Source organism: Zingiber officinale, chromosome 7B (genome assembly GCF_018446385.1).
Source record: "Zingiber officinale cultivar Zhangliang chromosome 7B, Zo_v1.1, whole genome shotgun sequence".
Lineage (NCBI taxonomy): Eukaryota > Viridiplantae > Streptophyta > Magnoliopsida > Zingiberales > Zingiberaceae > Zingiber > Zingiber officinale.
In genome coordinates, this window is record NC_055999.1 from 112,400,765 (window position 1) to 112,472,853 (window position 72,089).

At 37.7% G+C, this 72,089-nt stretch overlaps 1 protein-coding gene and 3 long non-coding RNA genes across 7 annotated transcripts; 2 read left to right on the forward strand and 2 right to left on the reverse strand.

The window, feature by feature from the left end:
* The first annotated feature begins 28,543 nt into the window (after positions 1-28,543).
* On the forward strand, positions 28,544-40,380 carry LOC122006945. Of its 3 annotated transcripts, none has more exons than XR_006118809.1 (4): positions 28,544-28,761; positions 32,436-35,462; positions 38,628-38,775; positions 39,578-40,380. It is a non-coding gene; the product is annotated as an uncharacterized LOC122006945 (long non-coding RNA). The 3 variants fall into 3 exon arrangements; XR_006118808.1 differs by lacking the exon at positions 38,628-38,775 and having other exon boundaries at positions 32,436-33,185; positions 34,297-35,462; XR_006118807.1 differs by lacking the exon at positions 38,628-38,775.
* Positions 40,381-44,526: 4,146 nt separating this feature from the next.
* Positions 44,527-47,343, forward strand: LOC122006946 (30S ribosomal protein S9, mitochondrial-like). 2 transcript variants are annotated; one of them, XM_042562654.1, is made up of 5 exons: positions 44,527-45,184; positions 45,938-46,378; positions 46,604-46,684; positions 46,845-46,939; positions 47,032-47,343. In XM_042562654.1, exons 1-4 carry the CDS (start codon positions 44,560-44,562, stop codon positions 46,934-46,936), a joined length of 1,239 nt encoding a protein of 412 aa, XP_042418588.1. In that variant the 5' UTR covers positions 44,527-44,559; the 3' UTR covers positions 46,937-46,939; positions 47,032-47,343. The 2 variants fall into 2 exon arrangements, with proteins under 2 accessions (XP_042418588.1, XP_042418587.1); XM_042562653.1 differs by having other exon boundaries at positions 47,035-47,343.
* A 20,904-nt stretch (positions 47,344-68,247) lies between these two features.
* LOC122005129 lies at positions 68,248-68,643 on the reverse strand. The gene is made up of 3 exons (XR_006118330.1): positions 68,538-68,643; positions 68,382-68,456; positions 68,248-68,307 (listed from the first exon to the last, which is right to left on the reverse strand). It is a non-coding gene; the product is annotated as an uncharacterized LOC122005129 (long non-coding RNA).
* Positions 68,644-68,900: 257 nt separating this feature from the next.
* On the reverse strand, positions 68,901-69,340 carry LOC122004832. The gene is made up of 3 exons (XR_006118252.1): positions 69,210-69,340; positions 69,076-69,142; positions 68,901-68,979 (listed from the first exon to the last, which is right to left on the reverse strand). It is a non-coding gene; the product is annotated as an uncharacterized LOC122004832 (long non-coding RNA).
* Positions 69,341-72,089: the final 2,749 nt, after the last annotated feature.

Here is a 72,089-nt window from a genome sequence, read left to right on the forward strand (position 1 = left end):
TGCAAACCCCAAAAAAATCACTACACATAAGAGCTATAAAAAATCACAATCACAGAGATAGATTTACGAGCAGCTTATTCTTTCACACATTCTAAAAATAGCTCATACGTCTTCGGTAGAGGAAAATTTTCCAATAACATGTCCTTGACATATTCCTCTGTAGCTTCTTTGCAACTCTTAATTAGAAACTCCTTCATCTTGCCCTTCAGATCTTTCATTTCAGCTTCTTTTGTACCTCCTTGAGATTAAGATACAATGCCTCCATACTCTTAGGCGATGGAGGAACATACCACTCGTCGCTTCAAATTTTTTTGATCGGTGTTCTTTGTGCCATTATCGTATAGGCGAATGGTAAGATGATGATTAGGTTTAGTTCATTTAAATAGGATTAATATTTGACCACTATTTTGCAATATTATGGCGTTTTGTATTCTCAAGTCAATACATACTTCCCAAGAATATATTGGAATAGAACACTAGCTATTGATATTAATTATGTATACCAAATTAAGATGACGTTTTGTATTCTTTAGTCAATACATACTTTCCAAGAATATATTAGAATAAAACACTAGCTATTGATATTAATTATGTATACCACATATTTGAGGATTAACTTTTTAATTATATATATATACACGCACACACGTCGATAGAGGGAAACCTACCTGGCACGGGGTCAACTGCCACGTTGAAGGTCAAAGTCAAGGTGGTTAATGCCCAAGCGTCAAAGGGCCGAACGGAAGATAATTACAGCGGCTGGTCGAGACAGTCAGGCCCCGACCAGAAGGATACGGGTCAGAGCGGACCCCCACTCAGCCTCAGGATGATACGCAAGACAGTCGACACTCGATACAGAGTGGCAGGACGCCGCACGGGACCTAGCCCAGGACGCAGCGAAGTCCCGATCGAGCGGCTACCCCTCTCAGCCAAGCAATGGGACATGGCCAAGGACGCGACGGAGTCTCGACCGAGCGGCTACCCCGCTTGGCCCAACAACAGGACCTAGTCATGGACAGAGCGGAGTCCCAGACGAGCGGCTACTCTCCTCGAACAAGCAGCGGGACCACTATAAATATCTCTCGACGTCCTTTTGGGAGATAGTGCCGCTGACATGAGGCATGGTCAACAGGCGAATCATACGACCGAAGCTTCTACTATCGTGTCAGGGATATGCATGCCCTGTTAAGGTATGGTATCAGGAGTACTTTCCTAACAAGACCCTTTCAGGAGACATATGGGAGAGCATGCTCATACCTTGAGAAGCGCACACGTCGCCCACAAGGGCTCTATATAAAGGGGGGTCCTTCATCGGCGGAGGTACGCGTTACTATTGTATTCCACTGTTGTTACTGTTGCTCTGCTTCTCCATATTTTCTGGTGACTGACTTGAGCGTCGGAGGGCCAACACCGAAAACCTCTTCCCTGGCCCGACACTGACGTCGTTTGTTTTGCAGAGCGGAGGGAAGTCCACATCCGGTCAACGAAGCCGTCATCTCCAACTTTCCAGCTTCATAGTTTCGGACAAGATCATTTTGGCGTCGTATGTGGGAATGCAACCTTGCATTTGAACGGAAAGATGGAAGACGCTGGACGCTTCACAACGGTGATCCTAACGCAAGAGGAACTCAACATATTGATACAAGCCCGAGCGGTGACGTTAAACCCCTATCTTCGTTAACTGTCAAGCAACGACGTTAAATCCCTGTCTTCGTCAACTGTCAAGCAGTGATGTTAAACCCCTGTCTTCGTCAACTGTTGAACGGTGACGTTAAACCCTTGCCTTCGTCAATCGTCGAGCGGCGACGTTAAACCCCTGTCTTTGTCAACTGTCAAGCGACGACGTTAAATCTCTATTTTTGTCAACTGTCGAGCGGCGACGTTAAACCACTGTCTTCATCAACCGTCGAGCGACGAAGTTAAACTCCTTTCTTCGTCAATCGTCGAGCGAAGACGTTAAACTCCTGTCTTTGTCAACGGTCGAGCGGCGACGTTAAACCCCAGTCTTTGTCAACCATTGAGCGGCGACGTTAAACCCCTGTCTTTGTCAACCGTCTAACGGCGACGTTAAACCCTGATCTTCGTCAACGGTCAAGCAACGACCTTAACCCCTTCCTTCCTTAGCGGTCGAGTGACGACCTTAAACACGGGACTTTACAAAAAATAGAATATCGACGGATGTAAAAGTGGATAGGCCTTCACCGATCGGAAAAGATACATTTGTAAGTATAGAAAATGCCGAAGTGAAGATATGGAGCAACAGGAAAAACTCGCCGAACGGGCGATTAAGTATTAACACTTCAAAAATTCTTACAAAAGCATGGAGGGCAATACGAAATCATGCAACATTTGCACAAGTGGGCTCGCTCGAGGTAATCCAAAGCATCGTTAGGTAGCGACTCGGTCAGCTTGTCCCGACTAATGACATTGTTTGTCAGGGTAATCGGAATGTAGCCGCCTTCTCTGAGTTGGTCGAGCGTTCCGTCGATCGCGAGGTTGAAGAGGCGGAGGGCCCGATCGGTGGCCTTTTCATTAAAAACGTCTGCGTGGAGGTAGACCTTTTTCATCAACTCGAACCTGCCGGATTCGGCTCCTTGATAAGTTTCGAGGGTCCTTCGGGATGCCTGTAGCTCCTCCTTCGATTGGGTCAGCTCCTCTACCTTGGCATCAAGCCGGGCCTTCGTTACAGACCGATCGGCTAACTTGCCCTCTCGCTCGACGTTCAGCGAGGCCTCCACATCCTTCAGGTTTTGAGCTACCACCCAAAACTCCTTATTTTTTTTTTATTTCCAAGTCTTCTATCGCCCAGAGCTTCTTGGTGTTGGCTGAGTGGATCTTAGACTCGAAAGAGCAAGCCTGTTTATTAAGCCGAGCCAACAGGGTGGCCTACTCGATATTTTTGCTCTTCTCCGCTTCAAGCTGCTTGGAGCTCTTATTCAGATTGGCTCTTAACTGAGCCATCTCAGCATTCATATGCTCTATCTGCGCCTGAGAAGCAGATGATTAGCCTCTCGGAGCACAAAGCTGCTGGACTTCATGCTCCAGATAAGCAAGCTTGTGACGCATGGCTAGGCTTTCCACCCAGTACTGCAAAGACGATAGCAGTATATAAGCCGAGCGGACAAAAAAAGGGAGAGAGAAGAAGAAGGTATACATACCCCAGTAGACATCTGGGTGTGGCTATTTGCCAGTTCCCTCGGAGTTATAATCACCGCACGAGCTCGAGCATCAACCCATATATGTGCGAGCGGACTTTGGATTATTATTTGATGCTCGGGGGTGAGGGACGCTGGGTCGTCCGGATTGCGGTACTCGTCAGTCGGTAAGTGGATGATGGTCGTTATTGATCTCTGGCCGCTCGGACCAGAAGGATCAAAAGTTGCCCAACCCATGTGGTGGGAGGAGACTAGCCAAATGCGAGACACTTGCGCTGCTGACAAAGGCGAGGGCATGAAGGCGATCGGCGGGGCGCAGATTATCCCGTGAGGCAGCCCGGACAATGAAGGCGTCCAGTCGGAGGATAGAGACACAGGGAGTTCCCCAATTCCATGCTCGAGAGATGGAAGAGAAGTCTCACCTAGCTCGGATGACGATCGGGAGACAACTGTTGCGAGGGTCTACATGGCCGAAGTTGCAGATCGGGAGGCCCCCTCCGCTTGCCGTCTTTTGTGTTGACGAAGGGGCTCTTCGGAAGTGGCCGACTCTGAGGCGACTGATATAGGGACCATTGATGGCCGAACAGGCGGAAGATCCATTGTTGCAGCTGCTGCGTTGCTCGTAGCTGTCCGACTCCCCCCAACTCCACTCCCCAACACTTGAGTTCCCTCCTCGTCGAGTTGATCCTCGTCGAGCTAGGGAGTCGCAATTCATAAATACAAAATTTAGGGAATGGATAGGGTAGCTAATGCAAAGATTTTTTTAGCTACCCTATCCAAAATTTAAGTTAAAATCTTTGGATAAGGTAATTGGTGTGGATGCTCTTATCCAGTAGGTCTCTCGTCTTGTGAGACAGTGTTATGGATCGATTATTACTAGGGACATTGTAATTTTTATGATGTCTGATTAATGGTTACTGAGTAGGTCTCTTATCTCATGAGATGGTATCACAAATTAATTATTACTAGGGACATTGCAATTTCTATGATGAATGGTTACTGAGTAGGTCTCTCGTCTCGTGAAATAGTGTCACGAATCAATTATTACTAGGGACATTGTAATTTCTATGATGTATGATGAATGATTACCAAATAGGTCTCTCGTCTCTTAACAATGTCTGCCAAGGACCTATTCCTAGGGCCAATAAAATTAGGACCCATATATATATATATATATATATATATATATATATATATATATATATATATATATATATATATATATGCACATTGAGATCTCTCTTTTTTTAAATTTTTTATTTTTTTTAATATTTTAAATTAAAAAATTAACATTTTCTTATATAAATTTCTAATTCATTAATATATCCCCTCAACATATTACAATACTTCAGGCTTCCCAATTATATTATAATTTTTAAGCTATTTTTTTTAGATTTTATCTCTAGGGTTCAGGCTTCCTAATTAGGTTATAGTGTTTGGTTTTTTTAAAAAAATAAAATAAAATAAATTTAAGTATTTATTGAGTATTATAATATGTTGAGGGGATATATTAATGCATTAGAAATTTATATAAGAAAATGTTAATTTTTTTATTAATTTTTTAAATTTAAAATAATAAAAAAAATAAAAAACGATAGATCTCCTGCGCACGCGGATAGTCGCGCAAGAGATCACTCCTATATATATATATATATATATATATATAACGTTAAAGCCTTTGAGTCAGGCATATTCTTTATAAGCTATGAATATACTATCAAATATCATATGAGGCAAAGGTCCGACTTCAACATTTAAATTTTTCGAGAATCCTTCTACAATCTAGATATTGTCAACTTTGTCTAAGTTGAATTGGTGTTCAGCTTTGAATTTTTCTCGAACAAATTTTCATCATCAGAACTAAAAATTTTTACCATAAAAAAATCCCTATTTATGAAGTTTCCGATTTTCATAGTTTTTGATAAAGAAGAAGAAAAATATAATTAATGTTGTGAATTTTAATTTTAAGTTCAATTTTATTTTTGAACTTATTAAAGTCATCTTCGAAAAGAGTAATATAATTAACAACTAATTACTAATTTTTTATAGGAAAATGTTATTCACAATTCCCAATAAATTTTCAAATTGATTTTCAATTCCCAATAAAATTTTCAGCTAGTTTTAAGTTTATACCAAAAATTGTACCAAAAAAAAAGATTAAAATAATTAATAATTTAATTAATTGTTAATTAGTAATTTATTATATATAAATATTATTAATAATATTTAATTAATTTTCTAACCGGCTAAATTCTGATCACACATACATGATACATCTACCGATCTTTATTTAGGTCTTGGGAGAAGTTTAACCTCCATCGTCCCTTCCATTAATTAATTCTGAACCATGACTGTCACACATCTAATCTAATGTAATAGCATGGGTCAAAGTCCAGAACCTATTCATCTGCATCGCCCATCGTCTTAATTTTGTCACTTTATAGAATGTCACCATTATTCTATAATTTCCGATACTCTCCTCTCCTCTACTCATTCAGCTTCTTAACATACGTTTTACATATACAAACGTTCATATTAGAGTGAAAAATGAAATCATCATTTTAGTAGTCCTTTTACGACGATCTCATATTCTTTAAAAAAAAAAAGGATAACTCATAAAAGATATTTAAATATTTTACATCTACTAAAAATTAATTTTAAAATCTATTAAAATAACCATCCACTCATACCGTACCAAATATGATGGCTCATCTCTAATATTTGTACTCCATGTGCAAGTCACTCTCATATTATTCTCTACCGTGACGTGACCGTGAGGTTGGCTTTGGTGTTTGGCTCATCCTCGATCGGCTGTTATTGCTTATTCTATTCGATATCATATCTTTAGGATAGAGAGATCTACTTATTCCAACTTGTATTTTTGAAGTTCCTACGCATCATCTAACTTAATATTGTGCCTAGTTTGAAGGGAGGCACTGCATGTTTATGTAGACTTTCGAAGGAGAAATTTCTCTTTTCCTATGTTTTCTTACTCAACAATTACTACAGAAGCTTGGAGGCAATGGGGAGACAGTGATGCAGAAGTTTGCAAGCTCAAAGGAGGTGTAGGTAGAGGTAGAGGTGGTAAATGCGACAATGAGTATGATGATATTTGTGATGAAGGCAATAATGAGCTAGAACAAGTGTTAAAGGCATCTAACATTAGATCAAATAGGCCAATTTCTTCTCTTCTTCTTCTTCTTCTTCTTCTTCTTCTTCCTCCTCCTCCTCCTCCTTCCCTTGGTCAACTTCTTTAGAAGTAGACGTAGCTCTTTCTCTACCTCTTGTTGATTCTCATCTCTCCTCGTGAGCTATATTAAAGTAAACATAACATGTACTCATGGATATAGTGTAGTGGAAGAATACTTAGGGGAAAAAAATTAAGAGGATCATATTTGAATTTTAGTAGGGATAAATATTCTAAAAATTTAAATATGTATAAGTTGTGTGTTCTTGCTTAAGACCACTGAAGGATAAACCACTGATGAGAGATAGATATCTCTGTTGTTGACAAAGTCGCCAAGAGTAGGGGAAAGGATGAAGGATGAAGGGAGGCACTGCATGATTCTATAGGCTTTGGAAGGAGAAATTTCTCCTCTCCTATGTTTTCTTACTCAACAATTACTACGGAAGCTTGGAGGCAATGGGGAGAAAGTGACGTAGAGGTAGAGGCGGTACATTATGGTAAAAGATGAATACACTCGCCTCCAGCGTTCTTGTCAATCTGTCTCAAGGTCAACGCGGAGGAGATAAATCACGGGCGGCTACTAACCTTTGGAATAGTGACTAGCACATAAAGGAGGTATTTACCTCGACTTTGTCGAGATTCGAACCCCAGACCTCATTGTGGTAACGCCTCATGTGTTATCCACTAGACCCATCCGAGAGGACAAGGTAGAGAGGCGGTACATGCTACTAGATATGAGTAAGATGATATTTGTGATGAAGGCAATAATGAGCTAGAACAAGTGCTGAAGACATCAACAATGAGCTACCATTAGGTCAATAGTAAAGTAGTTAGGTCAATTGATCCTTTCTTCTTCATTCTTCCCTTGGTCGAGTTCCTTAGAAATAGATATAATTCTTGTTCATCCCCTTGTCGATTCTTCATCTATCATATCTTTTTTTTTCTCTCTCTTTATTTTTTCCATCACATTTTCTTTCTCACCATACTTTATCTCTCACCATAGGATTAACAATAGAACTCGTATGAAGACCTCCTAAATACAAGATGAGAAGGATGGAATTTTCTTCACTTGACAAATTTTATGTTCCATTCTCAAAAGCATAAAAGATAAGAATTTACTACAAATGATTGAGCTTATACTATGGGGAAAAGGGCACCTTTCATAACACAATAATAACAACAATATAATATAATTAAATGGTGGCATCTAATATGAATCATTAGAACGCCTTCAATACATATTTAATCCGCATTTTGCCTGTATGTCTTGACTATGTTATCCTTTATGTTGGTAATGCGTTAGCTTGTGACATTTGAAACTATCTTTTTTATGTGTTGAACTATATGATTTTGTTTGATAGACATGGGTTGGATTTTCATTGTTGGTTTTAATATTAACTTAAGATGTATTATAATAATAGAAAATTAAAATTAACAATAATTGCAATCAACAATGTATTATCATCCATCCATTAATTTTGAAAACATGCTGTCCGATATTCTCTCATGGTTTTTTACTCATAATATAAGGATGTAACAATTTAAATAGATTCAAAGTGATGGATTTAATAAAAAAAAAACTAGATGGAGAGTTTATGACAAATAAAATACACGTGTAGGATGGTCAAAAGTCGCACTTTATATTTTTGCCAAAATGAGTGGCCATGGAATTTCCAATTAAAGAGTGGTTTGACATAGTTACAGTCAACCCGACATAGGTGGGAACTGATTTATCACTCTCTTAATTGTCCACGTGTCCCCCATTAATTTCGCATGTTCGGACACTTGGCTTGTCACATCGTCTGATGGAACGTCACTTATTTAATGCCTCAACAAACCAATCAATTTGAATTGGATAAAAATGAAAAAGCCCACATATTATCTTAATAAGTATATTTAAAAAAAAAATAGGAATGTTCTATCGATTTTCTCTTTATTTTAACGTTATTATAATAACTATAGAATAATTTATAAAAATATAATATTTATATATTAATTTTTTTATTAACTTAATTATTAATTTATCTTAACAAATTCTCTATAGCTTTTTCGAAAAAATCCTTTTAATAATTCTAATAATTAGAAATATCATTTAATTTGACCATTCAAATTTATTTTAAACAATGTCAACTTTAAAATTCACGAATGTTACTATTATTTTATTTTATTTTTTTACAAATTTATGCACTTATATGTTTTCAAACTAAATTGCGTTATCTGTTGGGCATTTTGTCAACTATTACTGGCGTGTAACGTGGGGCCTCCGGGTTGAGATCAAAGTCAAGGAAATTTGAATGCAGTGGTCAAAATTAAGAAGAGGTTAATATTTAAAATTAACATGGTCTTATATTTGGATAAGGTGTTCTAATCGATCGGATCTCTTGTTTAATTAGATACTGAACCCTTCGAGATTGATGAAATCTTGTTCTATGTAAGTATACTTTAGAGTCGAGTTCGCTTGGTCACTCGGACGGGATTAGCTAGGTCACACATTTTGACCAAGTATTCTAGTTGATCGAGCTTATGGTCTGATCGGATGTGTTAAACATACGGTTCAATCGGACTCTGTAGCCGAGTGAAGAGGTCGAGTCCTCGAGAGGGACATCATTCCTTAGCCGATCTGATCCTGTTCACAAATGAAGTTCGATCGGACGATAGGAGGACTCGGTCAGCCTGCCAGCAAAGCGTATCAAGGACCCATCAACCCAGCCGTTTAATATTTCATTTTGACGTCTTGTGTAACCGTTGTCAAAGAAATAAAAGAATATTCCTTGTGCATTCTTCACGAGGGAAGCTTTTATTCTACAAATTGCATAAGTGGTGGGTTCATTTTTAGAAAACGTTCATAATGATTAGTTCATTTTTTAGGTAATGTCTCAAGATTCATGCACAGAAGAAATATAATATTATAAAAGGGATCTCCACATAAAGTTATAGTACGCGAGATTACGCATTCATAGTCTATTGTTCTTCGTTATCATTCCTTGTGTTCTTTTTCCAAAACCATCTATCTGGCTTAGAACATCGAAGCATCTGTGTCAGAATCTCTTCTTGACCTAGTTATTTATTGATATTTTTTTCTCTACTTTATATTTTTAATATACAAAAGTACTTGACGTCATTTTCTTCTTGCTCATCGTCTTTTTACATTGTGACAAAAAGGTGAATACGCTCACCCCCAGCACCTCCGTCAACCCGTCTCAAGGTCAACACGGAGGAGATAAATCACGGGCGGCTATTAGCCTTTGGAATAGTGACTAGCACATAAGGGAGATATTTACCTCAGTTTTATCGAGATTCGAACCCCATACCTCATTATAACAACATTTCATGTGCTAGCCGTTAGATTCATCTGAGGGGATAACCATATTGATAGTATCAGCTTCATTGTCTTTTTACATGATCCATACCATGTTGGTAGTATCAAAATCTATTGTCACCGTATCAGAATCTATTGTCTTGTGCACCATCTTCTCCTGATCAGCTAGTATTTATGCCCCCATGCTGGTAGAAAGGTCAAAGTCAAAAGAAACCTTGACTTGGTCACACATGCTGGTACAACTTCTCTAAGAAATAATTTTTTAAGTTGTACTTATTTCGTACGAATAACTTTTTGTTTCTTTACTTGAAATGTTAATTTTTTCACTAAAGAACACTAAATGGTTGATTAGAATTTTATATATATATATATATATATATATATATATATATATATATATATATATATATATTTCTTACAAATTTAAAGAGGAGTACAGATAAGTTGATTGGTTGCTTTTAGAATTTCAGTTAGAGAAATGAAATTCTATATTGCATGTCTGGATTTATTGAATACATTTAAATTCTAATAATCATTTTATTCATGTGAATATATGGTTCCTTATTGTAGGACGGTTGACGGTTGACGGTCGACTAGAAGAAGTATTGAATAGTCTCTATATAAAATCAAATAAAAGAATGTTTCTTGAATGAATAACTTAATTAAAAAATATTTGCATTAAATAATAAATAAATTGAAAAGTAGAGGCTTAGAGGTTTTACTTGGTTATATAACTAGGGAGGTTGTTAATCCAAGGAATAGAATAACATTAGTTTCTCTTTTCGATGGAGAAATCTCTTTACAGCAGTGAAAGCACAGAAAATAAGAAACTAAAAAAAACTAAGATGTGTACTAGTGTTGTTGCAAGAATACTTGTTGTTTTTAGCTTCTGGGACCAATGTTATATTTATAGCCTTGGCCGGGGTGCCTGGAATGGGATAAAAACTTATCCCCGATGCAACGGTCAAAGACCACGTCGAAATAGCTAAAACTTAGGTTTCGAGCACCCGAAAAGGTTCCGGGTGCCCCAAAGGGAAAAGTCAACTTTTAGTTGACTTTCTCTCCGTGCCTCTAGCTTCGGTTCCGCTTGCTTTGATCCCGATCTTCCGCTCTGGCTCCGCTAGCTTGGATGATTTCGATCTTCCGGAATAGGGCTCACCCGAACCCAACTTCCGACCTTCTCCTCGAGCAAGCTTCCGCTCCGGCTTCTCATCTTTCGGAATCGTCGCGTGCTTCCTTCTCGTCCGCTAGCGTACTCTTCCGCAGCTCTTCGTCCCTCGGATGCACCGAGCCCGTCGACTCTCTCCCATGCTGACCTTCTCGCTACCTCCATCTTTTGCTCCTTGAGCAATCTTTTGCTCCGGCTTCTCGTCCCTCTTAACCACTGCACACTGCCTTCTTGTCCGCTGATGTACTCTTCCGCAACACTTCATCTCTCAGACGCACTGAGTCTGTCGACTCTCTCTCTCATGCCGTCCTTCTCGTTAGCTGCGTCTTTTGCTCGACTTCTTGTTCTCCTAAGTTCCTGAACACTTAGACACAGGGTTAAACATAACAAGACCTAACTTAATTTGTTTGATCACATCAAACTAACCTTGAGGTATCAATACTTATTTTCTATTAAATTTTATAGTACAATTATTCTTGTTTTTATTGTAAAATTAACTCAAAATTAATATCAAATAACTCAAGATTGTTATGACCAGGTATCAAAAATAACTACTTATTATTTTAAAAAATATTTGTCCTTTATTTATTATTTTATGTTGATTTTAGGTGAATTAGATTGCTAAAGGGGAAAGAATAATGTGCTTGTAAATTAATATTACTTTTTTTTTTTTTTACTACGATCGCATTAAAGACATACAAATGAAATAGACAGAAAGTAAAACATATATATCAAGACATGTTGATTTAATATGTTCATTTCCCTGAAATTGTTTCCTCCATAGTTATGACATTTTAAGAGACTCATTCACAGAATTTATTATTTTTTTTCCTCTTTTATGATGAAATTACATTTGTACAAGAAGTTTACAATAAGAAATTGATGCAGAGGATCCGAGGTTCGATAGACCATTATTTTTTACTCGGATATTAGAACATGAGACATATTATGGGTTAAATCGAAATTTGTTTAAAAAGGTGGATCCGTTATCTTAGCGGTCTTTTAGTCCCGATCTCACGGATATGGAGGAAGGTTCATGTAAGTACACAGATCATATGTACATGATGAGATAAATTCCAGGTCGTCAGTTCCATGCGTTTACCATCTGCGCTACACCTTGAAGACAAATTGAAACTTGTTTAAGGATTTATGATTGATTATTAGGTGAAATATGAAATAACTCGGTCTCAAGTCCAAAATGTCATTTAAGATTGTTTCGAAGGCTTCAAAGAGTCTTTTTCCCTTTCTGCTAAGATATTTAGCTTTTTTATTAAGATTTTTTTTTTTTTCAATTTTACCGTTTGGGTCTATTTAAAATAATAATTGTTTAGTTGATGTTAGAGATTTTTTTAATCAAATTTATTTTGATTAAATCTAATGACAGCAATTTTTCTTTATTTATCAATTTCTTATTATTATTTTTTTAAATTTCCCGGTGAAATTCAGTCTTTAGAATAATCGCTAGTTATTCGATGTTAGAAATGGAATAAAAACAATTAGGCTAAAAACATTTGTAAGAAGATGACCTTAATTTTATGTATTGTTCTTTGTCGCGACTCTAGTTCCCCTTATAAAAGGTTCCTTAAGGAAGCAAATGCTAGAGACGATCTTGCTAATGTGGCATTTGTTTAATTTAGCCGACTAGAAATGGCTTATTGGTCGATTAAAATTGTGATCGACCATAATCAATTTGTTAGTCAACCAAAACTGACTAATTAACAACTGCTTCCTCCAATTTTCAACGTGTCCATCTAATCAACTAAGCTATGCCCACTAGTCGATTAGGATTGATAAAATCTTGTAGTCCTGGGACGTTCGTGATTTATTTTTTCCGTGTTAACATTGGGACGGATTGACATAAGCGCTAAGGACGAATGTATTCACTTTTTTATCACTTGATAGAATCTTGCAACTCCTATGGTTCCTCTGATTCTAATCCATATGTCATAATCTCTAATCCATATGTCTTTTACTCGACTAAATCACACGCATTAGTTGACTAGGCTTGACCGATTCTGCCATGCCACACTCTGTTAGTACCTGGAGTGTTAAAGCGGAGATCTATGGAACCAAGCAGTTTGAACTAAGGTTTTTTGATGAGTTGTCAAATTAATTTAAGTTAGGCCTAGCTTTCATTAATGATATATATGCCTAAGTGTACAGGGACTTAAAAGAACACACAAATATCGGATGCTGTAGGATTTAGTGGAGTATGGTGAAGGATTGTATAGAACACCCGAGAGATTGAAAAGGATGAGGAACATTGAAGATAGCAAGATTTTGACACAAAAAAAAAAAAACAAGTGAGCGAGCGAGAAAAATGACACGGGAAGAGATTCGATGGGTTTGATACATCCGAGGTACGAAAAACTACGTGGAGTAGAATGATATCATGGGGAGTGAGCATCCAAGGGATAAAAAGTTGGGAGGACGTCTAGTCAAGGTAAACTGGTGAGATGAGTTGAGTGACTTATATTTAGGACGACAGTAGACTAAACTATAGGCAGACTCAGGCATAGTAGACTGAGTTAAGAGGTTCGGGTGACTAAAATGAGGTTTTTTGTCGGCTGGATCTTTCTGTCCACTGAACATCAAGTTCGGTCGACTTATGCATAGGATAATCACTATTTGTTTGGCAGGTTATCGCTAGAGTGGAATGAGATTGAAGATTATGTCAGCAATAGGTTGAACGAAGACGGTCTAGTGGATGAGATTGACCTGCCACGTTAACGATTTTCGATCAGCCGATAAGGAATTTTCGATCAACTGGAAGTGCAACGTCTAAACTCTATAAAAGGATGCGACGAGCTCTTGTTCAACACAACACACAACCACGATCAAAGCTCAAATTGCCTTCAAAGTTTACTGTTTTCCTTCTTCCTTTATGTTGTACTAAATCATTATAATGTTAGGACCAAAAAGAATTTAGATATCTCCATAATAATATGATATTGTCCACTTTAGACCTAAGTTCTCGTGATTTTATTTTTGGGCTCTACCTACCAGGTCTTCTTGCCCCTCGGTTCACCCGACTTATTAGGACTTCCTTTCTTAGCCGCAACTAGGACTTCCTGCCTGGTATTTGGTCCTCTTGATCTAGACACATGAGCAAGACTTCTTTTGTTTAAGGTTAATATTCTACTCGCATGGCTCAATTAGATCATAGCTCTTGTGTACAGTCAATCTTGCCTGATGTTTGATCCTCTTGATCCGGACACGGGAGCCAAGACTTCCTTTATTCGAGGTCAATATTCTACTCACATGACTTGGACTAAAAGGAATTAAGATATCTTCACAATGACATGACATTATCCACTTTGGGCCTAAGTTCTCATGACTTTACTCTTAGACTCTATCCAAAAGGCCTCATATCAATGAAGATATATTTCTTTTATAAACCCATGATCTTTCATATATATTTTTAAAGTAAAACTTTGTTTATAATCTTACAACCCAACATATAGGAGTTTCTTCACCTCTGACTCCTTACTAAAGAGGAGAAGGATAATGGATAGACGCTTTTGTACATAGGCCTTAGATGTAGCACCTTAGGAGTGTGAACTAAGTAAGTAATTGAGCCAATCTCTCTTTTATGTTTATTTACTTTAATTAATGTATGTGTGTCATTGTAGATACCTAGCAGTTTTTCTGAGCGTCGGAAGCTTGAAATCTCGTCGAGCTGTTATGATGTCGGATCAAATCTTCCTTATCTCGATCGGGTGAACGGGCTACCCGATCGACCGGTGGTATAGGGGCATTTGACCACCTTAACTCTGATCTCTACCATAACATTGGCCTCCACCCTAATAACGGATGGAGTCTTCCCCCTTATCACCGCATCACATATAATTTCATAACAGAAAAGAATCTAACATTAACACTCATTGTGTCATTTTGGGAAATTAAAAGTAGCTGGTAATGCTTTCTTTATTGTATTTCACTTTAATAGAGGAATAATAGTGTGTACTATATCCTCTCCAATTGTAAGGGTTTTTTTTCACCTCCTAAAGATTTTTGAAAATAGAAAAGTAGGGTTGTGAATTGTGATCCATCAGATCGTAAATCTTGGAATAATAGTGACTATGAAACAAGTAAATCATTTATCTCAATTTGTGTTTTATATTTCTATTGCACTCTAATTTGTTTTATAAAAATAAAAATTAATGAGCGATATTCACTCTTCTCTATCATACTTTCCGATCATACAATATGTAATCTTTGTTTCGATAAATTATATGACACAGTTAAAATGTTGTATAGATTATTATGTAAAATTGGAAATAAATATGTGCATTTGAACAATGAATATTAATTTGGAAAATCAATTAAAAAATTCTTATTCAAAAATTGATTTTGAAAATTAAAGGACAAAAATGTAAAGTTAAAGGAACAAATAGATACCCTATAATAACCTTATAAAATTATTCAATTGGATCAAATAAACTGAATTTATTGTTAAATAATCAAAGCCCAAGGATTAAAAGAGAAGGTTTAGGGTATGATGGCACTAAATATTATGTTAGAAATCCTAGGGGCGGAATTGAAATTAGAAAACTTTGGAAGAAAAATTTGTTTTGGGTTCCAAAATTCATTTTTAAATTTTAAGAAAGTCCTGAAATAGTCCACTATAAAAAAAAAATTAAATGTTACATGGTTGACTTAGTTTAAAGTTAAATGGTATAATTATGGATTTTAAAAAAAAACAAATTGGATTTTTGTGAAAAATATGTCATGCCAATTTTAAGCGTTTAAAATTTAATGATTTATTGAATTTTATAAGTTTTTTTTGATAATTTTCTAAAAAAACATGCAGAGGAACTCAGTTTTAAAGTTACATACTAAAAGTTTGAAAATTGACATAAATCTTTCATGAAAATTATTTTTCTGTAAAAATATAAAATGTTAACTTTGTATTGTCAAAATTTTACAATCTTTTAAAATTTATAAAATATTAAATTTTCTGAGCAAATGGTAGAACTCAACCTATGGACTTACCATTGAATGAATGATAGAGTCAAAGTTTCGTTCACTCGAAAAGGGTTTTCAGACTATTGAAATTTTAGTCAACTAAAAATATCATCGAACGATCGGACCACGAAGCACATGATAAATTCAGTGAATAAAAAAAATCTCAATATATGGATGACAATTCCTATTTTGTAGAAAAAGATATTTCTTAACCGAAATTGAAATTAAAAAAATAGAATATTGATAAAAATCATTCTAAATATCATAAATATTAAAATTATCCTAAATACTATAAAAATAAAAATTACTAAAAATAATAAAAAAATCTCCAGAGGCTCCAATGAGGCATTGCTTTTTGCTCTCAAAACATGACGATTATGTGTTTCCTTATAATAAATGCAAATATCTAAATTCTACACGCGTGACCATTGACAAACCTAATTCCAAGTCCTATAACACTTTAAAATTCAAATGGTCATATTGAATTGGTTCTGTATCACGACAAGACACTTCGTAAAGGAAGATTATAAATAGAACCAAAGACTCTTGGAAATAGAAACAAACAACTCACTGAAATCAAGCAATAATATTCTCCTTGTTTAAGTCTTAGTGTTTTATTTTTATTAGTTGCTTACTATTGTAAGACTTGTTATTGTAAAGTTTATCCACCTCCATATTTTACCAAAGGGGAGAAAGATGTTTCCTCGGGACGGTGCGATAGTTAAGATATGAGGTGTTGTTATATGAGGTCTTGGGGTCGAAACTCGGCATGACCGAGCAGTGATTTACCTCCTTCATGTTGACCTAAGGACGGGTTGACGGGGACACTGTGAATGAGCGAATCATCTTTTGCCACAATAAAGAGAAAGATGCAAAAGATCACGAACCTAATAATTATGAGAAACTAGGAAACATGTTAAACCGACGTATTTTCTAATATGTGTTTACTTATTATTTTCATTTTTACTTAATATGTGTATTTATCCTTATTAAAATTACAATAAGAGACCGATCGTTTTAAATTTACACGCACATTATTCACCCTCTCCCATCTTGCAATCCTATCTATCTAAGGGATCTCAAATCCCTATCACATGCTTCATCATTGATTATTGATATTAAAAGATCTTCGGTTTTCGACATGTATAATTTATAAAAATTGAGACGATAGGAAGTATCTAGTGAAAGTAAAAGAATCCACTTCATTCACCCAAACTGAATATCGAGTGACAATACTAGACTTGAACTAAATCATAAAAGCCAAAGTCGAGCGATTATTACCACAACACTAGCATGAAACCATCATAACAGTCGTCTTCTGTCAGTTAAGCGTCCAAGGCTTATGAATAGAGCCCCAAATCATTGCTCTTGGAGTGATGAGTAAGACTCACCGAATAGATCTACAAAATAAACAAACAAATAAAAAAAAATACTTCCTTTAGTCAAACTATTACATTGACCACATCCCATCAAGCTATTACATCTTTTAAAATTCAATCATAGCAACCGCAACAACAATTGTTCGTCAAAGTTAGATGGACTAACCGAGTAACAACGAAGTGAGCATAGTTCCCAAGGCTTATGCAATCATGTGAAGAGTCCCGTAGATCAACAAATCAATTACTCTTCTTAAATAACCATTTTTAAATTATTAAATAGTACGGATTTTGTTGAAAAGAATACATTGAGAGAAAAGAACAAGGTACTGAGGAGCTCAAAGAAAGGTTTTTAAAACACACCGTTTGAATCCGTACAAACTCACTGGTCTACTTAGAATTGTTTGCCATTTAATTCTTTAGTTTTAGATCTGCATTTGAACTTAAATTTATTAAATATGATTTTTTAAATTATTTTTTAAATTGGCCTCGAGTATCCAACATCCATTAAGAAAAATTCAATCTCTCAATGCAATTAGGGAAATTGAGAAGACGTTCTACTATTGTATTATTGTCTCGGGACAATCAGAATATAAACTTTCTATAAAAGGTTCATCAATAGAGAGAGTATTTTTATCATTTTTATCAAGAATCAATTCATATATGATCAACTTGACTATGCCATAGGCTAATTTGAATATGAATTTTGATGGTAAAAAACGACTATACTCGCCTACATTCACCTCCAACGCTCCCATTAATCTAAATATGAATTTTTGTTCTTAGATTTGGAGGTTAATTATGATGGTCATGTGGTGCCTTATTGGCAACCGTACTGGTAGCCATCTTCCAACATGATTTCTAATTTTGAAATATTTACCTCGGAATCTTGCATGTGAGAAGCATGTGAGTTTCATCAGGAAAAGATGGGCTGATGATTTCATAAATGAAATTAATTTGTAAAATAAGTGATGAAGATTTCAATGATATATCGCTACAACTATATATAATTAATGTATACCGTTACCTTCAACGATAGATCTACATTTTGAAGGTTAGAAGGGAATGAGTTTACTTTACTTATATAAAAAGATTAATCAGTTTGTTAGTGACTCGACTTAAGTGAGAATTGATACAGTTATATTTGAATTGAGTTAGTTTTGATGTGGCAGACTAAATTATTCATAAAATGTTTAAATTATATAAAATTATTATTCTGACCTATTCAAATGTGTAGATCAGGATTTTAATTAATAGGAATTACAATTGCAGTTCGGTGAAAAATCTGATAAAAGTGAACCCTTCACGGATGGATCGGAACTCCAAATTAAGAATGTCGATCAAAATTTTATTACACTAATTAAAATATAACACGGTTGATCTAATTGCTACTCGATAACAAAATAAAAGGCAAAAAAAAAAGAAGAAAAATCAGTGTTAGTAGTCTACAAATTAATCGCAAAATTAAAGTGAAACTAATCAGGTCGTTCTCGCCAGCACATGAGCATGGAGACGCAGCGGCGCATGATGTAGAACTTGGCGCGCTGCTCCTTCACCATGCCGGTGCACCGCCGCGAGAACGACCTCGGTGTCGGCGGTGGCGCCGCCACCCGCGCCTCCATCGTGCTAGCGGATCGTCTCAAAAGGGGCGGCTCGGCTGCTGGGGGCGGCCGCTCCCTCTTACTCCGGCTCTGATCCTTCTTGGAGAGCTTCCACTTCTCGTCCGTGCAGATTTCCATGTAGTCTATGAAGAGAGTGAGAGAGGAGGAAGGGAGCAGTGAATTGAACTGGAATAGATGTGGGGTGGGGGGAATTTATACAGAGCTTTAACAACAAATATGAAATTAATTAGTTATTTATTTGTCTTCTTTAAAATTATATTTTACTCCTAAAAAAGAAGAGACCATGAGTGATTTAATAGAAATAAGGGTGGCTTTTTAGTTAAAATGACCGTACATATATAATTAATTTAATGATTGCACAACCAACGACTAGTTTAAATAGTTAATTAGAATTCATATTTAATTGGCTGAAATTCTTATCCAATCAATTATAAATTATCCATTTCAATTAATTCCACCTAAAAATAAATATTATATATTTAAAAATCTTTTTTAGTTTAATTGACTTGACAATTAACTCCTAAAATTTTAAACACCAATTAATTTTACTTGATTTATAATCTTAATGCCTACACAAATTAAATGCTTGAGATTAGGCTTAATCACTTTTGCTAGAAACCTAGCTAGCTAGTGGGTTTGGGTTAAAGGTTTTTATAAGTCATTAGGTAGTCTAGTCTCCTACCTACTCATACACATTGTCCCTGATGATACTACCCAAAGACTAGAATCTAAGACTACACTTTGCATGATTCAAATCATCCTCTACTAGTCACCTATGAGCTTAGCTCATTGAAAGTTATCATATCGTATCATTCTTCTTTGATCACCTTTGAATCGACCATATTATGTTTCTTTGAGCCCTTGAGTATAATAATGAGATCTGTGAGGTTGATGTGCCCTCTACCAAGTCTATGACATTGATTTATTACTTCCCTTTAATTACTTTCTGCCCCAAATCTAATTATCTTATCTTCATTCTTTAAGTGCTTAAGTTCCTTAACAGCTTCTTATTGGGATTATATTTTAGTTATTCTCCTAACCTTCTATAATTGTGTTGTAGCTTTTATATTATTTGAATGCGGTTTTCACCCCTTTCTTTTTTTTTAAAAAAAAATATTAGGTGGTCGTGCGCCTTTGGCACCCTTGGTAATGACCTTACTCTAGGCTAGCAAGTCATGCCTACGTAGCCCCACTTTTCACTAACATGCCATGCATTCTAATTGTAGCAAAGAGTGATTATGCTCACTCTAGATTCCCTCATAGTACGTCTCGTGAAAGAAAGTAAATCATGAGATCAACTTATAACATACCATGCATTCCAAGCTCATATGCTAGATTAGCACATCAACACTTCTAGAGGTTAACGGGTAAATGTCAAAAGCTATGTTGAGATTGGTTCCCCCAGCTCTCCATTTTGAGCTCTCCCCTAGACGCATAGCGATCTCTCCACTCTAAGCTTCCCGAGCTCTCCCCTCTGAGTTAAATTGGCTACAAGTTTTCTCAAGACCGTCACTACCACTGCTCACATGATTATTAGTCACAACAGACGTGGCCAATAATCATCATTTATGAAGTTGATGGTTAGTAATGACCGAGTGTTAACATTAATAGAAGTAGCTATATTTAATGGAGGAAATGGAGGAATTGTTTTTTTTTTCTGGAAATCACGGTTATGGTCTCCTCAAGTAACTCCCATCCCATACCTAGCTATAAACGCCAAGGCGTGTTGGTATTTGATCTCTCTTCCATATTTTTCATTGCAAACTATACCTCTAGTTGCTTGAGTATTGGAGGAGGGGTTTTGTTGTACAACTCTGATACCTTCTATGTTTTATTCTAGTGTGTGCAGGTCAGACCATGCTGGGTAGGACTGACAATACCCCCACCTTATTAGCTAGTACTTGTTAGATTTACAATACATCATATAAGAACTAAAGGTGTATCTACAATAAGATCCGGCTTCTATCAATTTCTAAAGCACAACACAAATCGAAACAATAGCACATGAATGGTTGACCTGAATCCATCACTAAGGCTAATGCTTCTTACTTGTCGTCGGAGTTCCTGGTATTGTAGAAAAGTCTTCTACAGGAATGGGCGGCGGCAATCCTTTTCTTTCTCTTGATGAGGAAGAGAAGAGGTTGAAGAGACTCTAGAACAAGAGGAAGAGAAGAGGTTGAAGAGACTCTAGAACATACCTTAATTCATGAGTCTCATCTTTTATATATCAAGCTATCCTATAGGAACTATCCCCCTTAAAAAGCCCATTTATCATTAACAACCCATCAATGTTAATGAACCGGGTTTTGGATCTACACATAGAATCTACATCCATTTAGACTAAACCCCCTTTATATGCTTGAAGCATTATATATATCACTTAATTAGGTTTAGTTACTTTAATGACAATTAATCGTGTGTGTCTTAATCAAGTGTAAGTTCATCTTATAGAGATTAAGTCCACCCATATGAACTCAATTGGATCTAATCCACCCATATGTATTTAATCCAATAGTACTGCATTGGCTAACCTTAACATTTTTACCTCTGCCTCAACATCCAACTTAGTGCCAGATTTCTGCAGCATCATTTTTAACATCGTCTATGGAAAATCAATTAAAAAATTGAGCAAGGCATTGAAATGGTGAATATTAAGAGAAGTAACACTAAAGATCTCGAGGCTAACATAACCAATCCAAGCCCCCTAATCTGGAGAACCATCACTTTGGCTCAATTGATGCAGCTGGTCACCACCATAGTGGATGGAGTTCTCAGGAGTATTGCCTAGAACCTTAGCTCCCAATTTGAAAGTTTGGTTCAGATCACCGAGACACTAACATGAGCAGCCTTGAGAACTTACAACCCAAAGTACTCATGGGGGCCATACTCACTCGGAGGACTAGTTGAAGCCACAGGATAACCTCTGATAAGTCAAGAGAATAGATAGTAAACTTATTGTATGCGATCAACCAAAAACCTTGTTTTGGTCATACTTGAAATCTATTCCTTCAAAACTTCTCACTATCTAATGTTTACTCTCTTAGGATTTTCCTCTTATTTAAAGTTCACTCCTCCAATGCTCTTTACCAACTAAGGTTCACTCACTTATGATTCTCCTCTTGCTTGAAGTTCACTCATCCAAGATTTTTCATTTACCTAGGTCAGCTTTACCTGTCATGACTTCTCTCTTGCCTAAGTCAACCTTAACCTATTATGACTTCTATATTTGTCAATCATCTAATTAACATTGACCTAACTGGATATTTCTCTTATCAAACATTTGATCAACCTTGATCTGTTTAGACTTTTTCCTTTGCCTAAGTCAGTTTTAACCTATTAGGACTTCAAATTAACTTGGTTAATCTTGACCAAATCTTATTAAATATATTGTCAAATAATATCAAAACTCTAGAAGTCGATTGTGCTAACAATATCTCTCTTTTTAATGTTTGATAAATATACTTAAATTAGACTAATTACTTAACACAACTTAATAGGTCTTATGCAACTATTAAAAGAATTAGGGGTTCTAATTTAAACTCTTATTCTCCTCTGTGTCGTACATAAAAAGAATACTAACTATTTAATTATTTTGATTCCTACAAAACTCCTTAGATTTTGCTGCAATCATTATTTAATTTCTTAGTAAAAAGATAGATATTTTCCTTACCCTTTGAAAGACGATTTAGAGTTTTCAATTAATTTTAACTTTTTAATTTCATTTTAAAGAACTCCTTTTCCAACATAATTTCAACATTATTTTCAAAAGTAATTTTTCAAAAATATTTAACAAGACTTAAAAATATTTTACAAGACTAAAATATTTTTCAAAATAAAACTTATGTTGACGATTGAATATAATCTTTTATTAATGATAATATGTGGTATATAAATGTTATTATAAGTGTAAAATAAGAAAACATATAAATTAAGAAAATATATAAAAATATTAGGAAATAAATAAATAAATATTCTCTAATAATAATTGTTCCATAATACGCTCCCTCAAGATGGTGTCCTAGAGATGACACCAATCTTGCTACAAATAGCAAACAACGTAGGTTGAGAAAGCGACTTGGTAAGTGGATCGACCAACTGATTCTCAGCAGAAATATGAGTAACTCGTAGTTCGGAGGACTACACCAGATTACGAACAAAGTGATAAGAAATAGCCAGACGCTTCATCTGAAAGTGAAAAACAGGATTAGCCAAAAGATAGGTGACACCTAAATTATCGATGAAGAGCACAACAAGCGTGATAACCGAAAGAAGCAGGTCCGCCAATAGTGACTTAATCCATTGGATCTTAGATGTTACAGAGGCAATGAAGTGATATTCGACCTTAGTTGAAGAATGTGCAATCGCGCGCTACTTGGTAGATTTTTAAAAAATCGGATTAGCACTTAGAAAAATAACAAACGCACCAATAGAACAATAATCATCCGGATCTCTCGCTCAGTCCACATTGAAGAAATCATGAAGAGTAAGAGGTGTATTGGTAAGAAGATGAATGCTAAGATTCTTAGTACCATTGAGGTACCGAAGTAGACACTTCACAGCACCCAGTGCACCTCTGAAGGAGCATGTATAAATTGTGAGAGCTTGTTGAACGTAAAGGAAATATCAGGATGAGGCATACGGAGATGTTGTAAGCCCCCAACTACCTGTCAGAACCTAGTCGCATCAAAAGATGAAGACCCATCATGCAAAGTAAGACGAGAGCCATCATCAATAGGAGTGGAGACTAGCTTGGGGTCAAGCATGTTGTGTTTGGAGAGAAGATCAGTGATATATTTTTGCCAAGACAACAAAAGACCATTTGAGGTTGGGCGGACCTCAACACCACAGAAGAAGGAAAGAGCCCCAAGATCCTTAATCGCAAATTTTACATGAAGTTTACATACTATGACTTCAATAGAAGAAACAACACTCCCTATAATGATTAGATCATCAACATATATAAGGAAATAGATAACAATACCATCTCGAAGATAAACAAATAAGGAGATGTTAGCCCGAGATGCGACAAAGCTAAGAGAGATCAAGAAGGTGCAAAGCTCCAAATACCAGGCGCACAGAGTCTGCCTCAAGCCATAAAGCGCCTTATGCAAATGACACACATGATCCAAAAATTTAGCACCGCGCATACCCAAAGGTTGCGCCATATAAACCTCCTCTACAAGATGACCATTATGAAACACATTGTTGACATCAAGTTGGAGAAGACACCACCCCCAATTAATAGCCAGACTAAGAACAATGCGCATTGTTACTAGATTAATAATAGGGTTGAATGTATCATGAAAATCAACACCAGGATGCTGATGAAAACCCTTAGCAATAAGGCGAGCCTTATATCGATCAATTGAGTCATCGAAATTGGGCTTAATGCGAAACACCCACTTATTACCCATAAGATTTTGGTCTGGCGAAGGTGGGACAAGAGTCCATGTCTGATTATGGAGAAGAGCATCATATTCCTTGTGCATGGCATGTACCCAATTCGGATCTTTGAGCGTCCGCGTGACAGAGGAGGGTTCATAGGGTTGTGGAAGGTGTGTATGAAGAATATACATTGGATTGGGTTTGTAGATGATATTTTTGGAGCGAGTTTGCATGAGATGCTAGTTTAGGGAAGCAAGAGGGGGATAGAGAAGCGGTGGGCTAGAGGGTCGGCCACCACCAGACAACGTAGATGACCCAATAGCATGCGGCGGTGATGGTTGTGGTGAAGAAGTCAGTTGCGGGTGGCTACGGCTAGTGACAGGTTACGACACCTATGCTGAAGGGTCCCACAGGAGGATTAGTGCGATAGAAAGCTTAGAGTCAGTGTCTATTATTGTGGAACCTAAGGAAGAGGTGACGATAAATGGAAAAATATGCTCCACAAACTTAACACGACGAGATACAAAGACTCTTTTGAGAGTGATATCATATCACAGGAAGACATTCTGGGTAAGAGAATAGCCAAGGAAGACACAAGAGGTTGACTTGGGATCAAGCTTATGGTGGGAGTAGGGGTGCAACCGCGGAAAGCATAGACACTAGAAGAGTCGAAGCTTCGAAAGATTAGGAACGGTGGTGAATAATTTCTCAAAAGAGGACATATGGGAAAGAGTGACCTTAGGCATGCAGTTATCAAATAGATTACTGCAGCAAAGGCATAAGGCCAAAAAATGAGTGGAATAGACGCTTTGTGCAACAAAGTGAGACTAGTTTTGACTATATGATGTGATGATGTTTAGAGTATCCATTGTTTTCAAGAGTATGCGAAGGAGTGGTAAGGTGACTGATACCATGAGTAGTAAGAAAGGAGCGAAGGGCTAAGAACTCACCTCCATTGTTAATGAAGAGTGTTTTGATAGTCATTGAAAACCGATTTTCTACGAGAGTTTTGAACGCAATAAAGGTAGAGTATACATCTAATTTTTTGCATAAGGGATAAAGCCATATATGCTTCGTAAAATGATCAACAATGATAACATAATATTTGAGTCTATCAAATAATGATATAGGAGATGTCCAAACATCAGAAAAGATAATATTCAAAGGAGCACAAGATGAAATACTAGATTTATGACAGATAATTTATGACTTTTATTAATATTGCATGAAGTATATGAAAAATTAGACAAAGCATCCACAGAAAATGAAAGACCCAAGGATAACAAAAAATGTCATTAAACACCTAATGATGGATGACCTAGACGACTATACTATAAGGAAATAGATGATGAGACAGACACAGAAAGGGTAAAAGAGGATGATACCGTAGACACAAATTTTAGCCGGTGATAGACACCATTTCTATGGACCCCGTTGACCAGTGTTACCCTTGTACGACGATCCAATACCTGAAAATAGGAATCAAAGAAATGAAATGTAATGGGATTAGTAGCATAAAGTGCAGCGATAAAAATTAAATTTTTTTGACATAGATAACACATATAAAATATTGGAGAAAACTAAAGGCAAAGATTGAGTAGAGAAAGAGAAAGAACCGCGTGAGTAATGGGTAGTCCAGAACTATCACCAATAACGATGCTATCATTTCCAAAGTAAGGATCATGTAACGAAAGAATAGTGAGGTTAGTGATGACATGATGAGAGACATTAGAGTCAACCACTCATTGCTGAAAATTAGACGGTGGTGTAAAATGAATGACAGTGTGCTCAAATGGTGCATTATACGTGGGAAGCAGAGCATGCGGCTGAGCCGACGAAAGCAGGGCTAGCATCGAGGTAGTCATATGACTACACTGGAGAGCAGAGTGACCTTGGACACCACATATTTGACAGCGTCCAAGATAATGATTGGGACTAGACACAATGGGATGTGCAAGAGGACGCGCAGGCAACCTCGGGGCAGACAGGCATGGTTGATGGGACATCGACAGATCCTGCTGGCGACCACCACGATAATTTGAATACTGATTATGAGAATTCCCTATTGGAGCCACAAGAGTAGTCATCGACACGAAAGATGGAGATGGAGTCAAGATTTTTAACTAGGCCTCATAGCTGAGGAGCTGCTCGAATAGCTCATCAAAGGTAATAGGGATGTCACGAACTTGCAGAGCATATGAGATATTATAGTAATCTTGGCTAAGACCATTCAGGACATGAATGGAGAGCTCATCAAAGTCAACTTTGACATTCATAAGTGCCATGATAGATATGTTACCTTATTGAAGGCTGACAAGATTTTAACGATGAGTCATAATCCTACCACATGAGGGAGCAGTGTAGGTTCTCTCTAGTGTCTATCACACATCTTTTGATAAAGTTGATGAAGAAATAAACTGTATAAGAGTAGGAGACATCGAACCTATAATAGTATTGAGGAGAAGTTGATCCTGACGGAGCTAGAGAATATGATCAAAATTCGCTTGAGGGAGCATGGCATGAATTGCAAATGCTAGGCAGAATAATTGGCGACAGTGACTTTCAACGGTGCCTGAGCATTGACATTGAGAACCACAAGGCCAGAAAGTGAATCAGGAGCATTTGTGAGAGATAATTGGTGGGTGATGTCATCGGTAGCAGCCATTGTAGGAGGTAACTAGTGGGTATTGTGGGTGGTGGTTAGGGTTTGAGGAAAAAAATGTTGTTAAGCTTAGCGCTCTGATACCATGTTGACGATAAAATATAATCTTTTATTAATGATAATATTGTTGGTCCCGATAAGCTGGCTAGAGGGGGTGAATAACCCTGCAAGTAAGTTAGAAAATCTTTTGTTTTTTCTTAGCAAAGATGTACAATTAAATTAAGCAAATATAAACAATTAACATTAAGGAAAATAACTTAAAAAGAATAGGTAAAATGACCAGAATTATTTACTTGGTTACAACTTAGGTGGTTGTTAATCCAAAGTGTTAAAAAACTCACTAAAAATTTTTTCATTGAAGGTGGAGAAGCCTTTTACACACGTTGATCGCTCAGAAAAGACTAGGAAAGTTTATATAGAAGTTGTTAATTATTTCATAACTCTAAGGGCTTTTTATAGCCTTCTAGGATGGATTAGCCATTGCTTTTTGTCACTTGGGCGTGCCTCCAAGGAGGTCCAAGATGCCTCCAAGAAGATAAACTTTATCCGCTAAAGATAAAGCTTTATCGTCTTTCAACGATAGTCTAATCGGTATTGCAGGCATCTCCAACAAGCTTGAGGGTGTCTTCCATGAAGGCTTGAGGTCGCCTCCAACAAGGTTGGAGGCGCCTTCCACACAAAGACGCGAGGGTGCCTCCAACCTTGTTGGAGGCGCCTTCCACAAGACATATCAACCTCTAAGATAATCTTTTTCGCGTGGGTGATGCTTCGATTATTCAAAGTTAAGCTCACCTACTAAACCCAACTGCGATCTTCTTCTTGAACAAGCTTCCTCCCAGACTTCTCGTCCCTCGGATAGACCGCGCACGTTCTTCTCGTCCGTCGATATACTCTTCGGTAGCTTCTCGTCCCTCGGAAGCACCGAGCCTGTTGACTCGCTTCCCATGCTATCCTTCTTATCCGCTGCGTTTTTCACTCGACTTCTTGTGTTCCTAAGTTTCTGCACACTTGGATACAAGGATCAAACAGAATAAGACCTAACTTAACCTGGTCAATCACATCAAAACCTACACGACGTACTTATAAATATATGGTATATAAATACCATTATAAGTGTAAAATACGAAAACACATAAATTAGGAAAATACATAAAAATACAAATAAGTAAATTTTTCTTAACAATAATTATTCCCTAATAACTTATGCTTCCAAAATAATTTTAATTTTTTTTTTGCAAAATAATTTTAAAATATTTTTAAGATATTTTGAAAAGTAATTTTTTTAAAAAATATTTGCTAAGACTTAAAAATATTTTGCAATACTACTAAAAAATATTTTAAAAAAAATCTTTTTCAAAGGAGAAATGATACTTTCAAAATATTTTTCAATTTATTTTCCAAATGAATAAACATTTTCAAAGCATTTAAAATTTAAAGGGAATGTTTCAGAATTTTAAAAAATATTTTAAATATTTATCTAAAGCAACCATAAAGTATAGATCAGGCACATAAAAAGTATACTGATCATGCATAATCAAATATCATAAATCACATATAGCAAGTCACGACATAGATAAGTTAAATATAGCAATCAAAAACATCAGAGAAGTCAATTGCAGCAAGGAGTCATAAAGCTAAAGCATCAAGTGCCTAAAAGTCAAACTGACAAACATATAGTAGATAATAGTTTAGCCTAAACAAGCAACTCTAGATCTAATAAGATACGGGAGGGGGTTGCTGGTTGATGCGCCAATCTCGAAGGAAGTCAAACATGTTCCTCTGTTGTTGCTCTATCGAGTCGAGACGCCCGTCAATTGTTGTCAAATGTTGGCGGATCTCCTGATACTCCTCTTGAGAGCATGTATCTGGCTCGAAAGGGGATGCCTGAGTATGATGTGGTGAGGGTAGCGCTAGAAAAGGTGAAACCTCATCTCCAATTGGTATTTCTATTCGTACCTCATCGTTCTTGGGTGGGTGCACCTCTTTTGTGATGCTCCTTGAAAACTAAGGTCCAGCTATTAACTTTTATCCTAGCCAAGGAAAACTATCCAATGCCCATTTTGTCATAGTGAGGGGACAGAGGTTTAACATTACCAATTGTAGTATTTATGCGTTATGCCAAAAGATGAAGGAATTGCAGTGATAATGTGACAAAAGGCCATGTGGACTGTTCCGGATGAATTGTATCCGAAATAATGAACAATGGTTTTGAAGACCAAAGAGCTATATCAATGCTAAGATGATGCTTAAATGCATATATCAGAAAGAGATGATATAGTCTAATGACAATTTGATCACTAGTGGATAGAGGAAGGATGCAACCTTTTTATGGGCTTGGGTTTACTGAATTCATTATTTTGGGTCTAAGGCTCTAAAAGAAATCAACATATATAAGATCTAAAGTCAAATGAGTATAAGGCTCAGGTAAGATTTCAGGATAGATAGGGAAGGCATAGAATTGATCATTTGTGCCCCACATGTTGGCGCAGATGATTCATGAAGGGATGTTGTCACAGATAAGTCTAGGTCAATTCCTAATGGGTGAGAAATACCCTGTTAGTTACTTCACTCCTCCTTATATGTACTACTATTGTTAGACAAATTTCTCAATGATTTACCCTCTTCTAGGGGAAATCTTTCTTGCCTAGAGGGATTACGTGACGATTTCACTTTTTGCCACAAAATTGATCATTTGAAATTCGAGCATCACGATAATCCCTAACCATGTCAAAATTAAAGAAAGAGTCATGACATGCAACCCTAGTCTTAGTCTTGTAGTGGAACTCATCAATCTGAACAAGATTGTGATAAAATTCAGCACAAAGATCGAAGTTCACATAATGCATGCAAGAGACAAATTTGGTCAAGGCATAGTAGTTTATTATTTCTACACCATTAGGACAGGAGTCGTACAATGACATGTCTATAAAAAAAATAATTAATTAGATTGGGTAATGTCAAGTCTGGGGTGACTGATCTGATCTTATGAAAATTTTCCACCGATTATCAGAGTAAATCGGGAAGCGCTCGCAGCGGGCAACCCAACATCCTTTAGTTGCGTGCCCTATTTGGAGGAAAATTTTCTGCAAATTCATCATAGCTGGGGTTCGAACCGCGAGTGCCTGGATGACAACATGGATACTCTGCCGCTGCACCATAGCCCCGACGGCCAACTAAGGTAGGATAAACTTTTTATAGTGACTGGGCCCACCGTTTCGCGGCCCCATACCCCAAAAACCCTCGAAGGGATGTTTTGGAGAGTCTCAGTACCACTTGGTTGATAAGAGCGTCCCACCCTCGAAACGACGACCTTAGTTAACATACCCCAAATTGGGGACTTTTAATTGATAAGAGCCTATGCAGGTGGGGGTTCGAACCTGACACCTCAGTCAATGGGTAACAACGTCATAATCAGAACACCCCTAGTTCAGTTGTTATAGAATGACATGTCTAAGTACCTAGATCCTAAGGGAATGAACTCTTTATTTTGGAATGTTCGTCTAAGTTCATCCATAGGATATCTAGGTCTTGGCTGGGCTTTGAAGGGTCAACCTGGTTTTGGGTGTTTTTGCGTTTCTTTTGATTATAAGGAATAAAAAAGATGACAATACTAAAATTAAGAAATTTTAAATGAAGAATGACAAGATTGGAATTAAGAAGAGATTCTGAGAGTTGTTACCAAGACATTGTTGGTGCTCCAAATGGTATCAGAGGGCTTAAGAGGCTTCAAAAAAATTAATTTTCGATGCTAGAAGGAGAGGTAAGGAGAGTGAATTGGGATGAGGGTTCAGCTGCCCTTGGTAGCATTTTTATAACGTCGAATCGATCGATCGATAAATGGATCAATCTATTGATCCTTAATGTGCAGGCAACCGTTTAGTTTGACAAACTGAATAAATCAATTTTTGAGGTTTGATTGATTGATAATGGTCATCGGTCGACTAAAAAGGTTAGGTCGTGTCACCTTTTTCAAGTCCCGGGGCTTATCATGGCTGGTCAGGGTCTTCAGTTGACTGAATGTGTCAGTCTAGTTTTTGTCTTACCGAGGTGGATCAATCGATTGATACATTTTATCAGTTGATTGTTTGGGTCACGAGGTCAATTTTGACTGCATTTTAGGGTTTTGACCATGTTCGGTCGACTAAAAATTTGATTTATGTTAATTGAATATTAATTTTCTCAAAAATTGAAAGATGACATTTTTTTTTAAAAAAAAATTGTTTTGAATTATCACATCTAAGAATTCATCTTTAAAGAAATGTTTAACCCTTTTTTTCTTTACTCAATTAATATTGAATAATCAATGAGTTTAGGATGGAGTTAGTCATTTTTAGTAATCATTATGAGTTTAAGCCCCTTGGTTCATGTCGATGCAATTGTCTACACTAGGAACTAGGGATAGATCCTAATATCTCACATCCGTCTACGTGACTTAATATATAAACATGTTAATTCTTAAGTAATTGTGCAATGCAAAGACTGCCTAGATCTATAGGTTCATGCAATCTATGAAAGAGCCTAGGCTATTTCTAAAAAAGAAAAAAGAAAAATAGATAAGTATAATGTTAACACAAGTCTATTCTATTTATCTAAAAAAATCTTAATTCCTATGGATTTAAACTGATTAAACATATATAAAAGGTTGTTAATTTTATTTGACATCTCACCCATTTTAAGTGATCAAGCAAGGAAACCTCATGGGCTGTGTGAAATGATTTTTCAATTTTTAAGATGATTAGTCTAAGATAGTTTGATCTTGTATTAAATTCAAAATTAGCTTTGGTCCACCAAGTAAGTATTTTCAAGATAAACTTCTCGGTTGTGGTAAATCACAAGGACATTATTAAAGTAACTACGTATCTTGACAAAGTTTTTCTAAAACATCTTACATAAGGGACTTAATACTAAGTCTTGATTTAACTCATTTAGATTGAATTGGGATAGTTTCAGCTAGATCCACTAAGCCAATTACACCAGGTAGAACATATATGATTCAACCTAGACATGTATTTGATAGAATTTACTTAGTCTGCAATCATCCCAACCCTTTCCAATACCGTTGATCAAGATACAACTTCTTTTTCTTATATTTGCCTTATATATCCTTTCTACGTTTAGATATAAACTAAGCAAGACATTTTAAACATTTTGGAGGGTTTAGACTGATCTCATTCTTAAGAACTTTTACCTCCTTTTGGAGGGATAATCTAACTCGTTTATCTGACTTAGCTAACTTTCTAGTTAAACAAACAATTATATTATACAATTTATCAACTAAGAGAGGGTTGACCTCTTCTTCTTGATTATCTGAATCAGATACAAATATGTGGCATGACTCAGACTCGGGCTCAATTATATGCTCCTTTGCTACTAGAGCCATGAAGTTGGTATAGTTTAGTTTGTGTGACTCCGACTCTGAAGATGATTCATGATAACCATCATTTTGTCATGACATTTTGATTCATATATGCATACTTTTTAATCTTCTCATGTGTTAATTTCATGTTAATATCATGTGTCATGAGTTGTATTCATTTGTGGACTTAATTGTAAATTATATCATATTTGCGATATTTTGATATACTCTTTGTAGGCATCAAAAGATCATAGATCCACATTAGATCAGACCCAAGTGAGCTCAAATCTAGATTTAAATGAGGAGATCAAGCTCTGGAACCATCTAAACTGCTCATTCAAGATCTGGAGCGATCTAACCCATACATCAGAGATTTACTCTATCCAAGCCAAGGGGAAGTATATCACAACCATCGATCAGGATCTGAAGTCCTAGATTAAGATTTGAACTGATTCCCACCATTGGATCAGATCTAAGTTGATTAGAGTCGTTGATCCAGATCTGGTGAGATTTAAAAAGGGAATGAATAGCTACAGTTGTGGGCTTCATCAAATTGCTACGGAGGCAATTGCTCAAAATAGAGGAGGGGGTGATCTTCTTCCTTGATCCACCTTCCACCACCAGCAACTAATGGAGGTCAAGAGCTACCCTTCCTCCGATCATCATCCACCTATCACCAGCCGACGATCCCACTTCATCCCTCTGATCCAGATCTGAAAGGCAATTCTGTTGCGACTGCATGCGAAGAGGGAAGAAGCGGAAAAGAGGAGAAGCAAGCGGATTGAATCTGGTTTATTCATCTTTCAGTCGGCGATCTTCTTCCTCGAAGCTCTGAATGTATCCAATTGGATAGGAGTGTTTGCTTCTACTTCCATTGGTTCTCTATTGCTGCTACTGATTTTGGTATTTCTGAATTTAGCATTGATGTTGTCACTGGATAAGAATCTATCGTCCATTCGTCTGAATTGATCGGTTCCTCACGAATCCGTGAGTGCTCGGGATTCCCAGCTCACTTTGGTTTATCATTCCTCCCTTATATTTCTATCTTCATTTCTGCATTTCTATTACTGTAATTTCTAGTTTCGTTTAGTTTCGTTTTGCTGCTTAATTCTGTAGATCTGAGTTAGCTGAGATTGGATGAAGCTTTGATTTGTTTCTGTATGTTCATCTGAATGCTTGTTAGCTCTACCGATGAAGATCTGAATCTAAATCTATTTTGATGTTATTTGGTTGCAAGGATTTGAATTATTTAGGTTAGATGAAGTTGTAGATTTGTTTTCTATCTGTTCATCTTCACGGATTTGAGTAAATCTCCTACCATCTGACAAATGGTTAGTTTGATCCATTGAGTATCCGATCTCTTGACTTTGATTTGATCTTGTTTTATTCTTGTTTAGTCCTTGCTTAGTTTCCAATCTATTTGGATATGTTAATGGTGTTAATCCATGGCATAAAGTGACAGCATGTTGTGAGTTTATGATTAATAGATTGATAGGATCTTTTTTATCGCTTTAAATTTAGTTTTATAATTGTCTTGTTATTTCATTCATTAGTTTAAGAACTCAACGAAATCTAAAACCCCAATTTCTTATCAAAAATCCAAAAAGCAATAACAAATCAATCCTAAGATACCATCATTGTTACATTCGTTGGGAGATGACTTGAATCATCTCTATGCTACATTAGTGTAGAATGAATTCAGTCATTTAATTATTTTGATACCCATTTCATCACAAAATTATGGATTTATCAAATTTGGAGTCGTTGTTGAGGAATGTTAGTGATGTTTGATAACCTTAGGATTAATTTTCTCTTTTTACATAAAAATTAAAAAAAATTATTGTCAAATTCGTTAATGTTCATATATCAATGTGCTTGATTTTATATGTTCCCTGTACCTTCTGATCTTATCTGCTAGTATTTCAGTGTAAGAGTAGGAAGTTTCTTTGACCATGGATCCATATTATCAGTACTATCAGCCTCAAATTTGGTTCTATCAGTCTGAACATCAGTACTACCCACCTATGGAGCAGCAGAATATGTATGAGTCATTTCTTAATACCTATAATTTTAATAGGGTGGATCATTCATATTTCAGGTACGAGATTGCACATAGTCAGTTTACTAAGTCATATCCAACATATCGAAGCCCACGGGGAGTTCAAAATGATTATATGGTTATGTAGAAGAGGATTCGTGACATTCAACAATTCAAGGAGGAGACATTACATGAATATTGGAAGAGATTCAAGGAACTTTGCTCCATTTGTCCTCAACATCAGATCAGTGATAAGTTGCTTGTTCTACACTTTTTTGATGGGTTATTGCCGATTGATTTGTACATGGTAGATAAAGATAGTGGAGGGGCCTTGATTGACAAGACTCCTGATGAAGTTATGAAACTTTTGGAAAACATGGCAGTCAACTCTCAATAATTTAGAAATGGACAACTGATTACCATAAGTGTTGATGAGACCATTCCTATGGATATCGAGGTGCTTGAGAAGAGGAATTGTAGTGTTTTTGACAAACCTGATCTCGTTTCTATTACTCCATAAGACTCCTCTAGTATTTTTTATTGTGATGCTGTAGTTGTAAGGATTTCTGACTCTGCTGATATTGTTATTGTAGATGTTATTGATGATGCAGGTACTAATGTCGAAGATGAGGAGGAGAGTGTAGAGGATTGCATAGTGGAAGCAATACCCCAAGAATCACCTCTTCCAGTTGCATAATCACTTGAACTAGATGTTGATGATGTAAGTGTAGGGGGTTGCACATTGGAAGCAATACCCTAAGTATCACCTAAACCAAAGCCTAAACCACTACTTGATGATGAGGAGGTCATAGTCACCATTCTAGGACCTCCAGGTACCTTTCAACATCACAAGATTAGTATTTCTTGTGATTCATCATAAAATTTCATAGAGGTACCATTAATTGACTTTATTGGATGTGATGCATTTCTTAAACCATGTAGTGTAGAAACTAATATTTTTCCATGCTTGCGAGAGGTGTCATCTTTCATTGATTTTGCAAGAGATTATAAACTTCCGGAGTGGATGCTTAAATTGAATCGTCTTCAACCTCCGGGGCAAATTTTCGAGGAGCATATGGTGGGAGAGGTTTTAACTTCAATGAATAACATTCCACTCCCTAAGTGGATGATCTTCTCAACCGACTCCAACCACCGGGAAGGACCATTCCACTACTAGCATGGATGCTACTTCTAAACCTTTTGCAACCACCCGGGAATAAAGCGAAGTTCGTTCTTTACTTTCTTTTTTGCTTTATACTTTTCTTTAGTTTCATACTTTACATGTGAATTTTGCATCCATACTTTACAATTTGTTTGGTCTGCATAGCATTTGATTTTGAATAAAATCCTCCATATGTTCTTAGTAATACCTTGAGAATCATAAAAGTTATTTAAGTTTGACCGTCAAAGTTTAGGTCAATGGACATGATTGAATACTTTACTTGCATGCTATTGGTTAGTGTGGTGGTGGATTCCATTTTGATTAATTGAGTTTGATTGCCAATATTACCTAGAGAGGACTACTTCATGCCCATACTTTATCCTCTTTTTGTGTGATATGCACTCATGATATTGAACTCTAGAACTTGCTTTGTTTCTTTTCAAAATCACAATAACATTTGTATGTATGAATATGATGAAGGATATCTCTTTTCCTATTCATTGACTTCTTTTCCTTTTAAATTTAGTTAAATCCTTCACTCAACACTTTTATCTTCCACCATATTTGCTTGTCATTCTTTTCCTTGAGAGTTTGGATGATTGCTTGATGAGTTAGGATATCCAAGATTTTAAGTGTGGGGGGAAAGTTTGCAATTGCTCAAGGATTGTGAAGATTTAGGAGGTTTTTCATGGGTGCTGATGTATGTTTGTGGGCAATTGCAAGGAAGTGAGCTGAAAAAAAACTAAATATGAAACTAGTAAACAGAGAAGGGCAAAAATTGTTTCTGTGCCAATTGTGGTTGATGTTTCTGATCAGTATGGTTTGGAGTTCAATATCTTGTTTATTTAGTGTTAACTCAGATTCATGAATAAGCTTAACCCTACATGATTCAAGCCAAAATTCTTCCGAGTTCCAAGTTCTGAAACTTAAGTGGTGAAATGCAGAATTCTAAAAGGTAATGTAGGTTGTTGTTGTGAGGGATTCTCAACAAACGCTGCTGAATTATGTCAAACTTGTTTGGTTTGTTGAATGCTATATCAGTTTAGAGACTCTAATTGAATGCTCTTCCACTTGTTGAGTTATGAATCAGTTTGATAGAGGAACTATACAACAGCACTGAGATTCTAAACTACTATTTCATTCCTTAAGAAGTTAAAATTTTCAGAATTTGAATTCTGGAATCAGTCTTTCTAAATTGTGCAATACTTTGAGGGATTCTGTTATTGTCTTATGCTGGTTAACATGAATGTTGCTCAACAAGTGAGTGTTAGTTGGAAGACAAAACTGAATGAAAGAAGAACAAAACTGGAATTTTCTGAAAATATTGAGGAGTTGAAATAAATATCTGTTGGATTGTGTTAATGAGATTGCTTCTAGCTAAAGAGGTAATGTTAAAACCTATTTGAACCAAATGCTCTGAAATGATATGGAGGCCAAGCTTCTGTTACAAGCTTTTGGTTAGTAAGAGTTCCAAGTGGAGGACTTGATCTTCTATTACCCATTGAAGTTGAATCTAAAGCCTACAATTTTAATGGAACTGATTTCCAAACTGTCTAATCTCATTGCAGTGCAAGAAATCAATGATTTAGTTGAGTTATAATTCTGGAAGTTAAGTTAGGGAAAAAAGTAGAATTTCTGGACTAGAAACTTGAAGTAGTGTGGTGATACATTGATCATCCTGATAAGTTTATTCCTTGAAAAAAAAAGATCTGAAATCAGAGAGCTATTAGATTGCAGAACTCAATTACTTTTAGCTCATCAAACTCCACAAGTTGAGTTACTGGAATTTGAAGTGATAGTCTATCCTAAAACTCTATTGAGCTTGAGTCGTAGTTTTGATTTCCTAAATTGCATACAACTGATGAAACTAAACTGATTTCTGAAAATAAAAAAAATTATAGGAAACTGAACCTGTTATGAAATTTATGTGATTGCCCAGAATAAACAGATGGCTTAATCAGTAAAATGTCCAAGCATATTTCTTTGAGCTAGATTTCTGAAAATTGGACAAAGTAAACAAGAGCTGCAACTAAATTCTAGATTACTATATGAAGATTCAGTGCTAGCCTGGAAGATAGGAATGTACGTCAATGGTTAGACAAGAAATCAGGACTGTTTTGTGCCAGCTAATCTTGTTATTTCTGACCAGGAACAAATTGAATTCAAGCCCCTATTGGTTTAGTGCTAAATAATGTTTTCTTCCAAACTTAACCCTTCTTGAGATAGGCTGAGATGACATTAGATTCTGAAGTATGAAACTTAAGTCTGGAAAAGGCTGACAATTCTAGAAATGAGCTAATGTCTGAAATTGAAATATAGCAGTTGGTTTAAATTTAGTAACTCCTGTATCTGAGCAAAAAGAAAGCATTTTGAATAGCCAATGAAACTGAAATTGATATATCAGTTGCATGCCAAGTTTACTTTGCAACTTTCAGCTTCCTAATCATTGGGAATTTCAAGTCGAGCCTTACATCTCCCATGGATATATGTCCAAATATCTGTAATGCCTAAAGGTCAGTTACCAACAGAAGTGTGAAACAAATCCAATTCAACAAGATTATCCTCATGAAAGAATGATATAGATTGTTGGAGAACAAATGTCATGAATTGGGAATAGTGTGGGAGTTGTAACTATCAGAAGTTAGCAAGATTTTAATGTTCCTGAAAATTGTAAAACAAGAAATGTGGAAGAAGCTTCCTAGCTGAAGTTGGCAGCACTGTTGTAATTTTGAAGAACCTAGAAGCTGGAGAAGAAAAGAATCTGACAAAGATCTGTAGGGGTAGTGTAGAATCTGTAAATTTCAGAACTCTTGAACTGTGAATTCAAATGCTAAAATTTTAGAATTGATAACTGAAGATGTAAGCATTAGTTCATTAGCAATGAACTCTGAAATAATAGAGAAGCTGATCAGAATTAGATTGTTGTAACTACATCGAAGCCAAATTTTGAACTCTAGAAATGCATAGTTGTTAAGCAACTCAGGAAGGTTTCATCTTTAATGTTTTGGCTTATGTGGGAATTCAGTATCTGGAAGGGAGTAACCAAGACATCAGGCTGTAGCAAAGTGTGAACCAAAAGTTTGCACTGATACACAATCTGGACAGTAATAAAATTGCACAGAATTTGAGTATCTGAATTTATGAATCTTGCTGAACTTGATCCCTGAATTGATGAAATGCAGGAATTTTGTTTAAAAATAATAAATTTGTCTCTATAATTTTATTGAAGGTGAATTATGGGAATGTGTAGCTGAACATGGTACACAACAAGTAAAGAAGAAATTTTGAACTTTTGAGGTCAAAAGAGGATGATCATGGTGTTCTTCAAAAACAGGTTATGCTAGGAACTCCAATCATAGTGGAGTACTTTTGAAAAGGTAATTGTGAGAAGAGTTCGTTAATTTTGGCTCCATAAATGGTAAAAGCAGATCACTCTAGATTGACAACAAGATTAAGTATTCTCTTATAACTTCATTAACAGGAGACAATCCTCCATACAAAATAATTGGTCAACCCATCAAGTTTATTCTTCCAATACTCTTATTTTCTCACTTTCTTCATTGAATTCTTCTCTCTTGCTTATTTTGCTTGCTTCACTTAGTTCCTTTTGACTCCATTTCAATGCTTAATAAATCCTTTTGATTCAAGCATGATATGTTTTATGTGGTGTAGAAATAGAAAATGAGCAAGCATATGGTAGTGAAGTGTCGTGAGTGACATTGATTGAGCTCCACTTATACATATTTGAGTGTGAGAGCTAGATTAGGTGCATTTACCTTGTGAGTTTGCATCTTTCTTAATTTTTCGAATGGATGATATCACCATACTTATTGGTTATTGTAGGGATTGAATTCTTGATTTTTTTGATCTTTAGATGGTCTTAGTTAAATTTCTTTTATGATCTTCTAAGTAATGCTAGGAAATTAGTTGAGAGATGAATTTTAGTTGTTTCTTTATTTTGTTTCCTTGCCCGAGACGTGCAGAAATAAGTCTGAGGGAATTTGATAACCATCATTTTGTCATGACATTTTGATTCATATATGCATACTTTTTAATCTTCTCATGTGCTAATTTCATGTTAATATCATGTGTCATAAGTTGTATTCATTTGTGAACTTAATTACAAATTATATCATATTTATAATATTTAATGCTAATATTTTGATATATTCTTTGTAGGCATTAAAAGATCATAGATCCAAATCAGATCAAACTCAAGTGAGCTCAATCTAGGTTTAATGAGGAGATCAAGTTCTGGAACCATCTAAACCGTTCATTCAAAATATGGAGCAATCTAAGCCATACATCAGAGATCTACTCCATCCAAGCCAAGGGGAAGTAGATCACAACCATCGATCAGGATTTGAAGTCCTAGATTAAGATTTGAATGATTTCCGCCATTGGATCATATCTGAGTTGATTAGAGCCGTTGATCTAGATCTGATGAGATTTAAAAAGGGAATGAATAGCTACAGTTGCAAGCTTCATCAAATTGCTACAGAGGCGATTGCTCAAAATAAAGGAGGGGGCGATCTTCTTCCTTGATCCACCTTCCACCATCGGCAACTAATGGAGGTCAAGGGTGACCCTTTCTCCGATCATCATCCACCTATCACCAGTCAGTGACGCCACTTCATCCCTTTGATCCAGATTTGAAAGTCAATTCTGTTGTGACTGCATGCGAAGAGGGAAGAAACGGAAAAGAGGAGAAGCAAGTGGATTTGATCTGATTTAATTTCTTAGACTTTCAGTCAGCGATCTTCTTCCTTGAAGCTCTGAATGCATCCAATTGGATAGGAGTGTTTGCTTCTACTTCTATTGGTTCTCCATTGCTGCTACTGATTTTAGTATTTCTAAATTTAACACCGATGGTGTCATTGGATAAGAATCGATCGTCTGAATTGATCGGTTCCAAACTAATCTATGAGTGCTCGGGATTCCCAGCTCACTTTGGTTTATCATTCCTCCCTTATATTTCTGTCTCCATTTCTACATTTCTATTATTGTAATTTTTAGTTTAGTTTAGTTTAAATTTTCTACTTAATTTTGTAGATCTAAGTTAGCTGAGATTGGATGAAACTTTGATTTATTTCTGTACGTTCATTTGAATGCTTATTGGCTCCATTGATGGAGATCTGAATCTATTTTGATATTATCCGGTTGTAAGGATCTGAATTATTTAGGTTAGATGAAGTTGTAGATCTATTTCCTATCTATTCATCTTCACGGATTTGAGTAGATCTTCTACCATCTGACAAATAGTTAGTTTGATCCATTGAGTATCCGATCCCTTGAGTTTGATTTGATCTTGTTTTGTTCTTGTTTAGTCCTTGTTTAGTTTCCAATCTATTTGGATATGTTAATGGTGTTAATCCATGGCATAAAGTGACAGTATATTGTGGGTTCATGATTAATAGATAGATAGGATCTCTTTTATTACATTAGATTTAGTTTCATAATTGTCTTTCTATTTCGTTCATTAGTTTAAGAACTCAACGAAATCCAAAACCCTAATTTCTTATCAAAAATCCAAAATGCAATAGCAAATCAATTCTAAGATACCATCATTGTTACATTTATTGGGAGATGACTTGAGTCATATCTATGCTACATTAATGTAGAATGAATTTAGTCACTTAATTCTTTTGATACCCATTTCACGATAAAATTATGGATTTATCAATTCGTCCCAAGTTATTTTAAGTGCTTTCTTCTTCCTTAGCTTTTGTGACTTGTCTTCCTTTTGGTTGGGGTACTCAGATTTGTAGTGTCCCTTTTTGTTGCACTTGTAGCAAGTTACCTCTAATTTAGGCATGCTTGGTTGCCTTGGCTTGCTTGCTTGTCTTTTGGTTTGATTGCTCTTTTGATATCCCTTCTAATGAAGTCCTTCTTAAACATCTTTTGGACTAGGTTTAATATTCATGTGGTTGTGTCTCCATCTTCCTTGTCATCCAATTCCAATTCATCTTTCGATTCTAGTGTTGGTCGGAGTTTTGACTTAGTTTTCTTTTTTAATTTGCCTTGCAAACAAAGCTATACCTTTCTCAGTTTGACTCGAGTTAGACTATTCGTGCAATTTAAATTCATAAAATATTTCATCTAATTTTATAATAGAAAGATCCCTAAATACCTTGTATGCATCAACTATGGATGCTCAAAATATACTTCAGGGGAAAGAGTTTAAAGCATACCTTATTATATCCTGATTTTACATTGTATGCCCAATTGAGTCGAGTTTGTTCAAGATATCTTTAATTCTTGTGTGTAGTTGACTTACTGATTCTCCATTCTACATTTGAATATTAAATAAGGAATTTACAAGTAGGTCTCATTTTATTATCTTTGAGTCGGATATTCCATCATGGAGTTTGATCAGTTTATCCCAAAGGTTCTTTGTGCTATTGAATAGACCAATCCAATTTAGCTCTTCTTTTGTGACACCACACAATATTGTGTTTGTGGCTTGAGCGTTGTATTAGGCATTCTTTTTGGTATATGTTGTCTATTGCTTTATATCTTGTGGTTTTCTAATTTCGTCTATTGGTGGGACGATGATCCACAACTCCACATGTTAATTTCAGTTTGTAAAAAATACTCCATCTATCCTTTCCAGTAGATGAAGTTGTTGCCATTAAAGAGAGATGGACGAACGATACTAAATCCTTTTTATTATGCCATTTGATTTTTGCAAATAAAAATTAAAAAAAAAAATCCAAGACATTTCATAGTCTTGGGTAAATAGTGAAATAAAATGAATATTTCATTAAGAAAGAAAATTTTAAAATTTTAAAATAAGAACGGATATTTTTGATCTTTTCAAAAGCTTTAAAAGCGATTAAACTAAATTAGATAGACTTTGCTCTGATATTAATTATAGGATCAAAAAGCATGATAAGGGGGTGAATATTGCTCAATAAAAACCTTTCTTTTATAAGATAACAAAGAAGAGGTACAACAGAAAATAGAAAATACAAAGATACAGTCGGTTACTTAGTTCACAATCCAGTGATTACTACTCCATGACCCATGATCCCTTGAACTGTTTCCGAATGGGCAAATCACTAATATTCTCCTCTTTGAAAAACTTTCAGAGAAGGACAAAAGCGTACAAAGATGAAGGTGATAGTAGCACGCTATTATCCCTTTTAAAGTAAATGCAGTAAATAACAATTATAGACAACTTCAAGATTGTCAGAGACCCTCTCAGTGTAGTAACAGTACTTGCATGAACAGCATAGATAGAGAGAGTTTTTAAAGAATTGGATTGAGATGAAGTACCAAGCCTTGGATACCAAGGCTTCTTTTATACGCTTGATTCGGTCTGGTCAACTGAACCTTGTCTAGTCGATTGGACTCTAAGTTTCCTTTTCTATTCAACCCAATCATATCCATTTTGCACTTTTCATATTTGTTCAGTCGACTAATCCTCTTGATTAGTCGACTAAACCTTTATTTCCTTCTTTGTTTGATATGAATCTTCTCTATACTTATCCATCTAGATCAGTCGACTGATCAATCATCCTATTGGATTGATCGAACCATTCAATCAACCCAAACTTTACTTTCTACAAAACAAAGTTAGCATAACAAGAATACCAATAATTTACCTGCAAACCAGAGTTAGAAATATATGATTATGCATGAATGAGTTTAACAATTATGACTATCTAATCTTGACTTAGTAACCTTCATTGGTTTCTTTAGTCTGATCAATGCCTAAGGTTGTTCCAACTGGGACATGTTTTCACCGCCTTTTAGAATGAAAAACCTCTCCAGGACTTACCTTAATTACCAATCAAACATTTGGTTTAAGTGATCTATTTGGATTTCTTTTTCTGCTTAGTGTCTGATCGACCTGATCCACTAAGACTTTCCTATAATAATGAATTAACATAATAGATACAAATAGTAAAGGTAAAACAATGTTAGCAATATTCAATATACACTGGTCAGGTGGACCGCACACGATTGACTGGAAACTTTATTTTGATCACACTTGCTTGGAGTTTATTCCTCCAAGATTTCTCACTACCTAAGATTCAATCCCTTTGAATTTTTCTTGTGCATGGATTTACTCCTTCAAGACTGCTTAAGTTTCAATCCCTTAGAATTTTTCTCTTGCTTGGAGTTCACTCCTCCAAGCTTTTCACTACCTAAGATTAGCTCCCTTAGGAATTTTCTCTTGCTTGGAGTTTACTCCTCTAAGACTCCTCACCATTTAAGATTCGCTCTCTTAGAATTTTCTTTTTACTTGGAGTTCACTCCAAGAAAAAGTTTTTTATAGACAAGTATGCTATTTATTATTTTATTAAAAAAGAAATTTAATTAGGTATTTTAGGTTTTGTTTGAAAATAAATATCGTACGAGACCATGACCGCTTACGTTTTCTAAGATTGAATACACCCTCTTGAATCCACAAGTTTCCGTTAAATTTATAAATGTCTGTAAAAATCTTGCAAAAAGATCTATAGAACTCCATGGAATTCTTTTCACAACTATATGAGATTATATAAAAGTCAATAAAAATTTATCAACTCCACGAAAGTCTATCATTAAAAAAAGTTAATAAAAATCATTCAATCTCTTAATTGAATACATCCCATTATTCTTTTCATATTATTTTCTTTTGTCCCAAGTTCATTGATTTATATTAAATTAGTGTTTGTCCTAAAAACATCTCCTAAACAAATATATAGACCAAAAGAAAAAAAGACAACGATAAATTATAATCTTCTAATGCACACTCTTACTAAATACAAAATGCAACAAAAAATTTGGTTCCACAAGCAACTTATCTAGTCTTAAACAGCAATACATACCAAACAAAAATCTATTTTTTTAATTGCCAACCACGTATGTTTTAATAATTTTAAATAGATTTGTGTGTATCTTTAACTTTATTATTCTTAAAAAAATATGATTAAAATAACACCAATATAAAATAAAAAATAGAAATTTAATTATAATTTGCCAAAAAATAAATTGATATTTTGATAGAATAATTTTCAATTTTGGTAGAATAATTTTTGACTTTTGACGACCCAATTTTTAAATTTGGCCTAAGCAAATGACGGCCCAATTCCAGCCGAATAATTAATTGAAATTTGAAACCCTAATATTTCACAGGACTCGAGCATCACAGCAGACGCAGCTCGTTAAAGATGCTCTCCCGCTCTGCCTCCCTTCGCCAGCCTCTTCGCTTCCTTACTCTCACTGCTGTAGCTTCCTTCCACCCTCGCTGCATCCCCTCTCCGCCTCTGCCTCCGCCTCCGCTTCTGTCTTTTCCTCTGTTCCCTCCGTCCAATTCTGCTTTCTTTCAATACTCTAAGGCATTCTCTAGCGGGCGTCGCGACGACGGCGGCGACTGGAAATTAACCCCCGAGGAAGACGAGGGCGGTTTCGTTTTCCCGGACGAGGGCGACCTTGCAGGGATTTCTGATGACGCCCCGGGACCCTCTGGAACCGAGGCGATCAACGATGGAGCCGGAATCACGGATCAGTGGGGAAAGGGCTCCGGGACAGTTGATAAAGGGGATATTTTTGATGGCCTCGATGGAGAGACTCTGGCTAACGAGAACGGGCTTGGAGGATTAGGCGTGGAGGAATGGGAGACGGCTGAGGGATACAAGCCATGGTCATTGGTCGACGATGATGAAAAATCGAGCCTGTTCAACGATGGCGATGGAGGGATTGTCGATGGTGGCGTAGTGGATTTAGAAAAGTCGAGCGATGAGCAAAAGCAACAACTTGAGAAGCGAGAGAAAGAGCTATTAGATATTCTAGAAGGTAAGACGTCTCAAAACGTAGCCCATAGAATATCTTTTTTTTTTTTTTTTTTTTTTTCATCTAGCATCAATCTGGATTACTTCTAAGCATGAAGAATTTTTTGGGTCTAGATTTTTTGTTAATTTTTTCCTTCATTCTGTTTGATAGTGCAAGGAATAATTAAACAATCTAACAAGCTTGAGTATGTTCGTTGTTGAAATATCATCATGGGCACTCTTATTATCATGATCTGATAAAATTTCCCTGTTATGCATTGTAGTAGACTTGCTACCTGTTATGCTAATATTTCATATTTATTGGTAACCTGCATAATTTTAATATCTAAAGCTTCTACCATTTATAGAACAAATGTTTAAGTTAATCCTTACAATTTACACAACTTAATGTTTAATAATCACAAGAATTAATGTCTTTGGTGGAGAAAATAATAAACAAATCATCTTAGTGGAGTGGAGGATAGTTGAGTCATTTTACAAGGCAGTGGGGCGTCCTTTTGATAAAAAAATCAAAGTAGGGCGCCATTTTAATGATTCCAAAAATAAGGGGTGTACCCTTTTGATTTATGCCCAATCTTTTTACTATGAATTTCTACATTATCATTTAACACTCCTTGGTTTTCCTAATTTTTCTTACGTTGAAGATATTGGGTTTCTTGTTCTTCAACTATACTCCTACCCAATGTGTATTAGAAAGACATTTTTAAATTTCCATTGGCTCATTTTGATTACTTTGCTTCAACATTCAAAATGGCAGGTCCAAGACATGCATTTGGAGATCTCACTGAAGCATCAGGGATCACAGATGATATGATTGATAGTTTGATTATATTGAAGGATGTAACGGGTGTTCCAGGGTTGCCTCCTCTTAAGGAAATACAAGAGGAAGCAATTGCAAAGATGAATGCAACATCAACAAGAACTGAAATTGAGCGTAAGAAACAAGAGGAGATTGCAAAATCTAGAGTTCGTCAGGTGGATGAAAAGGGTAGAGCATATGGAACAGGGAGAAGGAAATGCAGCGTAGCTCGTGTATGGATTAAACCTGGTGATGGGTCGTTCATTGTAAATGACAAGCAGTTTGATGTTTATTTTCCCATTCTTGATCACCGAGCAGAACTTCTCAGACCTTTCACTGTCACAAAAACTCTCGGTCTCTGGGATGTAAATTGCACTGTTAAAGGAGGCGGGGTTTCTGGTAAGTAACACTCTGAGAATATACGATCTCACATTATTTCTTGGTTATATCCGAAATTCACCATTCTGGTTTGAAAATTCTAGTTAAAACTAGAAAAATCATCTTGTTGGATTTTGATTTTGATTTTCTTTTCCCCATTTGCATGATTGGAGGATTTGGTTAATTTTGTGAGACATGGTATTCGTATGCATGCATAGGATTTGCTTCAGCTTGTCATATTCTCAGGTCAAGTTGGAGCCATCCGCTTGGGAATCAGCAGAGCATTGCAATGTTGGGAACCAGGCCTTCGACCTTACCTAAAAGCTGGTAAATGCCCCGATAATTATTACACTGATCCAATGTAGTTTTCAGCATTGTATTCTGGACTGCTTCCTCATTCTGCTTATCAATCCTTTGTTGTAGATTGAGGCTCTGTAGGTATATACTTTCTTTCTGACTGCTTACATTGCTTGTGCGGTTTATGCAGCTGGTTATTTAACACGTGATCCACGCGTAGTTGAACGAAAGAAGCCTGGTAAAGCTAAAGCAAGGAAGAGCTTTCAATGGGTTAAACGGTAGAAGGTACTGTTTGTTTTCCAACTGTTTTAAATGGGTACACGATCCTGCTATTTATTTCAGACTAGTGTTAATCTGGAGATGCACTCTCTCATTAGCAGGATTCTTTTAGCCAACATTCATCTTCTACCGAATTCCTTGGCTTCTTATTTCTGTTTTGCTGTTCAAATGACGACGACCTATGTGATGTGGCTCAGTTCACCCGCACCTCGTCCATGCTTCTACAGCTTGCAATGCACCATAAACTTGTAGTGATTAGGTAAAGCAATGCTTTTTTTTGCTCCAACGTTCTCTTCAATTTTCTGGTCTTTGTTTAAGCATTCTGTACACATGCTTGCTTGTATTAGAATTTCATTGGGGCCTCACTTAACAATAAATTCTTAAGCGAACCATTTTTTATTTTTATTTTTTTGGCATGACACAGTAAAAAAATCCTATTTAGAGTAGTCATATTTCATCAACCATATTTACCACTACTGTGTTAAAACTTATTCAGTGGCCCTTCTTCTTGTTGCCTTATACTAATTTATGAATCCCAATTATAATATACTGAATTTTTAAAATGCTTCCTCATATAAATTAATTACAAATTTTTTTTGTCTTGTGAGAATTAAATTTATAAAAATTATTCAAAGTTTTTACTTATGTTTTTAATTAATTATTTTTCTTACTTTTTATAAATGATAAAAAAAACCTTTTTTATTAGTTGATTGAAATAAGGATTTTACATAGTAAATTGGGGAGGAATAACTTTGAAATGAAAAGAAGGGAAATCTAAATTTGCTTGTGCTAAGAAAAATAACAAAAAAGAAATATTTTACTCGTTTGCGCTCAAAATTAGAAAGAAAGGAGAAAAAAAAAAATCTAGTTTCGGGTTTTGAATGCTTGAAATTGTTCTAATTTGATATTTTCAAATTGACTAGAATGCAAATTTGTGATTTTCAAAACAAACTTATCAACAAATTACCTAGATCGTTTTGTATTATTTTTGTTCAAATATTTGCAATGATAGTCAGCTTTAAGTATATCAAATCTGAATAGTTTAAGCATCCAAAAGGCAAAATCAGTTTTTTAAATCTAAATTTAGGCACGGCTTAATTAGCTAGAACTCTGTTATTTTTGAAGCACAAGCTGACTCACAAATTATCTCATGATACGAAATTCACATAAAATTTTAATATTTTTAGCATTCAAGCATCTAAAATAGGTCTTTACTCTAAACTTGCAAAGTACGATGATTTGTGAATTAGATTGTGATCTAAAAACACCGTTCTATCTGTTTTTACAAGCAAAAGCTACTTTATATATTAGCTTCTAATTGGCAAATCATGTCCCCCAGGGTCATGGTACCACGGTAGAATATTCTTGTTATCTTTTAGATATCTACGATTTAAACCCCAGCTACAACGTATTTGTAAGAATTTTTTCTCCAAATGTGGGAGGATTCTGGGTTGACCATCCCGTGTGCTTCCTAATTTACCTGGATGATCGATAAAAAATTTCAATCAATGAACCTAACTAAGATTATTATTATTATTATTATTATTTTAAGTTGGCAAATCATGTATTTGCACATCAATTAGCTTTGAAGATGTCAAATTTGAATATTTCAAATTTAGATGCAAGTTGATTTATAAATCATCTTAAACCTCTCACTTTTTCATAAATATTCATAGTTTTTAACTTAAACCTTTCACTTCTCTTCATTTAACATACATCCCAAAAGATATGAGATGGTTTTCCCTGGGAGAGTCTCCTCCTTCAAGAAGTAATATTTTAAACTCAACCTTGAGTTAATCGTAAGGTGAACATTCCACTTATTACCCTTTAACGCATGTCAAATCATTTCACCTTTCATCCAACTAATATGGATACCTCCTTCCTTTTGTTCCAACATTTTTTCTAAATTTTCTTAATATAGTGATTCTGTTCGAAAATCATGAAGATGACAAACTGAGGATGTGGTTCCTATATTAATTGGATGTAAATTCCATTTTACTCTGCAATAAAAAAAATGTTAGTGTCGAGTCAGGGAAAGGGGCTCCTGTATTGGCCCTCTGATGTTTAAGTCAGTTATCGGAAAAAAGAAAAAGATGACGCAACAGTAGACACGAATATGAATAGTGAATAACGCGTATCTCCGTCGGTATATAGACCCCCTTTATATAGTGTCTTGGTGTGCGACGTGCGCACTTCTCTCGAGACGTGGACAAGTTCTCCAACTGGTCATGGGCACGTTCTCCAATTTAGCCAATGAAATGACATGTCGGGAAAGTGCCTTTGACACCATACCTTAACAGGGCATGCATATATATATCTGACAAGACAATAGAAGCTTCCGTCATACTATCTCCCAGAAGGATATTGAGAGATACGATAGTGATCCCATTGTTCTCCCGAGTAAGGTAGCCGCTCAGCTGGGACTCCTCCGCTCGGTCGGTCTTGACTGTTTTTTGTTGTGGTGACTGGGTATAGTAGTTTATCTCCTTCTGCTTGGACAAGCGCTTTGGTGACCTTAGCATTTTGTCGATATGCAGTGAGCGTTTATGTGATCTTGCCCTATTGTTCCGAGCTGGATGGGGGTCGGCTCGGACAAGCCTCTTGTCGATCGGACACTGCCCGCACCGATCGGTCATTGTAGTCGACCTTCGCTTGGCCACCATAGGTAAGCCTTTTGACATCCTAGCATTGACAACCTTGACTTTAACCTCCACGTCGGCTGCTATCTTCGTTCTTTGACTCTCACTTAGTGGGCCCCCTTTTATCACCGCATCACAAGTCTTCCCCTCAAGTCTATTCGAAGAAAGCTGTAAGTCCGACTGACTGGACGAGTAGTGCCTCGGATGACCTCCGCCGATCGGACACTCTCTGTGCTTGGATGCTGGTTGACTCATATCTCCTAACTGTCGTTCGGACGTAATGAATTATCGAAGTTTATTGCTGATTCGGAGGTCTAATTCGCCGATTGGCCATTGCTTTCTTTGAACTCGAACTCCTGATCGGATCACATAATCTTCAAAGCCTGCGGTGGATCTGCCGCTCGGCTACATCATAGACAGATATATGTGCCGATCGGGATGGTTCACGACGACACTTGGCGATTTTTTCCCTTTCTCTACGCTTTCTCGGATGAGCGTCCTTTCATAGTGGTTGACGTCATCCAATTTTCTGAAAAATTATGCAAATCCTCAATCATTATGGCCGAGCACGCGACCATGCCTTTTAATTAAGTCTCATTAATGCCTTCCCGTAGCCGACTGCCACGTGCCCTATCTTCTGTCACCGCACGTTTGACATGACAGACGGATATCCACTGCTAATGTGACAGGGGCCTTTTCAAATTCCACGGGCAGATTTCGTCCTTGTTTTTCGCAACCCTTAATCAGACGGCTCTATGTGATCGGCCATAAAATTTATAAACCTTCATCTGCTCGTCGTTATCTTCACTTTGCCTGGCGCTTTCGTGTTCGAGCAGTCTCTGCGATGTTTCTCCTCTTCTTCTCCGACGACCTTTCTCAGCAAGGTTCTTCTCTTTCCTTCGTTGAATCCGTGGCTTGCGTCTTCTCGATTTCTTTATTTTCGATGGCCAATTTTTCACAACCTCCTGTGCCCTCCCCCAAGCTCTAGTACGCTTCAACCAAGTCCAAGTTTAACGGGGAGGAGATAGACCAGCTTAAATCCACCTACCAATTTCCATCTGATTATCAAAATGTCATTCCCTCGGCTTACGACCGGCCACACGAACCACCTGCCGGCTTCTTGACCTTCTTTAAGGACCAATTTGTGCAAGCCTTGGGTTTCCCATTCATCCCTTCTTTTATGCCGTTTGTAAATATTTCCATATCTCCCTGCATCAATTAGAATTGAACCCATTTAGGTTGTTGTACGGAGTAGTAGTGTTGTTCCACCTGCACGACATTCCTTTGATGCCTCGGGTCTTTCATTACTTCTGTTAATCTAAACTATCTGAGTCGGGGACCTTTTTGTTTCAAGCCCAAGTGGACTTAGTCTTTTTTGACAAAATGTCCTCCTCCAATAAGCATTGGAGGGAATATTATTTCTTTGTTCGTTTTCTCGAGCGGCCGACTTCCCGACTGGATGGCAGATGGAAGTGATGATGCCTCCACTTCTAAGGAGATACTGAAGTCGGTCGGAATATCTCCAAGCAACATCCAGTTTGGCCGGTAGAAGTATCACATCCACCGGCTGCTGTTGGAGGGCGTCCTATATGTGTTCGGACTGAGTCTGATCCGAACACGGCTGTCGTCCAGCCTAGGTATTCTCTTTCTTCTCCTCATCTTTGAATCTAACTGTTTTTCTTCCTTGTTTGAAGCCCAAATCATGCTAAGGGCGTGTTTGGTCGACAAGAGCAGACTCGTGGATGCAGAGATCAATGCAGCGGTCGTGGTCGAGTTGGAGAGTCGTGGCCTAACGCTAGTCACCCACTCTGACGATCCGCTTGGCAAGGCGGGTGAGACACACGTGTCGGCCAGCGAGCGTGGAGGGAGTCAGACAGCGGCTAGTAGAGCCGAGGCTGCTACAGTTGACCTTCCTCCTGAACGACTTTCCATGATGTCGATAGCGGTGACCTCAGAGTCTACTATCTCCAGTGAGCCTCTGATACAACGCAAGAGGTACCGCGGGGAAACTTCCTCCCGCTCCGCCACTTCAGCTCTACAAGCCCCCACCCGCACCAGTTCTCGTCCATCATCCGAGCGGGGTGAGACATCGATGCCCGCTCTTCCGGAGCAAGGAGCCGCAACGTTTCATACTTCACTATCTTCTGATCAGATGCCTTCGCTATCTGAGCTGCCATCGGGGACCATCTCTGCACCACTAATCGTCTTCATTCTATCACAATCCTCACCGGTCGCACAAGTATCCATCATCCGGCCATCCCCGATGTCCAAGTCTACGGGGAGAGCGACTTCTGAGCCTTCCAGTCCGAGCGGCTAGAGGCAAATAATAGTCATCATCCATTTGCCCACTGATGAATGGCGCGGCCCAGATGACGTCGCGCCCAGTATACCCAAGCACCAGATTCGGATTCAAGGGCCGCTAGCATAAGTATGTACCGATGTCAGGGCCTGCACAGCGATCATCTCACTGGGGGAGCTTGCGAATAGCCATACCCAGATGACCACTGGGGTATGTATATTGCCTTTATATTTAATTACTTTTATCTGTTCGATACTTACAATCTTATTGTGGCTGTAGTACTGGGTCGAGAGCTTGGCCATATGCCAAAGGCTAATCTTTCTGGAGTATAAAGTCCAATAGTTGCACCCTCTGAGCGGCCAATCAGAGGCCGCTCATGCATGCAATGAGTAGTTGACTACTGAGGTGACCCAACTGAAGGCCAATCTGAAGAAGAGTTCCGAGCTGTTGTAAGCAGAGAAGGCCAAGAGTGCCGAGAAGGCTTCGCAACTGGCGAGGCTTAATAAGCAGGCCAGCTCCTTTGAATCGAAGATCAACTCCGCTAATACCTAAAAGCTCCGAGCCATTGAGGACTTAGATATCAAGAATAAGGAGGCTCGGGTCTTGGCTCAGAATCTTAAGGAGGGTGAGGTGGCATCGAGTGCCGAGGAGGAGAGTCGATCGACAGAGCAAGTTGCGGCAAAGGTCCAGCTCGCCTCCAAGGTTGCTGACTTGGCATCGTTAAAGGCCGACTTGGAAGCATCTCGATCGGCCCTCCAAATTTATCAAGATACAGAGCCTAGTCGGTTTGAAAGTCCTCAAGCAAGATTATCTCTGCTCGAATGCCTTCAACGACTGGTTCACGGACTGAGCGCTCTGCCTCTTCTAAGTGTTAATGCATGATCACTCGTTCAACGCATCTGTCTTCTGTTAATTTTTACCAGCATTCCTTCATGCATCGCTGTTTGGCTCTGGTGAGGCTTTATACCACTTTGCATTTCATGAAATTTTTCTAAGTATAACTTTCCGCTTTCCCGATCGTCAGTATAACTACACTTAAAGACTTCTGTATGCTCATTCTAGCATAAGTCGAAGGGCTATATTATAGCGATGCGTCCCTGATTTGGTCAATACATAACCTGTTAACTTTACTTTATGGCTTTAGAAAGCCACTTGGCCTTGTTTATTGTCGCCTCAATTTTAGAGCCGTCGCTTGGTTGTTATTCATCGTAGACTCGAGTTTATAGCCGCCGCTTGGCTGTTGATGTATAGACTTGGGTTTATAGCCGCCGCTCGACTGTTGAAGGCGTAGACAAGGGTTTATAGTCGGCGCTCGACTATTGAAGGCATAGACGAGGGTTTATAGTCGCCGCTTGACTGTTAACGAAGATAAAAGTTTATAGTTACCTCTTGTCTGTTGACAAAAATAAGGGTTTATAGTCGTCGCTTGACAGTTGACGTAGACTAGGGTTTATAGTCGTCGCTCGACTGTTGACGTAGACTAGGGTTTATAGTCATCGCTCAACTGTTGATGTAGATAAGGGTTTATAGTCGCCCCTCGATTGTTGGCCTAGACAAGAGTTTATAGTCGTCACTCGATTGTTGGCGTAGACAAGGATTTATAGTGGTCGCTTGACTATTGATGTAGACTAGGATTTACAATCACCGCTCGACTTTTAACTTGGCTGAATGGCACAAGAATCTGGACCATTTTGGATTTTTATTCATTCTCTTCCTGCATTCACAAGACACACACTTATACAAGCACATCTGGATTTAACCACGCACCTCTCACCTGACCCTATAGGGCTGGAGATGGTTCGCGCTCCAGGGCCGCTTGAACTTTCTCCCGTCTTCGTCCTATAGGTAGTAGGTTCCCGAGCGGAGCTTCTAAATGACTTTGAAAGGTCCTCCCTAGGGAGCCTCCAGCTTAGCGACATCGCCGATCGACTTTTTTCGTTTCCACACCAAGTCGCCGACTTGGAATGACCTTGGGATCATCTCCGATTGTAGTTTTACGTCATTCGCTTCATGTACGCCATCAGCCTGACGACTACCTTATCCCGCGTTTCGTCCACCAAGTCAAGCTCTATGAGTCTCCACTCGGTGTTCCCCTTGTTGTAAAGCTACACCCGATCGAACTCTACTCTGACCTCCACTAGAACTACTGCTTCTCCTCCGTACACTAGATGAAACGGTGTGACGTTGGTCGCCTCTCTTGATGTGATGTGATTGCCCCACAAGATGCTAGTGAGTTCATCGGCCCAGCTGCATCTAGCGTGGTCGAGCCGAGCCCATAACCCTCTAAGGATCTCCCAGTTGATGACTTCCTCCTGGTCGTTGCTCTGAGGATGGGCCACTAAGGTGAAAGCCTGCACAATGCTGTAACTCTCACACCACTCCTTAAGTCTCCGTCTAGCGAACTGCCTCTTGTTATTTGAGACGATCCGGCGAGGGATGCCGAATCGACATATGATATTCTGCCATATGAATTTGATGACCATATGTTCGATTATCTTGGCTAGCGGCTCGACCTCCACCCACTTTAAAAAGTAGTCTACTAAGACGAGCAAAAATCTTCGCTGGCCAGTTGCCATTTGGAAATGGTCCAACGATATCCATGCCCCATTGGTCAAATGGACAAGACACCGTAGATGTTTTCATCTCCTCAGTTGGTCGGTGCTGGATGTTATGGTATTTTTGTCACGACAAGCAGGTGGCTACTGTCCGAGCGGCATCATCTTGTAGTGTGGGTGAAAAATATCCTGCCAGCAGGATCATTCGGGCCAGCGATCTACCTCCCGGATGACTTCCGCAGGAGTCCTGATGTACTTCTTGAAGGATGTACTCGACATCCTCTGGTCCGACACACTTGAGCGGCGGTCTTGAGAAAGCTCTTTATATAGTTGGTCTCCGATCAGAGTGAATCGTCCGACCCTCTTTCTCAACAGGCGAGCTTCATCATGATCGGCTGAAGTGATACCCGATCCAAGGAACTCTATCAACGAGGTCCTTCAGTCGCTCAAAAAGGCTATTCCATCCATCCTATCGATGTGAGCCACTAGTGAGACCTTCTCAATCGGTTGGCTTATCATGATCGATGATAATGAACTGGATAACTTAGCCAGCTCGTCCGCGACCTGATTGTCTAATCGGGGGATCTTTTGCATAATAACTTCTTGGAAGCTTGCTCTCATCTTCTCGAATACTTTTGCATATAGCCTGGGTAGGGAGATGCTTATTTCGAATGACCACAATAGATGATGAACGGCCAGCTGAGAATCCGAGTGGATGAAGACTTTTGAAACTCCGACATACTGAGCCACCTGCAAGCTGGCTATTAGGGTCTCGTACTCGGCTTCATTATTTGTAGCCTGATAGTCTAGCCACACGGGCAATTGCATCTGGTCCTCCCGTGGTGAAATCAAGAGAATGTCGATCACGCTACCTTACCGAGTGGACGATCCATCTACGTATATTTTCCAAGTCACGTTCGGCTCGACGTTCTGGACCTCAATGACAAAATCACCTAAGGCCTGAACCTTGATCGCCGTCCTGGGCTGATATTGTATGTCGAACTCACTCAGCTCGGTTGTCTATTTGATCAGTTGTCCCGATACCTCTGGGTGAAGAAGGACTCTTCCCAAGGCGATGTTGGTCATCACGATGATCAGATGTGATAGGAAGTACAGACGAAGTCTCTGAGCGGCGAGTACTAGCGCAAAAGCTAATTTTTCGAGACTAGTGTAGTGGGATTCTGCATTTTTTAATATATGACTTAGGAAATATACAGGTTGTTGTTCATGGCCATTTTACCTTACCAACGCTGAGCAAATAGCATACTAGGTGGATTACAAGTAAATCCATAGCGGCTCGCCAGTGATGGACTTGGCCAATACAGACAAGGAGGTTAGGTACTTCTTGAGCTCTTCTAGCACTTTGTTGCATTCCACGTTCCACTAGAATTTAGTTTCTATGCGCAAGATCTTGAAGAACGGGTGACTCCTGTTGGATGATTTGGAGATGAATCTGGACAGTAATCCGTCCGGTCAGCCGTTGTGCTTCCTTCAAGTTGCGTGGCAGGGGCATGTCTTGTAGCACCTTCACCTTGCTCAGATTCGCCTCAATTCCCCATTCGGTGATGATGTATATGAGGAAGTGGCCACTATTTGCTCCGAACAGGCACTTGTTCGAATTCATCTTGGTCTCATATGCCCTCAAAGTACGACAAGTTTATTCAATGTCTGCACAAAGGACAGCGGCTCGGAGAGATTTTATTAATATATCATCGACATATACCTCCATTTTGTGACCGATCTACGGTCGGAAAATCTTATTCATCAGTCTCTGATAGGTGACGCTGACATTCTTCAATTCGAACGACATGACGGTGTAGCAATAAGTTCCATCGACAGTGATGAAGCTGATCTTCTCTTGATCCTCTCGGGCGAGCGACACTTGGTGGTAACCTTGATATGCATCGAGCGTGTAGATCAGCTTGCAACCCGCCATGGAGTCCACCATCTGGTCTATTCTAGGCAGGGGATAGAAGTCCTTCTGGCAAGCCTTGTTCAGATCACGAAAGTCAATGCAAACTCACCATTTGTTGTCTGTCTTGGAGACTGGCATGATGTTGGCGAGGCGGTTCGGAAACTAAACCTCGCAGATGTGGCCTGCTTCCAGCAGTTTTTCTATCTCCACCCAGATGATCTAGTTCTGCTATGCACTGAAGTCCCTCTTCCGTTGTATCACCGGCTGAGCATCAGGTCGGACGTGAAGCTCGTGCCGAGCTACTCTTGGTGAGCTGCTCGGGAGCTCGTGGGTCGACCAGGCGAATACATCATTATTTCGCCTAAGGCAGGTGACCAGCTCTGCCTTCTTCTCTTCTGTTAGGTCGACGACAATGAAGGTGGTGGCCTTCGATCGGCTCGGATGAATCTAGACTTTTTTCTTTTCCTCGTAGACCATAGTGGGAGGTTCTTCCCTGATGGCATTCACTTCCAAGTGCGGGGTCTTCTATGCGACTCTTGCTTCGAACCTAACCATCTCGACGTAGCACCGTCGAGCGACCAGTTGATCGCTTTTAATTTCGCCCACCTCGTTGTCCACCGGAAACTTGATCTTCTGGCAAAAAGTGAACACCACCGATCGAAACTCATTAAGGGTCGGTTGACCCAATATAACATTGTAGGCGGACGATGCATCCACCACAATGAAGTTTGTGATCCTTGTCCTCTTGAGCGGCTCCTCTCTGAGCGATATGGCCAGCCGAGCTTGGCCGATCGACAATACCTCATTGCCTGTGAACCTGTATAGCGGGATCGTCATGCACTGCAACTTGCTTCGGTCAATTTATAGTTGGTCGAACGCATTCTTAAATATAATATTCACCGAGCTTCCTGTATCAATAAAGGTTCGGTGAATAGTATAATTAGCTATTACCGCTCGGATGATCAAGGCGTCGTCGTGAGGGATCTTTACTCCCTCTAAGTCTCGAGGGTCGAAGCTAATCTCAGGTCCCTCGGCCTTCTCCTTGCTGCATCCAACGTCCGTCTTCTGGTAGCAGCGGCTGCTGGCGAAGTGGTCCAAGAATACCGTGTTGGGGTTGTAAGGTTGCAAACATAGTCCCATATTGAAAACACATGGGAAAGATAATGGGTTTATAAGAAAAAAGATATCTCCATTGGCATAAGGTCTTTTGGGGAGAGCCCAAGAGCAAAATCATGAGGGCTTAGGCCCAAAGTGGACAATATCATACTATTGTGGAGATATCTAAATTCTTTTCGATCCTACAATTGGTATCAGAGCCTGGATTGCAAGAAGATTTAATCGCCGACTGCGCACAAGAGCTATGCTCAGATTGAGTCATGTGGATACAATATTGACCTCGAACAAATAAAGTGGGGGGCTCCTATGTTAAGATCAAGAGGACCAGACACCAGGCAGGAAGTCCTAGTAGGTCGGGTTGGCCGAGGGGCAGGAAGACTTGGTGGGTCGAGGATCGGACGTGGGAAACCTGTGGTCCTTTGTTTGAGAGGGGGATTGTTGGGGTTGCAAGGTTGCAAACATAGTCCTACATTGAAAACACATCGGAAAGATCATGGGTTTATAAGAAAAAAGATATTTACATTGGCATGAGACCTTTTGGGGAGAGCCCAAGAGCAAAATCATGAGGGTTTAGGCCCAAAGTGGACAATATCATACCATTGCGGAAATATCTAAATTCTTTTCGATCCTACATACTGCTCAGAAGTCTTTGAAGTTATGAATCAAGTCGATCGACATTCGTCTGAACTAGCACTACGCTGACCAGGAAAGAGTAGTGAGGAAGACCCGACACTTCACTCCGTCTGTGTACTGATGAAATATGGCCGTGTTATCAAACTGGGTCAGATGGTTGTCTGGATCGGTCATTCCGATGTACTCATCGATCGTCAGCGGGGTGTAATGCTTTGGTAGAGGGCCGTCCAAGATTCCCTGAGAGAACTGTTGATTAATCCGCTCAGGCAAATCATCATTCATTGGTGCTTCCCCTTTACGTGCATCTCGAACAGGAACATCGTCCGAGGAGGATCCTCATTCCTTATCCGCTTAGCCTAGCTCCTCTGATGGAGTGTGAAATAGTGCTCGATGGAAGGGGATCAGCGTGTTGGGTGCGTCTCCGTATGTGTCAGTCGGCTTCTTACGTTGTCCCCGAACAAGTACATGCTCCGCTTGGTCTCTATATTCGGCTTGATGACCCGTTGCTGAGGCCGCGGGCTTTTGTACCTTGCGATCAGCCAACGTCTGTTGCTGTTGTTGCTCCACTATTTTTGCCGCTCGGGCTTGTATCAGCATATCCAGCTGCTCCTTTGTTAACGTCACCGTGGTGAGTCGCCCAACGTCCTCCATCTTCACGTTTCAGATGCAGGTTATGTTCCCACAGATGACGCCAATATGATCCTGTTTGAAAATCGTGAAGATGGCAAGTTGAGGATGTGGTTGCCGCGTTGACTGGATGTAGCCTCTGCTCCGCTCTGCAACACAAGAAACGTCAATGCTGAGTCAGGGAATGGGTCCCCGAAGTTGGCCTCCGACGCTCAAGTCAGTCACCGGAAAGAGGAAAAAGATGGTGTAACAGTAGACACATGCATGAATAGTGAATAACGTGTACCTCTGTTGGTGTATGGACCCCCTTTATATAGTGCCCTGGTTGCGACGTGCGCACTTCTCTCGAGACATGGGCACGTTCTCTAATTGTTCGTGGGCACGTTCTCCAATTTATCTTATGAAATGACATGTCGGGAAAGTACCTCTGACACCATATCTTAATAGGGCATGCATATCTCTGACAATACAGTAGAAGCTTCCGTTGTACTATTTCCCAGAAGGATATTGAGATATACGACAGTGATCCCGTTGTTCTGTCGAGCGAGGTAGCCGCTCTGGTAGGACTCCTCCGCTCGATCTGCCTCGGCTGTTCTTCCTTGTGATGATCGGGTATCATAGCTTAACTTCTTTCGCTCGGACAAACGCTTCAGTGACCTTAGCATTCTGCTGATCTACAGTGAGCGTCTCGCGATCTTGCCCTATTGTTCTGAGCTGAACGGGGGTCGGCTCGGACAAGCCTCTTGTCGATTAGACACTGCCCGCACCGATCGGCCATTGTAGTCTACCTTCATTCAGCTACCATAGGTGAGTCCTTTGACGTCCTAGTGTTGACCACCTTGACTTGACCTTCATGTAAGTTACTATCTCCGTCCTTTGATTCGCACTTAGTGAGTCTCCCTTTATCACCGCATCATATATGATGTCTCTCTTCCTTATAGAAACATTATTCAATCTTGAGTTCTTCATGTATATTTAAGAAAATCTCCCCCTTAAAATATACTTCTTCTTTTAACCAAGGGCTTCTCCCTTAATTATTGTACCAATAATTAAATTCCTATTTAGGTCTCATGAAATCATGAGTTTAATCTTGAACTTTAACCTCTCTTTAATCTTTGGTTTTTCTATTCTTAAGATTCCCTTTGGCTTTTACCAACAAACTCCCTCTTGTATACTTGTCCAAGCATTTTAAAGGGTTATAGACGAGAGGAACACATCAAGCATAATATTGGAAGTGAAAAATAACCAAGAAAAAATATTTCAACCAAAAATAGGTTGTTGTTGTACTACAACATCGTGTCAATCAATAGATTGGTAAAACCTATTAGTCGACAGAGAGCATGTCAATTAAAGTTGACTAGTATTTCTTAATCAATCGACTCATAACTAAATAATAAAATTTTATCAGCTGAAATTTAGAAATATGACAGAAATTCTACAAATGTATAAAATTCATGAAATTTCAACACACTTATTTTATCATAATTTATCATGAAAAATAGATTTATATATATAAATACCTTTTATTTTTCAAGTACCAAAAAGTTGGAAACATATAAAACTATATTTTTAGATTTTGAGTCATTTTAAGAATTTTAGGATTTGAAGTATATTAAGAATTAGGATTATTTTCCTTTCTTTTACAAATTAAAAATTATGATCTATATGTTAAGATTTTTTTCTTTACTTAGATTTGGAGTCTATATAAATAAATATTTGGGTTGATGTAAAAAGAGTTTTGGGATAAATAATATTTTCAACAATATCGTTTATTTTCCTATTTCTTAGAATTTCTTTTCGAATCAACATATTGTAGAATATTACTTTCAGTATTCATGATTGAATCTACGGATTCATAGCTCGCAGGATTATCGTTATCATGTCTGCCGTTAGTTGGTATTAGAGCTCCTATGGTATCAAAATATGGAATCTGCCACCCCAGTGGCTCCACATGGTCGATCCCATGACCATCTGTGAGAAGGTGAATCGGGAAGCTGTAGTTGACCAGTGCGGGGAGGGCTTTTTTTTCTCGGCTTGGTCGAGATTCGAATCCTTGCCATATGGTAGCAACTCTACGTCGCACTAGCCAACTCAACCCTGTCCCGGGGCAAGTATTGGTCATAGAGCTCATAGATTCCATGAATGGTGGTAGTGGTCGTGATTGTGGCCATGACAATTAGGTTCTGGCTGAGGAAGCTTGGCACTATGATTGTAGCATCCAATACGAGATACTTGATCTACAGAGACAAGTCATGGAGTTATCCCAACGTCTAGGAACATATGATCTTGAAAATGATGAGATACGTGGTCGAGGTCATGATAGACAAGTTCCGACTGAAGAAGCCTCACATTATAATCATAGTGCCTGAGATCTTAAAGGTCAAAAGTTTTCTTATCCTAATTTTGGTTTCACTTTCAAAATCCCATATCACAAACGTGCTTAGTTTCAGGAATGTCGTGGTTGCGAGGAACGATATGGAGAAATCATTTTTCCAGTTGATTTTCCCGAGTTTTTTGGTACGTCATAGACAGAGAATTTTATTGATTTGATTAACGAAGTGAAGAGAATTTTTATTATGAGGAAGTATTTGATCGTATGAAAGTGAAATTGGTTGGTATCAAACTCAAGGGCCTAGCATCAGCGTGGTGGGAGCAGTTGCGACGCTCATGAGATATACAAACGAAAATGAAGATCACTGATTATGTGAAGATGAATGGTCACTTTCTTCCCTTTGGATACACTTAATCTCTATCTAATTAAGTGATTTCATACATTGATGTAGGATGCAAGTTCCCAACGCGTGCCCTAGTTGGTGAAAAGTCACAGAATTGAAAGCCAATGATTAGGGGTGATCAAAATCATTGGCCAACTTACGTTCAAGATTCACATTCTATCCAGCAGTCACCATATGACAATAATTTATATTGATTGAGGAAGACGAGGGAGACAAGACCGAGATGACTAATGATCTGATCCAGTTTATAATGATGATGATGAAGTGGATGAAGTTGGTGATGACGTGTTGTAGATTTTACACTGAGAATTCCCTCGATGGAGACACCATTGTCATATCAGAGGATAGTGTAGAGAAGAAGTCTTGAATATGAGGAAAAATTTAAACATGTTATTTTTCAACCTACTGATACAAAGGAATTCACAAAGGCTCTAGCTACTAGGGTTGATGTCAGCATGATTGGCCAATATGATAAGACTCTAATAGATCTGTCTCTAACTAGCTTGAAGAATGTGGGGGAGAAGGGATTTTGGGTCATGGGCAATACTTGTGGGTTACAGAATTTAAGATCAATCAACATCAACCATTGCAATGGACTTACGAGGTAGGCCAGAGCCGTACCTGTATTCGACAGGGCCTGAAGCGCATATAAAAAATGACTCTTTTACTACGATAAATAATGATAAAGTTCATTTTGCAAATAATATATATACTTAATACATAAATAAATTAAAAATAATATATTATTATAAACACTACTTGTCTAGCTATTTTAGAGATAAAAATATTTATAAAATCTGAATAATCCAATTGTTGATTATTTCTTTCTCAATCTATAATATTGATAGCTCATTTAGTGCATCATGTAACAATGAGATCAATGCGGTGGCTGGTAGTAGCAAGGCGACAAGCAGTAACCACCATGCAATTAGGTTGTCATTCGCACAAGCGACCGAGGTAACGTGCAACAACCACCGCATCGTGCAACTAGGCCACACGAGCAAAGGCCAACCACCAGCCCGTGTTGCATGAGATAGCCACGGTGAGAATTGACGTGATTAGGTCGCACAAACGACTGTTGTTACACGATTAGGATACAATTGGTGTCGCGTATTGCAAGACGAAGAAGATGGTCAAAGAAGAAGATTAGGATTACCTCTTGTTTAGTGAATCCATGCATTGATAGAAAAGAACACTGGAGAAAAAATCACGTGCAAAGAAAAACAACACTAGAGAAGAAATTGCTTTCAAAGAAGTCATGCATCGGTGCGTGCCTCGAAGGTGTGAGAATAGGTTTAACGGTCATTTAGGGTCCATGACTCTCATTTTGTATTAGTTATAATTATAAAAAAAATGGGCCTTTATTGGATTGGGCCCTGAGACGGTTGTCTCTCTGGCCTTATGGAAGTTACGGCTCTGAGGTAGGCTTTTGCAAGCTTTTGCAAAAGGTTCACCTTTTTTTGAAGCAGATCTTTGTCCGCAAATCTTGTGACCTATCTGATGTTGATTTAGTTTCTTTTATTGAAAAGGCAAGGGCACTTAAGAATTTTCATATTGAGGAATGCCTCCAGTTAACCCTTATGGGTGTCCTTGGTTGCTCTTACATGCAACCGAGAGTTGAAGTCACTATCTCCAATGAGATGCTTGGTATCATAGATATAGATTTTGATCCAGCCCAACTACTATCATGCAAGACACTTGAGTCCTTGACCATTTGAAACTGTCCTGGTGTCACGAGTGCTAGCTTACAAATGGTTGGGAAAATCTGCCGCAGTTATAGAAAGTCAACTTTGGTGGTCAAGCTAAGTCATAGATGCTTCACATATTCCACTAATCCAGAGTTTTGAGGTAGGTATTGTGGAGGTCAATTTAAGTGGTTGTGTTATTGTTTCTGATGCCCTGGTCAGTATGTTATTTAATGCGCATGGAAGCACTCTTAGGATGCTTAATCTTGATGGCTAAAAAAAATCACCGATAGAAACCTCATACTTCCAATTGAGGATAGTCTACATGATAATTACTTTCTTGTCTGGCATGACTAATGCATCTTAATAAATATTATGAACCAAACATATTTTACTAATATCTCATTTAGTGTCTAGGTGACAATAAAAAAGCAAGATTTCCTATGCTTCTTTGTGAGATGTAATAAAACATATCTCAACTTTATGTCATCATGCATATCTATACCCACAAGTCTAGTCAATAAAGAATATCTCAAACTCTCTTCTAAATGTGATAAACACAACTTAGGTAGAGGTTTGATGAATATGTAGGTATGATTTGATTTTAATCCCACATAGTCAAGTATTAGATCTCCACTTTCCATATAGTCTCAAACTAAATGATATTGCCCTCGAGGCTATGGTGCAATAGAAGGGTGTTAAGTTGTTACCTAGATACTCGTGATTTGATCCCTATCTATGAGGCATTTATAGGGATTTTTTCTCCAAATAAGTTGTGTAACCATGAGATGTTGAACTTCTAGGACACTAGCATATCCTGATTTACCTTAACAGCTAATGTAAAACTTCTGTGGAGCTGGATTGATCGCTCCAGATTTGATGTTACATGATTTATTATTTTTTTCAAACTAAATGATATTTCATTTCAATGCAGTTTGTTCTTAAGTGACACAATGGGCTCTTTTTCAAGTTATGGTTCTTACGTTATGACAAAGGACTTGAGTATTTTTATAATTAAGTATATAATCCACTAAAATATTATGGTAAAAAAAAGGCAAATACATTCGCCCCCAATGCCTCCGTCAATCCGTCTCAGGGCCACCATGGAAGAGGTAAATCATGGATGACTACTAGCTTTTGGAATAATGACTAACACATAGGGGAGACATCTATCTCGGCTTTGCCGAGATTCGAACCTCAGATCTCATTATAACAACATCTCATGCGCTAGTCACTAGACCATCCTGGAGGGCTTATAATCCACTAAAATATGCATCATCAAACGTAGTTGATCCAAATACTCACCCATGGCCAGATATTCAGTCGTGTTTGAGGATAAAATAATGTAATATTGCTTTCTACTACTAGAGAGGACTCAAAATATTAACATCCTTCACTGCTCTTTTGATCCAATCTATGACATGCATAATCAAAATCATAGTATCCTACAAAAAATGTTTTCCTTGGGTATCACAGTGGATGATAAAAAACAAAACTAAACAAGAACAGAGGATTTATTTGGTTCACACCCCAGGGTGCTACTCCTAGGCTTGTGTACGAAACGTCATCCACTATTTTTTTTCATTTTCGAAAACCTGTTGGAAGTGGAGAAATCTCTTATAAAATTCAAGTACAAACACCAAATAGATATTAAAATGAAATCATAAATAAAAAATGCAAAATCTGAAGGATCAAGACATGCTAGAGAGTGGGGGAGTGGGGAGTGAATAATACTTGTGGCTTTCACGTTCGTTTAAAAATAATTGAGTAAAACACAGTGGAATATAAGTTAAGTAAAAACAATCGTTAAGACAGTTTGTTTTTACTTGATTCGAAGACTGTGAAGACTCCTACTCCAAGACCCACACTCGTTGAGTGTTTACTCTGGGCAATTCACTGTCAATCCGGAGAATTACAAGTGCAATAATTAATTACAATAATTGAAATTATAATGACAACTTAGAATTCTGAAAGTAAAGCTTTTGGTCCTCGGAGCAGCATTACGGCTTCGTTGGATCATCTTTGGAGCAGTGCGCAGGAGAAGAATCTCAAATTCAAGTTGTGTTCAGGCTCCTGCTCGTGATCTCCTTTTATTGACAGCTGAAGGCGCCTTCAACCCCATTGAAGGTGCCTCCAATGGTGCAGCTTATTCCCGTAGCATCGGAGCTGATAACTTCCGTAATTTGTGAAATTTATCCCTTTGAAAGTGCCTTAAAACTCATGGAAGGCGCCTTCCATCTATTCTCTAAGGCATCTTAATTAAGGGGCATAGAAGGTGTCTTAAGGGGCATGGAAGGTGCCTTTGCGCCTCTCCGCATGGGCCTTCAGCCAAGCCACCCGAGGCGCCTCTAATCGCCCCAGAGGCGCCTTGAATACTATTCATCCAAGTTTGAAATGTGTTTTTCACTCTCTACAAGCCATGCTAGTCCAAAATACAAAGCATACCCTGCAAGACAAAGTTAATATAATAAAATATGATAAATAAAATTACTTGACCGTCTTCAGACTGTCCGATTCTTACTTTGAAATTTCTTGGAAACCTTAGGTCGAACTGATACCTACTGTTCCCTCAATAGGGAGCGCGTCCTCACCTACTCCTCTCGGGAGAAATTACCTTTTGTTAGACTGGTCCTCCAGACTGTCTAGATTTTTCCTCAATGTCCGAGACTTCAGGACTTCATGCTGAATGTCCAATCCATGACCCGTCCAGTCTTCCACCTAGTATCAGTGACCCCCAAGATTTTCACCTAGAGACCTCGACTTTAGCATTTCTCCCAAAGTCCTCGACCCGCCAATACTTCACCCAGTTCCTCGGACCATGACTTCGTTGCCTAACCGCAGCTAGGACTTTCCACTTGCCTAACCTCAGTTAGGACTTTCCACCTACCTAGTATCAACTAGAACTTTCTTTTACCTAAGATCACTTAGGACTTTCTTGCAAACTCAGTCAACCTTGTTAGACAAAAAAAAATTTAACTTTGAACTCTTTGTCATAATCAAAACTTAGGTTCAATTGTCTGATGCTTTTTGTACCATCAAAATTAACGTGGCAATCCGATCTTGAAGTCCTGAATTTCGAGTACTCTTTCTAGCACTTCCTCGGTCGTATGAGCAGACTTTTGAGAGCACTTTTGAGCATAGAACAATAGGATTGAGAGTAGATTGGTGATCTAAAAGAGTTCCTCGACCTCCCTTTTATAGAGCTCGATCTATCACTTCCGGTCGACCTAAAATCCATTTCCGATCGATCAAACCTTGGTCAAACTTCATTTGGACACCACATCTTCTAACATCGAAGTTATCTGTGTTTTACGATCGATCGAGACTTTTTACAATTAATCGAAAACTTTTGGCAACTCGAATAGGACCCGAATCCATGTCCAATTCTCCGGATTGATCTGGTTAACTGAACTGGCTGTGTCCGGTTGCTCAAGTCTAGTTTGTCTGTCCAATCTTGCTTCCACCTTTAGAAATCACAACAGGCAATACAAACAAGCTACTGGTCTCAGTCTACCTGACCTACTGGGCTTACTTACTTCTTACTTAAAGTTTATTCTTCCAAGATTTCTCATACTATCTAAGATTCACTCCTTTAAGATTTTATCTTAGCTCAGAATTCACTTTTGAATCATGATCAATCTTAACACTTGTTGCCATAGGGGTAGACAACTCCTTAGCACTTTCAATATCAAACTTCTTAATAAGTTACATGGATATTTTGCTTGATGGTCATGAATTGCCTCCTAATTTTATTTGATTTGAAGTGCTGATAAGAAATTTAATTCTTCTACTAGACTAATTTCAAACTACTCTCCAAATGAGTGATAAATTCATTAACAAAACATATAGGAACACGTATTTAAAGAGTGATAAATTCATTAACAAAACATATAGGAAAACATATTTCTAACTGCTCTCCATAGATTCTAAACTTCATCTTAATCATATCACCATATAGGAAAACATTTTTACTTAAAAAAAAATGAATGCCGATATCTAAACATCTATATTTCCTCACAATTTATTAAAGGAAACAAGAAATAAAGAATTTATTCTTTAACTTAATTTTTTTGCTCGCAGTTCATTTTTTCAACTTATCCCTTGAAAGAAATAGTCCAAATCTTAGCATTCAATAAATATTTTTTCTCTTTCTATAATGACAAATCAAATTATTAATTAAAGTGGTATGCATTGAAACATGAATTTGCAAAGGAAACTAACAATTTACATATTTAGGTGATGGTGATGGAGATGGAAAGTAAACTTGTTATATATCATCAATCAAAATGTGCAAAGATCAACTCAAACAACTTCAAGTCTAATTAATTTATGAGTCAAAGTCAGCTTCTCCAAGATCACGCATGCATAAAACATCACATGTCATCAACTAGCCGGCGCTATCTACTACTTACAAAAGATATCATTACCTCTATACAATATTAATTAACAGATAGGAAGTCACACACCCTTGAAAATGATCAGATGAACTAAAACCATTCCACCTGTACTCCCTGGCATGCAGCAACAAATTAATAAGAAGGAGAAGAAATGGTCATAGCACAACATAGCCCACATACTATAATAATATCTCAGGTACCATATTTATGAACTACATGATAACTTAAACTTACCATATCATGAGGCTAAGTAAGAGTCACAACTTTCAGTGGATGTTAATTAATATGTAGCTATTCTTCACCTAGAAGATTATAACTAAGCACTCCAACAGCTACAGATAACTAATAAATGGTGGTGCAATGAGCAGTCGATCGACGAGAGTCAATTAATTATAGTGACATATCATCAGTAGGTTCTTTCTTCATCAAATTTAAGCCGAGGATGGTGTAGATGGGAACAAGACAAAGGCCTCTTTCACGCAAGCCTCCAGCACTGCTACTGCTGCTTTCTCCATGTCCCTGTAATTGAGAAATTAAAAATGGCAACACTTGCAAGTTTTCAGTTCATGATCAAAGCAATTGTACCTGGTGATGGCTGCAGTGAGACGATCCGATCCCAGTGCATGGAGTAGTCAGCATCTGTGCAATATCATACGATCAGTCAAATCAAGTAAAAGCTTAAATTGTATAGGTGAATGAATGCGTACTTCAATTTGGTCATGCAGAAACTTGATGGAAAGAGCTGCCTCATGAAGTACTGATGCTGTATCCGTCTGCATCCAATCATGCATCTTACAAAGCTAATTAATTTACATTTTACATTTAGTTTGATCGTATTGTTTGGTACCTTTCCAAAGGGAGAAACGAGCTGCTGAAGAGCTGTTATTTTATCCCCTAGCTTCTGGCTTCTCCTCACAGGAACCTATGTATAATAATATGGTATAATACTTGTAATATTTTATTATATAAGTTTTATAGCTGAAACTGCATTTTAATTTCCTACTTTTGAAAGAGGCATTATCCCTGGAATCATTGTTGTTTTTTGCTGCTTTGAATCCGAAGTCTTCAGCCTCTTGGATTGACGTGGATCTCTAATATCTACCATATCCTGACAAAGTAATTTTTTTGTTTTTAAAAACAACACTTACTAGGATTTGTTTTCTTTCTTTGTTTTTTTAAACAAATTAAAGAAAAGGACTGGAAACTAGGTAAAACTGCACACCAAGCAGCCGGCTGTTTCCTTCACTTCATCTCCATATATATAACAATTTCTTCCTGCTCCAGAGAATTAATAAATATATTTCATTTGTACATGTTTTTGTATTGAATAAAGAGAGTAATTAATTTCTTAATTACCTGGAGTACTTGGCGAGAAAACATGCCGATGGAACGAGAACTCGCCGGCGTAGTTATCCTGGAGACCATTGAAGAACTTGCCACAGTTTCTGTTCATCCAAAGCATGCGCGCATTAATTCATTTCTAAATAGAGTCAAATAAGCGATCTTCTACGTAACTACGGCGACAGCAGGCAGCAACTTACACCAGTCTCTCAAGTTCCATGGAGGCGTTATTGGAAGTACTCTGCAGCAGCCATGCGTCTCTGTTGCCTGCAAATTGACGATTAATTAATAAACTTGTAAATTACCAGATCTAGTGGCATTGATGATCCATTACCAAAGCTGTGGCCAGGAGGAGGAGGAGGAGGAGGAGAGATAGAAGGGAAGACTGTCTCATTCCACATCGCAGCAGCTATTGCTTGATTCCAACAAGTGCACCATCATCCAGCACGAAATTCTTGATCGTCTAGCTATGGAGCAAACAGCAGAGGAAGAATTCAGAAGAGAATGTAGAAGGTCAATAAAGAGGGAGAATTCAAGAAGAAGAAGAAGGGTACCTAAAGGAACGGCCAACTTCCAGGCTTCTTATTGACTTGTCATTTGCACAATTTGCTACCTTTCCTTGTTCAAAATGTTAAGGAGAGAAGTGAATGGGAAAGCAAAGGGAGAGGGGCAGGCTTTAAATAGCCATGATCAAAATGTCATCCGTTTCATATCTCTATCAAACTCTTAAATATCTATTAGATGTATTAAATGATGGAAGCATTTATTTAGAAAGGGAAGCAACTCTTGCACTTCCCAGTAATTAACTCGCTGTTCTTTTTTAGATTGAATTTGTTTTCTTAATGTTCACTTCATGCCACACGACAAAATGGTGTTAAATAGGGTCTCTGTTCAACTATTTTTCTATCTAATTAATAATTCAGTTGAATTTTCAAATATAATTCAGTAATAGTTTATCTGTGCATTCGTCTGACCCTGCCTACTTCCTTAATTAGTGTTTGACTGTATTAAACTAATTCATCTGAAGTTCTATCAGATACTGAATTAAAATAAGTTTAATATTAGAATGAACAAAACAACAATATAATGCCGCTAACAATTAATTTACATATCATGACATCAGATACTTTTGTGTGATTTTTAAAACGTATATATAAAAATTATGATAAGATGGTTGGTGCAATAATACTCAAATGATTTAGTTTGACCAAGATCGTAAGAGAAGGTAAACTATACTATAAAAAAGTTTAATTTGAAAGACATGGTGTATGCAAGATACTAAAGATGATCTGGTGAGGTGAACTTGAGGTGTGAAACATGGATGATTTTGAAGATTAAAAGATATGTGAACCGTGAGAGATTACAAATATATACATGTCATCTGAGAGTGCAATGGTGCACTAAGGATCATTAGAGAGGGAGGAGATGAATAACTTAACTGTAAATTATTGTTTTCTTCTCTTAATAATTGCTTGGTAAAGCACACACATTAAAAATAAATAATAAATATGAAAGAAGAGACATAAGGATTTACTTCACAGGGTTGCCACATTAATGCTTATGCATAGATATATCATTGTCCACTATTTCTCTCCTTCAATAAACTTTATTGAAGGTAGAATTCACATATATTATTAATGATAGCATATGGTATATATAAATATCATTACAAGTGAAAATAAGAAAATACATAAATTAGGAAAATAATAAGTATTTCCTAATAATAATTATTCTCTAATAACTAGGAAACAAATAACTATTTTCTAATAATAATTACTCCATAATAATTAAGAAATAAATAACTATTTACTTATAATAATTATTTCATAATACGTCCTCTCAAGATGGTGTCCCAAAAATGACACCAATCTTGTTACAAATAGCAAACAACCGAGGTCGAGAAAGCGACTTGGTAAGTGCATCAGCCAACTGATCCTCAGCAGAAATATGAGTAACTTGCAGTTCGGAGGCCCAAATTATCAGTGAAAAGCACAGCAGGCGTGGTAACTGGAAGAATCAGATCTATCAAAAGTGACTTAATCCATTGGATCTCAGATGCCACAGAGGCAATGACGCGATATTCAACCTCAGTCAAAAAGCACGCAACCGTGCATTATTTGGAAGATGAATCAGGAGTATTATTTGTGAGAGATAGCCGGCGAGTGATGTCATCAGCGACAACTATTGTAGAAGGCAACCGACGGATATTCTTTTAGAGCAAAATCCACCAGCGTGATCAACGAAACGATGATTTGTTGAACTTTGCCTTTGATGAAAGGAGACAACAACTAGAAGGAGACGAGGTGTTGTTGTTTGAAGGCTGGAATCTGACTTGTCATCGGAATAAGAGCAGCAAAGAGAGAATGCTACATTTTGGTGGCTGCATATGCTGGAATAGATATAGAAAATCTGCTATTAAACAAAACTTGGAAAAAAAAACTTGCTATTTGGCCTATCAGAAGATGGATAAAATAATACTCATGAAGGAAAGACCGCTATAATGCGGTTGCTACTTAAAAAAAACAAATAAATGAGAGGAGGAAGAGAAGGGTGAAATTTAATGTCTTTAAACTTAAGAAAAAGATAATAATATTGCTCTTGCTATGAGAAGAAACAAGATGAGAAAGAGAAAAGAGGAGGAATTGAACCTCGCTATTAATGGACTTTATGAAAGAAGAAAACAAAATTATTATACGGTGGAAAAGAGAAATTTTTTTAGGACAAAAAAACATAAGAAAGGAAAATAGTGGAGAAAGAAGATTCTAAGAAAGCTAAAGAGATTACAGAAGCGGTCAGACAGAAAGCCCAAGAAAAGGCAACACCGATGAAGGAGGTGTCACAGGATGGACTTGAACCCGTGAAGGAGAAAGCGAAGGAAGCGGTGGAGTCGCTAAATTTGTAGGGAAAGGGGGGCTGGTGATACAAGGACGTCAACGGCGAAAGGAGAGCAAGGACTTTTTTTTTTTACGGTGATAAGGCCGATGGTGGGCTGCCTTTGGACGATGACACCTCCTCTAGCCGCAGCAACAAGTGAACAGTAGAAAAGACGCGACAACGGCAAATCCCGTTGGTATCAGTGGCAGAGAAAGGAGAAGAAAGCTAAGGTTTTTTTTAACCATGAGAAAAGGAAACGCGGAAGAGAGGAGAAAAAGAAAGAAATTTTTTTTAAAAAAAATTACTGTTAAGCTTATCACTCTGATATCATATTGACGAT

What these genes read in the sequence shown, in the direction of transcription:
- LOC122006946 (XM_042562654.1), top strand. Translation starts at nt 44,560, where the DNA reads ATGCTCTCCCGCTCTGCCTCCCTTCGCCAGCCTCTTCGCTTCCTTACT. An exon ending in TAAAGGAGGCGGGGTTTCTG is followed by an intron (nt 46,379 to 46,603) that starts GTAAGTAACACT and finishes TCATATTCTCAG; the next exon opens with GTCAAGTTGGAGCCATCCGC. An exon ending in TCGACCTTACCTAAAAGCTG is followed by an intron (nt 46,685 to 46,844) that starts GTAAATGCCCCG and finishes CGGTTTATGCAG; the next exon opens with CTGGTTATTTAACACGTGAT.